This window comes from Oncorhynchus masou, unplaced genomic scaffold (assembly GCF_036934945.1).
Source record: "Oncorhynchus masou masou isolate Uvic2021 unplaced genomic scaffold, UVic_Omas_1.1 unplaced_scaffold_1040, whole genome shotgun sequence".
NCBI classification, from domain to species: domain Eukaryota; kingdom Metazoa; phylum Chordata; class Actinopteri; order Salmoniformes; family Salmonidae; genus Oncorhynchus; species Oncorhynchus masou.
Window position 1 is genome coordinate 155,341 of NW_027000101.1, and position 67,784 is coordinate 223,124.

Below are 67,784 nucleotides of genomic sequence, written 5' to 3' on the forward strand. Positions count from 1 at the left end.
AGGAACAATATAACCCGTCCAGATAGGAAGGGTTGGAGCAGGGGTGTCAACATACGACCGCTGGGCTGGATCCGTCCAATCTGGCCCTCGGCGTGGGTTTGAGTACAACACAATAAATACACAAAATGTTGTTTTTGTTGGGGAAACAAACTCAATATACTTTAAAATGACTCAAACCAAATCGAACCTGTACAACTAATAATGGACATAGAGTCATACAGTTTGACTGTGTCCAGCTCTGATAAACACCAGAATGAGACAGTCAAGGAGCATCAAATTCCCCAAAATGATCTTTTTTTTTGTTGCCAATTTTGATGGTAAGGAAATATAACCAATTTTCATTGCGGCCCCACGGACCTTGTTGAAGACCGAATGCAGTCCCCGGGGATTCAACACCAGTAGGGTCCTGTATCTCCCCTGGGTTCAACACTAGATGGGTCCTGTATCTCCCTGGGTTCAACACTAGCAGGGTCCTGTATCTCCCTGGGTTAATCACTAGATGGGTCCTGCATCTCCCCTGGGTTCAACACTAGATGGGTCCTGTATCTCCCCTGGGTTCAACACTAGCAGGGTCCCCATCTCCCCTGGGTTCAACACTAGATGGGTCCTGTATCTCCCCTGGGTTCAACACCAGCAGGGGCATCTCCCCTGGGTTCAACACTAGATCGGTCCTGTATCTCCCTGGGTTCAACACCAGTAGGGTCCTGTATCTCCCCTGGGTTCAACACTAGCAGGGTCTTGCATCTCCCCTGGGTTCAACACTAGCAGGGTCCTGTATCTCCCCTGGGTTCAACACCAGCAGGGTCCTGTATCTCCCTGGGTTCAACACTAGATGAGTCCTGTATCTCCCCTGGGTTAATCACTAGATGGGTCCTGTCTCCCCTGGGTTCAACACCAGTAGGGTCCTGTATCTCCCTGGGTTCAACACCAGTAGGGTCCTGTATCTCCCCTGGGTTCAACACTAGCAGGGTCCTGTATCTCCCCTGGGTTCAACACTAGCAGGGTCCTGTATCTCCCCTGGGTTCAACACTAGCAGGGTCCTGTACCCTCCTGGGTTCAACACTAGATGGGTCCTGTATCTCCCCTGGGTTCAACACTAGATGGGTCCTGTATCTCCTGGGTTCAACACTAGATGGGTCCTCCTCCCCTGGGTTCAACACTAGATGGGTCCTGTATCTCCCCTGGGTTCAACACTAGATGGGTCCTGTATCTCCCCTGGGTTCAACACTAGATGGGTCCTGTACCTCCCTGGGTTCAACACTAGCAGGGTCCTGTATCTCCCCTGGGTTCAACACTAGATGGGTCCTGTATCTCCCCCTGGGTTCAACACTAGATGGGTCCTGAATCCTGGAATCTTTTAAATGGGATTTTGGGAAAGTTACCGGGTTTCGCAACTCTAGACTCTAAAGCAGGGACGGGCAACTGGCAGATCAATCCCCCACCCCTCCCCCCTGTCGGGGTCTCAACTTGCTGTTGACAGTTAGATAAGTAGAATACACAAGTTGCCATTTCTAAATTTTGGTTGTGCATAAGCAGTTTTTCCTGCTTATGTCATTCACTGATAGTCAGTCAATTAGCCCATGTCAGCAAACACACATGTTTAGGCTGCTCAGTTAGTTTTGCGGGCAGCTATCTAAACTTGTTATCATGGTTGACTCCCCGGCCGGAGGACACGCTGTGCCATTTTAGATTTTTGGTAGTTCGTCTCACTCAGATATCATATTAGAGACCACAAACATTGCCCCTTCATCCTATGACTAGATGTGGTGAAAGAATATACACAGACGAAAGATTAAGTAGAAAATAGATCAATTAAACCCTTCTTCAAAACATCGAACTGAATGTAGATTTGAGAATGGGCCATTGGGACCATTTCTTTATACATTGAGTGTTATTATGACATTATTTGTAACAATGCAGAGTTTGTTTCTGGAGCAAAACGGGTCTTGGGGGCTCCCGAGTGGTGTAGTGGTCTAAGGGAATGTTTGAGGTGTCACTACAGATCCGGGTTTGATCCCAGGCTGTGTCACACAACTGACCGTGACCAGGAGTTCCATAGGGCGGCGCACAATTGGCCCAGCGTCGTTAGGGGAGGGTTTAGCCGGGGGGGGCGGCCTTTAGTTTCCTTATCGTGCTCTAGCGACTCCTTATGGCGGGCCGGGCACCTGCAGGCGGACTTCGATTGTCAGTTGAATGGTGTCTCCTCCGACACATTGGTGCGGCTGGGTTAAGCTGACAGGTGTTAGGAAGCTCATTTTGGCAAGTCATGTTTCTGAGGACGCATGAATCAACCTTTGCCTTTCCCGAGCCAGTTGGGAAGTTGCAATGAGACAAGATCGGGAATTGGATATGATGAAATTGGGGTGAGAGAGGGTATTAGAACGAGAGAGAGAGAGAGGAGAAAAAAAAGGGGGGGTGTCTGTACAGCTGAGATCTGTCCGCGGCCCTGGGCAAGAAAATTTGAGGCCCCCATCTTTGCAGGTCAAGAAAACATTTACATTTACATTTAAGTCATTTGGCAGACACTCTTATCCAGAGCGACTTACAAATTGGTGAATTCACCTTATGACATCCAGTTAGTGGTTTTAAAGCTAATTTCCTACAATTCTACGCATTTTGACATGGCTAATGTTGTGTTCTTATGCTCCAAACATATTAACAAATTCAATGACGGTCTGATTGTCTAGCTTTTATTTTGGTAATTGGAAGTCCTCATTATAGGCTATTTAAAATATATATATACATACATACATACATACATACATATTATTTTATATACATACATACATACATACATACATACATACATACATACATATTATTTTATATACATACATACATACATACATACATACATACATACATACATACATACATACATACATACATACATACATACATATATTATTTTATATACATACATACATACATACATACATATGATTTTATATACATACATACATACATATGATTTTATATACATACATACATACATATGATTTTATATACATACATACATACATACATACATACATACATACATACATACATACATACATACATACATACATACATACATACATACATACATACATACATACATATTATTTTATATACATACATACATACATACATACATATGATTTTATATACATACATACATACATATGATTTTATATACATACATACATACATATGATTTTATATATATACATACATACATACATACATACATACATACATACATACATACATACATACATACATACATACATACATATTATTTTATATACATACATACATACATACATACATACATACATACATACATACATACATACATACATACATACATATTATTTTATATACATACATACATATGATTTTATATACATATATATATATACAGGACCCTGCTAGTGTTGAACCCAGGGGAGATACAGGACCCTGCTAGTGTTGAACCCAGGGGAGATACAGGACCCTGCTAGTGTTGAACCCAGGGGAGATACAGGACCCTGCTAGTGTTGAACCCAGGGGAGATACAGGACCCTGCTAGTGTTGAACCCAGGGGAGATACAGGACCCTGCTAGTGTTGAACCCAGGGGAGATACAGGACCCTGCTAGTGTTGAACCCAGGGGAGATACAGGACCCTGCTAGTGTTGAACCCAGGGGAGATACAGGATATATATAAACCATAACCTCAATATCCTGTATCATCCCCTGGGTTCAATATATCTCCATTTTGTATTTGGTTTAGTAGTTTTAGTTTACCCTGAAAGCGTTTTAACATCCCAAGTAGTTTTTGAACCACTGAGGATGGGAGGAGAAAACGATCTCCAAGTTAAAGGGCAACTTGGGGATTTTAACAACGAGGCCCTTTTTTCTACGACCCCAGGGTCCCATTAACTAGCGGATACCATTTTTATGTCTCCGTGTCCAGTATGAAGGAAGTTTGAGCTAACCAGCGGCTGATACCCATAGACTCCCAGTCATTGTGCTAACGCTAGTTAGCACCTTCCTTCAAACTGCACGGCGGAGACATAAAAATGATGTTAGTGAGTTCATCAGACTCCCTTTCAACTCCAGCTACTACTAACTTATTGGTTGTTGTTTCATGTGCAGTATTGACTATATTGATGAGTTTATTAGCAGGGGTGATTGTTTCTCTGTCTCTCTGGATATGAAAAATAAACAGTGGTTCTCTGGCTGACCGCCTTCACTTCTGCAATGCATTGTGGTCCTTCCTGTGTCAGCTGGGGAATGACCTGTACAGAAGAGACCAGAGGGTCAACAGGAAGTTGGATACATCTGCCGAGTCAGGTTCTCACTCTTCTCTCCCTTTCCCTCTCTCCCTTTCCCTCTCTCTCCCTTTTCTCTCCCTTTCCCTCTCTCCCATCTCCTCTCTCTCTCCCTTTCCCTCTCTCCCATCTCCTCTCTCTCTCTCCCTTATCCCTCTCTCCCATCTCCTCTCTCTCTCTCCCTTTCCCTCTCTCTCTCTCTCTCCCTTTCCCTCTCTCCTCTCTCCCTTTCCCTCTCTCTCTCTCGCTTTCCCTCTCTCCCATCTCCTCTCTCTCCCTTTCTCTCTCCATTCCCTCTCTCCCCTCTCTCCCTTTCCCTCTCTCCCATCTCCTCCCCCTTTCCCCCTCTCCCATCTCTCTCCCATATCTTCCCTCTCGCTCTGCCTCTCTCTGTAGGCAAGGCATTTGTTCCCAAGCAGCGGCCCATCGAGTCTCGTCAGGAAGATGTAACGACCCTTGACCCGGAACTAGAAGAGGCCCTGTCCAGTGCTACCGACACTGAACTCTGTGACCTGGCAGGTAAGGGGGAGGGGGCAGGTAGGCTGTCTTCTTAGGGACAGAGACACACACAGCCTCTCTCGCTCTCTCTGCATTCAAAAGATCTGTGTATCTTACTGTCTCCAGTCTCTCCAAGAACAGCTAAATACAGGAGTCTTTCATACACACTGTCAGCCAGGCTTGTCCCATGGTACACACACACTAAGCCTGTTGTGTGTTTGTCCACAGCCATCCTAGGTGTCCATACCCTGGTGACCAGCACCCAGAGCTACGATGGAACCAGCAGTAAAGACGGAGGATACAACAGTGAGTACACAACCACAATGTAACCATTACACAACCACAATGTAACCATTACACAACCACAATGTAACCACAACACAACCACAATGTAACCATAACACAACCGCAATGTAACCATAACACAACCAAGCAATGTAACCATAACTCAACCGCAATGTAACCATAACTCAACCGCAATGTAACCATAACTCAACCGCAATGTAACCATAACTCAACCGCAATGTAACCACAACTCAACCGCAATGTAACCACAATGCAATGTAACCACAACGCAACCGCAATGTAACCACAACGCAACCGCAATGTAACCACAACGCCACACAATGTAACCACAACGCCACCGCAATGTAACCACAACGCCACCGCAATGTAACCACAACGCAACCGCAATGTAACCACAACGCAACCGCAATGTAACCACAACGCAACCGCAATGTAACCACAACGCAACCGCAATGTAACCACAACGCAACCGCAATGTAACCACAACGCAACGCAATGTAACCACAACTCAACCGCAATGTAACCACAACGCAACCGCAATGTAACCACAACGCAACCGCAATGTAACCACAACTCAACCGCAATGTAACCACAACGCAACCGCAATGTAACCACAACGCAACCGCAATGTAACCACAACGCAACCGCAATGTAACCACAACACAACCGCAATGTAACCACAACTCAACCGCAATGTAACCATAAATAACTCAACCGCAATGTAACCATAAATAACTCAACCGCAATGTAACCACAACGCAACCGCAATGTAACCACAACGCAACCGCAATGTAACCACAACGCAACCGCAATGTAACCACAACGCAACCGCAATGTAACCACAACGCAACCGCAATGTAACCACAACGCAACCGCAATGTAACCACAACCTAAACACAGTTACCTCCATGCAACCCCAACCTAAACACAGTTACCTCCATGCAACCCCAACCTAAACACAGTTACCTCCATGCAACCGCTACACTACTAACCCCAACATAACCAGGGTTATATTTGCTCTGGGTTCCACCTGGTTGTTTGGTGACCAGTCCTCCTATATAAATGAGGTGTGATGGATACAGATGGATCTATTTCAGACGTGGTGAAGGGGGAGAAGATGAACCCCGTGTTTGATGAGCCTCCCAACCCCACTAACGTAGACGACACTCTGCAGAGGATAAGAAACAACGACGCTGCGCTGACGGAGGTTAACCTCAACAACATCAAGGTACACACACACACACGCAGACACACACATAAGCAGACATGCACACGCACACACACGCAGACACACACATACGCAGACACGCACACACGCAGACACACACGCACACACGCAGACACACACACACGCAGACACACATACGCAGACACACACACACGCAGACACACACATACGCAGACACGCACACACGCAGACACGCACACACACACGCAGACACACACACACACACGCAGACACACATACGCATACGCAGACACACACACGCAGACACACGCACGCACGCAGACACGCATACGCAGACACGCACACGCATACGCAGACACACACACGCATACGCAGACACACACACACGCACACACATACGCAGACACACACACACACACGCAGACACACACAGACACGCAGACACAGACACACACACGCTTGCAGACACACAGAAACACACACATTGTTTATTTATTTTTATATATATATATATATATATATATATATATATATATATATATATATATATATATATATGAAAACTCACTGACACACACACAATGAGACAAGATGTGATTCTCCTGTATTTTCCTGGTGTTCCAGAACATTCCCATTCCCACGCTGAAGGAGTTTGCCAAGGCCATGGAGAGGAACACACACGTCAAGAAGTTCAGCCTCGCCGCCACACGGAGCAACGACCCCATCGCTGTGGTGGGTGTCTGTCTGTCTGTCTGTCTGTCTGTCTGTCTGCCTGTCTGTAGGTGTCTCTCTGTCTGTCTGTCTGTCTGGGTGTCTGTCTGTCTGTCTGTCTGCCTGGGTGTCTGTCTGGGTGTCTGTCTGTCTGGGTGTCTGTGTCTGTCTGGGTGTCTGTCTGGGTGTCTGTCTGTCTGGGTGTCTGTCTGGGTGTCTGTCTGGGTGTCTGTCTGTCTGGGTGTCTGTCTGTCTGGGTGTCTGTCTGTCTGTCTGTCTGTCTGGGTGTCTGTCTGTCTGTCTGGGTGTCTGTCTGTCTGGGTGTCTGTCTGTCTGCCTGGGTGTCTGTCTGTGTGTCTTTCTGCCTGGGTGTCTGTCTGCCTGGGTGTCTGTCTGCCTGGGTGTCTGTCTGCCTGGGTGTCTGTCTGCCTGGGTGTCTGTCTGTATGTCTGTCTGGGTGTCTGTCTGTATGTCTGTCTGGGTGTCTGTCTGGGTGTCTATGTCTGTCTGTCTGCCTGTCTGCCTGGGTGTCTGTCTGCCTGGGTGTCTGTCTGCCTGGGTGTCTGTCTGTATGTCTGTCTGGGTGTCTGTCTGTATGTCTGTCTGGGTGTCTGTGTCTGTCTGGGTGTCTGTCTGGGTGTCTGTCGATGTCTGTCTGTCTTGGTGTCTGTCTGTCTGTCTGGGTGTCTATGTCTGTCTGTCTGGGTTTCTATGTCTGTCTGTCTGTCTGTCTGGGTGTCTGTCTGGGTGTCTGTCGATGTCTGTCTGTCTTGGTGTCTGTCTGTCTGTCTGGGTGTCTATGTCTGTCTGTCTGGGTTTCTATGTCTGTCTGTCTGTCTGTCTGGGTGTCTGTCTGGGTGTCTGTCGATGTCTGTCTGTCTTGGTGTCTGTCTGTCTTGGTGTCTGTCTGTCTGGGTGTCTGTATGTCTGCCTGGGTGTCTGTCTGGGTGTCTGTCGATGTCTGTCTGTCTTGGTGTCTATGTCTGTCTGGGTGTCTGTCTGGGTGTCTGTCGATGTCTGTCTGTCTTGGTGTCTATGTCTGTCTGTCTGTCTGTCTGGGTGTCTGTCTGGGTGTTTGTCTATGTCTGTCTGTCTGGGTGTCTGTCTGTCTTGGTGTCTGTCTGTCTGCCTGGGTGTCTGTATGTCTGCCTGGGTGTCTGTATGTCTGCCTGGGTGTCTGTATGTCTGGTCTGGGTGTCTGTCTGTGGGTAGGGAAGAAGTGTGTGCAGGTTTATGCTCCAACCCACTCCTAACTACCCCCCTCCCAGGCGATGAGTGAGATGCTGAAGGAGAACAAGTCGTTGCGGAGTCTCAACCTGGAGTCTAACTTCATCACCAGCGCTGGTGCTGCTGCTCTGGTGGACGCTCTCCGAGACAACGACACACTAACTGAGATCAAGATAGACAACCAGGTAACACACACACACACACACACACACACACACACACACACACACACACACTGACTGAGATCAAGATAGACAACCAGGTAACACACACACACACACTGACTGAGATCAAGATAGACAACTAGGTAACACACACACACACACACACACACACACACACACACACACACACACACACACACACACACTGACTGAGATCAAGATAGACAGCCAGGTAACACACACACACTGACTGAGATCAAGATAGACAGCCAGGTAACACACACACACTGACTGAGATCAAGATAGACAGCCAGGTAACACACACACACTGACTGAGATCAAGATAGACAACCAGGTAACACACACACACACACACACACACACACTGACTGAGATCAAGATAGACAACCAGGTAACACACACACTAAATATAAACACACATCACACTAACTATACACACATACATGATCACACTAACTATACACACATACATGATCACACTAACTATACACACATACATGATCACACTAACTATACACACATACATGATCACACTAACTATACACACATACATGATCACACTAACTATACACACATACATGATCACACTAACTATACACACATACATGATCACACTAACTATACACACATACATGATCACACTAACTATACACACATGCATGATCACACTAACTATACACACATGCATGATCACCCTAACTACACACACATGCATGATCACCCTAACTACACACACATGCATGATCACACTAACTACACACACATGCATGATCACACTAACTACACACACATGCATGATCACACTAACTATACACACATGCATGATCACACTAACTATACACACATGCATGATCACACTAACTATACACACATACATGATCACACTAACTATACACACATACATGATCACACTAACTATACACACACTCACTCACCACAGGGGTTTTTGTCCAATTGTTCAGGATGGTAAAAAAGTTTTCAGCTGGAACTTAAAACCAGATCTAAAGTAGAAAATCTAAACAGAGAAAGGTCATCTAACAGTCAGCGAACATTTAGGACGTCAGGGAGAATCTAGAATTCAAAAACATTTATTGTGATGTGGGGCCCCCGGGTTCATTCAGTTACAACGTTTGAGTCACTCAGATTGCTTAAGACATGGCAAAATGGTGTAGGATTGAAATGTTCTCTCAGCCACATGGCAAAATGGTGGAGGATTGAAATGTTCTCTCAGCCACATGGCAAAATGTGTAGGATTCAAATGTTCTCTCAGCCACATGGCAAAATGGTGTAGGATTCAAATGTTCTCTCAGCCACATGGCAAAATGGTGTAGGATTCAAATGTTCTCTCAGCCACATGGCAAAATGGTGTAGGATTCAAATGTTCTCTCAGCCACATGGCAAAATGTGTGGAATACAAATGTTCTCTCAGCCACATGGCAAAATGTGTAGAATTCAAATGTTCTCTCAGCCACATGGCAAAATGTGTGGAATTCAAATGTTCTCTCAGCCACATGGCAAAATGTGTGGAATTCAAATGTTCTGTGTGGTTCTTGATGTGTGTGTGTGTGGTTCTTGATGTGTGTGTGTGTGGTTCTTGATGTGTGTGTGTGTGGTTCTTGATGTGTGTGTGTGTGGTACTTGATGTGTGTGTGTGTCTCTACAGAGGCAGCAGCTGGGGACTTCAGTAGAGATGGAGATGGCTAAGATGCTGGAGGACAACAACAGCATAGTGAAGTTTGGCTACCACTTCTGTCAGCAAGGCCCACGGGCCAGAGCTGCTGCTGCTATCACCAAGAACAATGACCTGAGTAAGAACACACACACACACACACACACACACACACTCAGCTTTTAGGGTTGGCCTCTTTTGGGTTCAGGGTATGATATGTACTCCTTTATGATGTCATATCAGTCAGACTGATAATACAGTAATACAGTATATTATACTACAGTCAGTCTGACAGGGTTACTATAACTCAGTATATTATACTACAGTCAGTCTGACTATAACACAGTATATTATACTACAGTCAGTCTGACTATAACACAGTATATTATACTACAGTCAGACTGACTGTAACACAGTATATTATACTACAGTCAGACTGACTGTAACACAGTATATTATACTACAGTCAGTCTGACTGTAACACAGTATATTATACTACAGTCAGTCTGACTGTAACACAGTATATTATACTACAGTCAGTCTGACTGTAACACAGTATATTATACTACAGTCAGTCTGACTGTAACACAGTATATTATACTACAGTCAGTCTGACTGTAACACAATATGTTATACTACAGTCAGTCTGACTGTAACACAGTATATTATACTACAGTCAGTCTGACTGTAACACAGTATATTATACTACAGTCAGACTGACTGTAACACAGTATATTATACTACAGTCAGACTGACTGTAACACAGTATATTATACTACAGTCAGACTGACTGTAACACAGTATATTATACCACAGTCAGTCTGACTGTAACACAGTATATTATACCACAGTCAGTCTGACTGTAACACAGTATATTATACTACAGTCAGTCTGACTGTAACACAGTATATTATACTACAGTCAGTCTGACTGTAACACAGTATATTATACTACAGTTAGTCTGACTATAACACAGTATATTATACCACAGTCAGACTGACTGTAACACAGTATATTATACCACAGTCAGTCTGACTATAACACAGTATATTATACCACAGTCAGTCTGACTGTAACACAGTATATTATACTACAGTCAGTCTGACTGTAACACAGTATATTATACCACAGTCAGACTGACTGTAACACAGTATATTATACCACAGTCAGTCTGACTATAACACAGTATATTATACCACAGTCAGTCTGACTGTAACACAGTATATTATACTACAGTCAGTCTGACAGGGTTACTATAACACAGTATATTATACCACAGTCAGTCTGACTGTAACACAGTATATTATACTACAGTCAGACTGACTATAACACAGTATATTATACTACAGTCAGTCCGACTGTAACACAGTATATTATACTACAGTCAGACTGACTGTAACACAGTATATTATACTACAGTCAGACTGACTGTAACACAGTATATTATACTACAGTCAGACTGACTATAACACAGTATATTATACTACAGTCAGTCTGACTGTAACACAGTATATTATACTACAGTCAGTCTGACTATAACACAGTATATTATACTACAGTCAGACTGACTGTAACACAGTATATTATACCACAGTCAGTCTGACTGTAACACAGTATATTATACTACAGTCAGTCTGACTGTAACACAGTATATTATACTACAGTCAGTCTGACTGTAACACAGTATATTATACTACAGTCAGTCTGACTGTAACACAGTATATTATACTACAGTCAGTCTGACTGTAACACAGTATATTATACTACAGTCAGTCTGACTGTAACACAGTATATTATACTACAGTCAGTCTGACTGTAACACAGTATATTATACTACAGTCAGTCTGACTGTAACACAGTATATTATACTACAGTCAGTCTGACTGTAACACAGTATATTATACTACAGTCAGTCTGACTGTAACACAGTATATTATACTACAGTCAGACTGACTGTAACACAGTATATTATACTACAGTCAGTCTGACTGTAACACAGTATATTATACTACAGTCAGACTGACTGTAACACAGTATATTATACTACAGTCAGACTGACTGTAACACAGTATATTATACTACAGTCAGTCTGACAGGGTTACTATAACACAGTATATTATACTACAGTCAGACTGACTATAACTCAGTATATTATACTACAGTCAGACTGACTGTAACACAGTATGTTATACTACAATCAGACTGACTGTAACACAGTATATTATACTACAGTCAGTCTGACTGTAACACAGTATATTATACTACAGTCAGTCTGACTGTAACACAGTATGTTATACTACAATCAGACTGACTGTAACACAGTATATTATACTACAGTCAGTCTGACTATAACACAGTATATTATACTACAGTCAGACTGACTGTAACACAGTATATTATACTACAGTCAGTCTGACTGTAACACAGTATATTATACTACAGTCAGTCTGACTGTAACACAGTATATTATACTACAGTCAGTCTGACTGTAACACAGTATATTATACTACAGTCAGTCTGACTGTAACACAGTATATTATACTACAGTCAGTCTGACTGTAACACAGTATATTATACTACAGTCAGTCTGACTGTAACACAGTATGTTATACTACAATCAGACTGACTGTAACACAGTATATTATACTACAGTCAGTCTGACTATAACACAGTATATTATACTACAGTCAGACTGACTGTAACACAGTATATTATACTACAGTCAGTCTGACTGTAACACAGTATATTATACTACAGTCAGTCTGACTGTAACACAGTATATTATACTACAGTCAGTCTGACTGTAACACAGTATATTATACTACAGTCAGTCTGACTGTAACACAGTATATTATACTACAGTCAGTCTGACTGTAACACAGTATATTATACTACAGTCAGACTGACTGTAACACAGTATATTATACTACAGTCAGTCTGACTGTAACACAGTATATTATACTACAGTCAGTCTGACTGTAACACAGTATATTATACTACAGTCAGACTGACTGTAACACAGTATATTATACTACAGTCAGACTGACTGTAACACAGTATATTATACTACAGTCAGTCTGACAGGGTTACTATAACACAGTATATTATACTACAGTCAGACTGACTATAACTCAGTATATTATACTACAGGCAGACTGACTGTAACACAGTATGTTATACTACAATCAGACTGACTGTAACACAGTATATTATACTACAGTCAGTCTGACTGTAACACAGTATATTATACTACAGTCAGTCTGACTGTAACACAGTATATTATACTACAGTCAGTCTGACTGTAACACAGTATATTATACTACAGTCAGTCTGACTGTAACACAGTATGTTATACTACAGTCAGACTGACTATAACACAGTATATTATACTACAGTCAGTCTGACTATAACACAGTATATTATACTACAGTCAGACTGACTATAACACAGTATATTATACTACAATCAGACTGACAGGGTTACTATAACACAGTATATTATACTACAGTCAGTCTGACTGTAACACAGTATATTATACTACAGTCAGTCTGACTGTAACACAGTATATTATACTACAGTCAGACTGACTATAACACAGTATATTATACTACAATCAGACTGACAGGGTTACTATAACACAGTATATTATACTACAGTCAGTCTGACTGTAACACAGTATATTATACTACAGTCAGTCTGACTGTAACACAGTATATTATACTACAGTCAGTCTGACTGTAACACAGTATATTATACTACAGTCAGTCTGACTGTAACACAGTATATTATACCACAGTCAGACTGACTGTAACACAGTATATTATACCACAGTCAGTCTGACTATAACACAGTATATTATACCACAGTCAGTCTGACTGTAACACAGTATATTATACTACAATCAGACTGACAGGGTTACTATAACACAGTATATTATACCACAGTCAGTCTGACTGTAACACAGTATATTATACTACAGTCAGACTGACTATAACACAGTATATTATACTACAGTCAGTCCGACTGTAACACAGTATATTATACTACAGTCAGTCTGACTATAACACAGTATATTATACTACAGTCAGACTGACTATAACACAGTATATTATACCACAGTCAGTCTGACTGTAACACAGTATATTATACTACAGTCAGTCTGACTGTAACACAGTATATTATACTACAGTCAGTCTGACTGTAACACAGTATATTATACTACAGTCAGTCTGACTGTAACACAGTATATTATACTACAGTCAGTCTGACTGTAACACAGTATATTATACTACAGTCAGTCTGACTGTAACACAGTATATTATACTACAGTCAGTCTGACTGTAACACAGTATATTATACTACAGTCAGTCTGACTGTAACACAGTATATTATACTACAGTCAGACTGACTGTAACACAGTATATTATACTACAGTCAGTCTGACTGTAACACAGTATATTATACTACAGTCAGACTGACTGTAACACAGTATATTATACTACAGTCAGTCTGACAGGGTTACTATAACACAGTATATTATACTACAGTCAGACTGACTATAACTCAGTATATTATACTACAGTCAGACTGACTGTAACACAGTATATTATACTACAGTCAGACTGACTGTAACACAGTATATTATACTACAGTCAGTCTGACAGGGTTACTATAACACAGTATATTATACTACAGTCAGACTGACTATAACTCAGTATATTATACTACAGTCAGACTGACTGTAACACAGTATGTTATACTACAATCAGACTGACTGTAACACAGTATATTATACTACAGTCAGACTGACTGTAACACAGTATATTATACTACAGTCAGTCTGACAGGGTTACTATAACACAGTATATTATACTACAGTCAGTCTGACTATAACACAGTATATTATACTACAGTCAGTCTGACTATAACACAGTATATTATACTACAGTCAGTCTGACTGTAACACAGTATATTATACTACAGTCAGTCTGACTGTAACACAGTATATTATACTACAGTCAGTCTGACTGTAACACAGTATATTATACTACAGTCAGTCTGACTGTAACACAGTATATTATACTACAGTCAGTCTGACTGTAACACAGTATATTATACTACAGTCAGTCTGACTATAACACAGTATATTATACTACAGTCAGTCTGACTGTAACACAGTATATTATACTACAGTCAGACTGACTAACACAGTATATTATACTACAGTCAGTCTGACTGTAACACAGTATATTATACTACAGTCAGACTGACAGGGTTACTATAACTCAGTATGTTATACTACAGTCAGTCTGACTGTAACACAGTATATTATACTACAGTCAGACTGACTATAACACAGGATATTATACTACAGTCAGACTGACAGGGTTACTATAACACAGTATATTATACTACAGTCAGTCTGACTGTAACACAGTATATTATACTACAGTCAGTCTGACAGGGTTACTATAACACAGTATATTATACCACAGTCAGACCGACTATAACACAGTATATTATACTACAGTCAGTCTGACTGTAACACAGTATATTATACTACAGTCAGTCTGACTGTAACACAGTATATTATACTACAGTCAGTCTGACTGTAACACAGTATATTATACTACAGTCAGTCTGACTGTAACACAGTATATTATACTACAGTCAGTCTGACTGTAACACAGTATATTATACTACAGTCAGTCTGACTGTAACACAGTATATTATACTACAGTCAGACTGACTATAACACAGTACATTATACTACAGTCAGACTGACTATAACACAGTACGTTATACTACAGTCAGTCTGACTGTAACACAGTATATTATACTACAGTCAGTCTGACTATAACACAGTATATTATACTACAGTCAGACTGACAGGGTTACTATAACACAGTATATTATACTACAGTCAGACTGACAGGGTTACTATAACACAGTATATTATACTACAGTCAGACTGACTATAACACAGTATATTATACTACAGTCAGTCTGACTGTAACACAGTATATTATACTACAGTCAGACTGACTATAACACAGTATATTATACTACAGTCAGACTGACTGTAACACAGTATATTATACTACAGTCAGACTGACAGGGTTACTATAACAGTGTTATATCATAATTCTACCATCTCAAAGACACATTTCCAGTGGTTTCCATGGTGACGCAGAGGGTGGGTGGACTTGGTTCATGTTGTTTTATACCCAGGCCTTTGGTGAGGATGACATTTAGCTTCTCTTCTTGAAGATGGTCTTTTCTTCTAGTCCTGTTGAAAGAGCTCTTTCTCCTTTCTTTCCTGTCATTTGACATTGTTCCCTCTCTCCTCCTGTCCTGTCTGAAGCCCAGGGCCTCTCCCCTCTGTCCTGTCTGAAGCCCAGGGCCTCTCCCCTCTGTCCTGTCTGAAGCCCAGGGCCTCTCCCCTCTGTCCTGTCTGAAGCCCAGGGCCTCTCCCCTCTGTCCTGTCTGACCTAGTGGAGTACAGGTCTCTCCTCCCCTCTGTCCTGTCTGACCTACTGGAGTACAGGTCTCTCCTCCCCTCTGTCCTGTCTGACCTAGTGGAGTACAGGTCTCTCCTCCCCTCTGTCCTGTCTGACCTACTGGTGTACAGGTCTCTCCTCCCCTCTGTCCTGTCTGACCTAGTGGAGTACAGGTCTCTCCTCCCCTCTGTCCTGTCTGACCTAGTGGAGTACAGGTCTCTCCTCCCCTCTGTCCTGTCTGACCTACTGGAGTACAGGTCTCTCCTCTGTCCCCTCTGTCCTGTCTGACCTAGTTGTACAGGTCTCTCCTCCCCTCTGTCCTGTCTGACCTACTGGAGTACAGGTCTCTCCTCCCCTCTGTCCTGTCTGACCTACTGGAGTACAGGTCTCTCCTTCCCTCTGTCCTGTCTGACCTAGTGGAGTACAGGTCTCTCCTCCCCTCTGTCCTGTCTGACCTACTGGAGTACAGGTCTGAGAAGCATTGTTTTGACGTGTCCTCTGTTGATAATCCTGGTCCTATTAGCGACCTGTGGTAGTTGTTGATAATCCTGGTCATATTAGCGACCCATGGTAGTTGTTGATAATCCTGGTCATATTAGCGACCCGTGGTAGTTGTTGATAATCCTGGTCATATTAATGACCCGTGGTAGTTGTTGATAATCCTGGTCATATTAGCGACCCGTGGTAGGTGTTGATAATCCTGGTCATATTAGCGACCCGTGGTAGTTGTTGATAATCCTGGTCATATTAGCGACCCGTGGTAGGTGTTGATAATCCTGGTCATATTAGCGACCCGTGGTAGTTGTAGCATATTAGGTCTTTCCTCTTTCTACATTTCTAACTGATATTTTAATCTCTGTCACGTGAAACCGATGTGCTGTGTGATTTTGACAGGTGTTTTCCCGCTAATTACATTATGGAACAAACTTTTGCACATAGCCTTGTGCGGCCTGCTGCCTTGGCCTGCTGCCTTGTGCGGCCTGCTGCCTTGTGCGGCCTGCTGCCTTGTGCGGCCTGCTGCCTTGTGCGGCCTGCTGCCTTGTGCGGCCTGCTGCCTTGTGCGGCCTGCTGCCTTGTGCGGCCTGCTGCCTTGTGCGGCCTGCGGCCTGCTGCCTTGTGGGGCCTGCTGCCTTGTGCGGCCTGCTGCCTTGTGGGGCCTGCTACCTTGTGGGGCCTGCTGCCTTGTGCGGCCTGCTGCCTTGTGCGGCCTGCTGCCTTGTGCGGCCTGCTGCCTTGTGCGGCCTGCTGCCTTGTGTGGTCTGCTGCCTTGTGCGCATTGCTGCGCTTATAATGTGAAGAAATAATAATTGATCAACATTTTAAGCTGAACGTTCTGATCTGTTGCATCAGACTCATTTGCTCTTTAACATGGTTGTTTTATGTATCCCAGGCCTTACTGGTTGTATGAATCTGGGATCTATCGTCACACAACTGTCCCAGAGTCTGTTTTGTAAATAGGCTATTTATTTCTCAACAACCTGACCAATAGAATAGGTAAACTTTTCTACTATAGTATATTGACATAGGCTAGTGATTTAGCTGTTAGGGCTACTGTTTTGATGACCCGAGGAAAAGTAAATGTGGACAATTATTCTAACATGTTCAAAGTGCACATCAGAATTCAGTACGAAGTACCACACGTCGATGTGTCCTCGACTTGCATGTTCTGTTAATTAACCTCTTGGAACTCCCCATCCCGGATCCGGGATCGTATTACCTATGTATTACCTTAATCTAAATGTGATTTCTATCCTTCATTAGCATAAGGCTGGTTTGACTATCCGTTAGCGTAAGGCTGGTTTGACTATCCGTAGCATAAGCTGGTTTGTAAGGCATAAGGGGTTTGACTATCCGTTAGCGTGCATAGGCTGGTTTGACTATCCGTTAGCGTTAGCATAAGGCTGGTTTGACTATCCGTTAGCGTAAGGCTGGTTTGACTATCCGTTAGCATAAGGCTGGTTTGACTATCCGTTAGCGTAAGGCTGGTTTGACTATCCGTTAGCGTAAGGCTGGTTTGACTATCCGTTAGCGTAAGGCTGGTTTGACTATCCGTTAGCATAAGGCTGGTTTGACTATCCGTTAGCGTAAGGCTGGTTTGATTATCCGTTAGCGTAAGGCTGGTTTGACTATCCGTTAGCGTAAGGCTGGTTTGACTATCCGTTAGCGTAAGGCTGGTTTGACTATCTGACCTTAGCGTAAGGCTGGTTTGACTATGTAAAGTATAGGCTGGTTTGACTATCCTGTTAGCGTAAGGCTGGTTTGACTATCCGTTAGCGTAAAGGCTAGGGTTTTGACTATCCTGTAAAGTCGTAGGGGCGTGGTTTGACTATCATAGGGTGGACTCTGCGTGGGCTGGTTGCACTGTAAAGTCATAGGGTTGGATCCTTAGCGTGGGCTGGTTTGACTATCCTGTAAAGGCTGGTTCTGACGTGGGCTTGTATCCTGTAAAGTCATAGGTAACTGGCTGGTTTCTGACGTGGGCTATCACTGTTAGGGTCGGAGACGTATGCACTGTAAAGTCTGGTTTGACTATCCGTTGCAGCGTAAGGCTGCTTGTTTGACTATCCGTGGGCTTGTATGCGTAAGTCATAGGGTTTTGACGTGGGCTATCCGTTACGTGGGCGTATGCACTGGTCTGGTTTGACTATGGGCTTGTATGCTGTAAAGTCAAGGCTGGTTTGACTCTGACGTGGGCTTGTATGCACTGTAAAGTCATAGGGTTGGACTCTGACGTGGGCTTGTATGCACTGTAAAGCCATAGGGTTGGACTCTGACGTGGGCTTGTATGCACTGTAAAGTCATAGGGTTGGACTCTGGACGTGGGCTTGTATGCACTGTAAAGCCATAGGGTTGGACTCTGACGTGGGCTTGTATGCACTGTAAAGTCATAGGGTTGGACTCTGACGTGGGCTTGTATGCACTGTAAAGTCATAGGGTTGGACTCTGACGTGGGCTTGTATGCACTGTAAAGTCATAGGGTTGGACTCTGACGTGGGCTTGTATGCACTGTAAAGTCATAAGGTTGGACTCTGACGTGGGCTTGTATGCACTGTAAAGCCATAAGGTTGGACTCTTCTGTCTCTTCTGACCGGCACAGGACTGTTTTAGGATTGTTTGATCACCATGTTGTTTGCTGTGTTTTGATCAAGTTTCTATCTCACTGTACAATTCCTCCTTGTCCTCTTCTCCTTGTCCTCTTCCTGTCTTCTCTCCAGTCCGCAAGAGGCGAGTGGAGGGGGACCAGTAAGGGGCGGAGCCTGTCATGTCTCCCAGCCTGTCCCGTCGTCTCATCTCGCCGTATGGAATACATTTTCAGCCAATCCCCTGGTCTCATCTCACCGTGGACGTTAAGTCTTGTGCCAAAACCCGGAGCAAGGCACCCTCAACCAGACAGGGACCGTGAGTCCCAAATGGCACCCTTGTTCCCTACGTAGTGCACTACTTTTGATCAGAGCCCTAGGGGCTGTGATCGTGCCCTATAGAGAATAGGGTTCCATTTGAGACGCAGCTATCATCATCATCTATCTGAGGAGAAGAGAAATAACTGGAATAGCCCTCTCTAGTACCTACATATCTATACACATGTTGTTGTTGTTATTATTGTTTATTATACTATTGTTAGAACTACAGCTGTACATCTTATTGTTTAGTTTTTTCAGTTCATTTCAGGCGCTTTTTTATTTTTCTCTGAATGATTTATGTTCTGTTTTTTACTGTGTTTAGAGCAACATGAACAGTACTGTAATCTAACCAAGTTACCATGGTTTTAAACATTCTATCCTAACCTCTGACCTCTAACCCTACAGTGGTATAGGGCCCTGACCTCCAACCCCTACAGTGGTACGGGACAGGCCTCCCTAGCTAGACTGCTGTATCTCTTGGTTCTGAAAGCTGTGCTTCCTACACAGGGGGAAGAGAGAGGTTGATGTGATGGTAGGGCTGTCTGTTAACCTCCTGGGGTGGGTTGTCCTGGTAGGGCCGTTAACCTCCTGGGGTGGGTTGTCCTGGTAGGGCTGTCTTTAACCTCCTGGGGTGGGTTGTCCTGGTAGGGCTGTCTGTTTAACCTCCTGGGGTGGGTTGTCCTGGTAGGGCCGTCTGTTTAACCTCCTGGGGTGGGTTGTCCTGGTAGGGCCGTCTGTTTAACCTCCTGGGGTGGGTTGTTCTGGTAGGGCTGTCTGTTTAACCTCCTGGGGTGGGTTGTCCTGGTAGGGCTGTCTGTTAACCTCCTGGGGTGGGTTGTCCTGGTAGGGCCGTCTGTTAACCTCCTGGGGTGGGTTGTCCTGGTAGGGCTGTCTGTTTAACCTCCTGGGGTGGGTGTGGTGGGTTGTCCTGGTAGGGCCGTCTGTTAACCTCCTGGGGTGGGTTGTCCTGGTAGGGCTGTCTGTTTAACCTCCTGGGGTGGGTTGTCCTGGTAGGGCTGTCTGTTTAACCTCCTGGGGTGGGTGTGGTGGGTTGTCCTGGTAGGGCTGTCTGTTTAACCTCCTGGGGTGGGTTGTCCTGGTAGGGCTGTCTGTTTAACCTCCTGGGGTGGGTTGTCCTGGTAGGGCTGTCTGTTTAACCTCCTGGGGTGGGTTGTCCTGGTAGGGCCGTCTGTTTAACCTCCTGGGGTGGGTGTGGTGGGTTGTCCTGGTAGGGCTGTCTGTTTAACCTCCTGGGGTGGGTTGTCCTGGTAGGGCCGTCTGTTTAACCTCCTGGGGTGGGTGTGGTGGGTTGTCCTGGTAGGGCTGTCTGTTTAACCTCCTGGGGTGGGTGTGGTGGGTTGTCCTGGTAGGGCCGTCTGTTTAACCTCCTGGGGTGGGTTGTCCTGTCTGTTTAACCTCCTGGGGTGGGGTAGGGCTGTCTGTTAACCTCCTGGGGTGGATTGTCCTGGTAGGGCCGTCTGTTAACCTCCTGGGGTGGGTGTGGTGGGTTGTCCTGGTAGGGCCGTCTGTTAACCTCCTGGGGTGGGTTGTCCTGGTAGGGCTGTCTGTTTAACCTCCTGGGGTGGGTTGTCCTGGTAGGGCCGTCTGTTAACCTCCTGGGGTGGGTTGTCCTGGTAGGGCTGTCTGTTTAACCTCCTGGGGTGGGTTGTCCTGGTAGGGCCGTCTGTTTGACCTCCTGGGGTGGGTTGTCCTGGTAGGGGGCCTGGGGTGGGTGTGGTGGGTTGTCTGTTTGACCTCCTGGGGTGGGTTGTCCTGGTAGGGCCGTCTGTTTAACCTCCTGGGGTGGGTTGTCCTGGTTGGGCTGTCTGTTTAACCTCCTGGGGTGGGTTGTCCTGGTAGGGCCGTCTGTTTGACCTCCTGGGGTGGGTTGTTCTGGTAGGGCTGTCTGTTTAACCTCCTGGGGTGGGTGTGGTAGGGGCTGTCTGTCTGTTTAACCTCCTGGGGGTTGGTGCAGCTGTAGTGGACTCTGGAGGAGTGTATGAGAACAGCTGCTCTCTCTCTGAAAAAGTCTCAAGCCCTGAAGAACGTTTATAGATGTCTTAATACTGTCGTAAAGAATTTAAAGTCTTAAAGAATTAAAGTCTTAACATTTATAATACGGTGGATCTCTTTCAATCTCAACAATCTCTTTTTAAATCGATTCAGACTCCGATTTAATGGGTTTATTTTATTTCCCTCTGTGTCACTGGGAAACGTATGTGGATGTTATTTAACCAAGTAAATACGAGGTTTTTAAATCCACGACGATGAAGCATTGACCTGATCTTCTGCTCTCCTGTTATTGGTCTGACGTGAACGTCAGCTCAACCAATGGGCTTCTCCGATACTGAACCATGCCAAAGACTAATATGCAGCGCTTACATACATACTGGAGGAGATGCAACTCCACGTCACTATATTCTCTTTAGATTACACACATCCTGTCAGAGAGTAGGTAAGATTAGACAGAAAACATCTGGGTTCATTACACTTACTTTTTTTATTTGATGTGCACAGTGTCGTGTACAATGTCGTCATTTTGATGTGCACTGTGTTCCTCCTCTCTGCTGGGCTGTTGTTGCTTATGGCGATGGAACAAGCAAAGATGGCCATCAGTGGAGCAGTGTCTGTGTGAAGGAATGTCATGGTAATGAGAGAGACGCAGGAGAGAGCAACACACCACACACTGAGTGGTCTCCTAGCCCTGGCATGCTACTCACTATGGAGGAAAACAACACGCTGTGTTAAACTCAGCAGGATTCTCCTGAGAACACCAGCCTGCTGTAAAACAGACAACATACAGCCTGATGTTGACACTCACCGTTTATAGAGAATTACAAACTGGGTGGTTCAAGCCCTGAATGCTGATTGGCTGACAGCCGTGGTACATCAGACCGTATACCACGGGTATGACAAAATATAAAAATTTTACTGCTCTAATTACGTTGGTAACCAGTTTCTAATAGAAATAAGGCACCTTGGGGTTTATATGGCAAATGTAAAGGGCTGTGTCCAGGCACTCCACGCTGCGTCGTGCCTAAGAACAACCCTCTAGCTGTGGTATATTGGCACACCATTTACATTACATTTAAGTCATTTGGCAGACGCTCTTATCCAGAGCGACTTCCACCCCCTGTGCCTTATTGCTTAATTACAGGCTGGCCTCCTGGACTCATGAATCCTACTGGACCAAAACTGCTGAATCTGTGTCCCGGAAACTGGTCCTATGTGTTGTTAATGTGGTAATCTGGAGTAGGAAGTCCTCGTGTTGAGATCATGTGGTTTGTCTGGACCAATACGATGCTCATGTTTAGTTTCTTAATCACATCTGGTGAACCAGCCAGTTAGTCAGCCTTGATTCTGTGGGTGGGATAGAGCGATGTGATTGGCTGACTAAGGTTGTTTGGAGTGATGCTGTCTGCTTAACTATAATGTCTGAATCCCAAATGGTTCCCTGTTCCTTATATGGTGTGCTTCCTGTTGACCAGGGCCCATAGGGTGTAACCCAGGCTATAGTAACCTGGCTCTGTGCTCTGCTCTGTCCATAATCTGATCTTAATCATGTATATTGTTATAGTTGACTATCTCATAATGTTTAACCCTCCCACACATTCCACACCGTCACACACCCACCTGTGTCTATCAAGTAAATGTAAAGATTATTTTGAATTTTTTTTTTTTGTTGAATGGTGAAGCTCCATGTCTGGACGAAAGAGTAGCGGAAGTAGGGAGCTGTACTGTTAATATTAACCACCAGGCCTGGTAGAAAGGCCATGTCAACTATAATACGTCCTCAACCAATAAATGTTTTTACATACTTGTCCCCTCTCTGTTGTCTTCACGTTTCATCCATGTGGTTCATGTGCAGTATCTTTATAGTGCTACTGAATTCAATTCAATAACTTTTTTTTTTATTGTTCCCCAAGGTGAACTTTTATATGGTGTTGTAATCAATGTCTTTGTTCCAAGAAGAGCAATCTGTCTCAACATCATGCATTTATCAGAACCCAAAAACAACGCAGGACATCACACTGGCTGTTCAACAAGTACAGAGTTGTAGTGTACTCTGTTCTAGTGGAAGTGAATCCAGATCACAGTTGTGTGATTCCCTTTGGGAATTCACCTTGGGTTCAAAGGGCATTCCCTTAGCGATAGTGATACGGGCAGGTCGTTATATACACTGAACAAAAATATAAACGCAACATGAAGTATTTTCAAAGGTTTTACTGAGTTACATTTCATATAAGGAAAATCTGTCAATTGAAAAATGCATTAGGCTCTAATCTATGGATTTCACATGACTGGGAATACAGATATGCATCTGTTGGTCACAGATACCTTAGATAAAGAAAACCAGTCAGTATCTGGTGTGACCACCATTTGTCTCATGCAGCGTGACACATCTCCTTCACATAGAGTTGATCAGGCTGCTGATTGTGGCCTGTGGAACATTGTCCCACTCCTCTTCAATGGCTGTGTGTTGCTGGATATTGGCTGGGAACTGGAACACGTTGTTCTATACGTTGATCCAGAGCATCCCAAACATGCTCAACGGGTGACATATCTGGTGAGAATGCAGGCCATGGGACATGTTCAGCTTCCAGGAATTGTGTCCAGATCCTTGCGACATGAGGCCGTGCGTTATCATGCTGAAACGTGAGGTGATGGAGGTGAATGAACGGCACAACAACGGACCTCAGATTCTGTTTCAGGTTATTTCTGCGCATTCAAATTGCCACCAATAAAAGGCACATTTATTCGTAGCTTATGCCTGCCCACACCATAACCCGACAGCCGCAAACCATCAGTGGGTAAATACTCACCTTTGATGGCCACTGGCACGCTGGAGAAGTGTGCTCTTCTCTGATAAATCCCGGTTTCAACTCTACCGGGCAGATAGACTTTTAATTTAAAATGTAAAATGTAACCTTTATTTAACTAGGCAAGTCAGTTAAGAACAAATTGTTATTTACAATGACGGCCAACCAAAAGGCCTCCTGTGGGGACGGGGCTGTGATCAAACATAAATAAAATATAAATATAGGACAAAACACACATCACAACAAGACAGACAACACAACACTACATAACGAGGGACTAAAGACAACAACATAGCAAGGCAGCAACACAACACTACATAAAGACCTAAAGACAACAACATAGCAACGCAGCAACACATGACAACACAACATGGTAGCAGAACAAAACATGGTACCAACATTATTGGGCACAGACCACAGCACAAAGGTAGAGACAACAATACATCACACGAAGCAGCCACAACTGTCAGTAAGAGTGTCCATGATTGAGTCTTTGAATGAAGAGATGGAGATAAAACTGTCCAGTTTAAGTGTTTGTTGCAGCTCGTTCCAGTTGCTAGCTGCAGCGAACTGAAAAGAGGAGCGACCCAGGGATGTGATGATCATGCTCTTTAATCAGCATCTTGATATGCCACACGATGCTCACTAACATGGATGGAAACAAATTTGTGCACAACATTTGAGAGAAATAGGGTTTTTGTACGAATGGAAATTTTCTGGGATGATTTATGTTGCATTTATATTTTTGTTCAGTGTAGTTGGAAGGATTCTACAGGTGTGTGTGTGTGTGTGTGTGTGTGTGTGTGTGTGTGTGTGTGTGTGTGTGTGTGTGTGTGTGTGTGTGAGAGAGAGACGTCCTCTAATTAGATCCAGTTTCTGTGATTGTTTGCACATGCTTGCAGGATGATGTCATGAGTGACTACATTCCTCTCTGGGTTAACTGTGGCAGAGTGGAGTGTTGGATCTCACTGCCCTAGTGTGTGAGGGGGGGTTGGATCCCACTTTCATCATGTGTGTGTGTAGCGTTGGATCTGGTTGCCGTAGTGGACCTCTGTGGGACTCTGGCCAGAGGGGAAATGAATGAGTCATGAGTTTCCACTCCCCGAGAAGACAGAGAGAGAAAGAAAGAGAGAGAGAGAAGAATGGAGAACAGATCATGAGAACAGTTTCCATCTCTCTCTCTCTCTCTCCCTCTCTCTCTCTCTCTCTCTCTCTCCCTCTCTCTCTCTCTCTCTCTCTCTCTCTCTCTCTCTCTCTCTCATGTATGGGGTGTTATCACAGCAGAGGTCTGTACTGTAATAGAGAACACTGAAGCAGCAGTTGTGGTGTAACCATGGTTACCAGACAAGCTCTCTCGACGATCCACAGAATATAATAGAAACTGATAATAGAAATGGACAAGTTATTGTCCACCCAGTATCATACCCAACATCATAATCAAACATTAGAATATCACAAAGACAGATGTCAGAGATATATGGGCCTAGAGATATCAGAGATATAGAGATATGGGCCTAGAGATATCAGAGATATAGAGATATGGGCCTAGAGATATCATAGATATAGGCCTAGAGATATCAGAGATATGGGCCTAGAGATGTCAGAGATATAGAGATGTGGGCCAAGAGATATCAGAAATATAGAGATATAGGCCTAGAGATATCAGAAATATAGAGATATGGGCCTAGAGATATAGAGATATGGGCCTAGAGATATCAGAATTATAGAGATATGGGCCTAGAGATATCAGACATATATAGAGATATAGGCCTAGAGATATCAGAGATATAGAGATGTGGGCCAAGAGATATCAGAAATATAGAGATATAGGCCTAGAGATATCAGAAATATAGAGATATGGGCCTAGAGATATCAGAGATATGGGCCTAGAGATATCAGAATTATAGAGATATAGGCCTAGAGATATAGAGATATGGGCCTAGAGATATCAGAGATATAGAGATATGGGCCAAGAGATATCAGAAATATAGAGATATAGGCCTAGAGATATCAGAAATATAGAGATATGGGCCTAGAGATATAGAGATATGGGCCTAGAGATATCAGAATTATAGAGATATGGGCCTAGAGATATCAGAAATATAGAGATATGGGCCTAGAGATATAGAGATATGGGCCTAGAGATATCAGAGATATAGAAATATGGGCCTAGAGATATCAGAGATATAGGCCTAGAGATATAGAGATATGCAGAGAAGCCCTTCTCACAGGCAGTAAGTGAACGCAGCTGAAGCCAGTAAGACTTGGATCAGTTTTTTGCCTGTGAAGTGAGGTCAGGCAAGCTGGAGTTCAGATGAGATTATGAGATTTATAGTTCTGTCGTCTGAAATCAGTTCTAATGAGAAGCTTTGCCAGATCAGGCCTGATAGGGTTTTACTGCAGTGGTAGAAGTCGCCCCTAATCACAGATCTAGGACCAGATGACTTCACTCTCCAGTCCTAACCATTAGGGGGATGGAAAACTGTAGACCTGACCCTAGATCAGTGGCTAGGGACAGCTCTGACCCTAGATCAGTGGTTAGGGACAGCTCTGACCCTGGATCAGTGGCTGGGACAGATCTGACCGAGATCAGTGGTTAGGAACAGACCTGACCCTAGATCAGTGGTTAGAGATCTGACCCTGGATCAGTGGTTAGGGACAGCTCTGACCCTAGATCAGTGGCTAGGGACAGCTCTGACCTAGATCACCCTAGATCAGTGGTTAGGAACAGCTCTGACCCTAGATCAGTGGTTAGGGACAGATCTGACCCTAGATCAGTGGTTAGGAACAGCTCTGGATCAGTGGTTAGGGACAGCTCTGACCCTAGATCAGTGGTTAGGGGGACAGCAGTGGTTAGAACAGCTCTGACCCTAGATCAGTGGTTAGGGACAGCTCTGACCCTAGATCAGTGGTTAAACAGCTCTGATGGATCAGTGGTTAGACAGATCTGACCCTAGATCAGTGGTTAGGGACAGCTCTGACCCTAGACTGGATCAGGAACAGATCTGACCCTAGATCAGTGGTTAGGGACAGATCCGACCCTAGATCAGTGGCTAGGGGACGGCTCTGACCCTAGATCAGTGGTTAGGGACAGATCTGACACTAGATCAGTGGTTAGGAACAGCTCTGACCCTAGATCAGTGGTTAGGGACAGATCTGACCCTAGATCAGTGGTTAGGGACAGATCTGACCCTAGATCAGTGGTTAGGGACAGCTCTGACCCTAGATCAGTGGTTAGGGACAGCTCTGACCCTAGATCAGTGGTTAGGGACAGCTCTGACCCTAGATCAGTGGTTAGGGACAGATCTGACCCTAGATCAGTGGTTAGGGACAGCTCTGACCCTAGATCAGTGGTTAGGGACAGCTCTGACCCTAGATCAGTGGTTAGGGACAGCTCTGACCCTAGATCAGTGGTTAGGGACACTTCCTTGAGGAAATACCTGCTCTGGACTCAGTTCAATGGTCTTCTCAAATACACCAGTCCAGTACATTTCTCACAACGTGACATTCGTTAAGTATTTTTCTATTCATTTAATATTCCTATTGATGCGTTCCTATTCCTTCTTATGATTTCCTTATTCATTAAACACATAGGTGTTTGTGTTATTAAATGTGACCATCATTACTGAGTGTGTGTGGTTTTGTCAGGATCACGGGCTGGGTTAGAGGGTGGGGCATAAGGACTCTGTGTGGGCTGTGATCATGTTGAGAATAAACAAACCAACCAGACTGAATCCAGGGTCAAGGTGAACAGGCATGATGTAACACGCACACGGCGTGGCAGCAGAGTGTTTGGTTCCCGGGTGTGAAGCATGTGTGCATGTGTGTGTGTGTGTGTGTGTGTATTTTAAAGTCACCCTTGGTCGACCTGTAGTTAAGAGCACAATGTGAGTGATAGAGCATGTCCGTACAACTCCCCCCTCTCTCTTCTGGCAGCAGACAGGGAGTTTGTTTTCTCTCTCTCTCTCTCTCTCTCTCTCTCTCTCTCTCTCTCTCTCTCTCTCTCTCTTTCACTCTCCCTCCCACCTGGCAGCACACAGGTAGTTTGTTCTCTTCCCCCTCCCTTTCTCTCTTTCCCTCTCTCTCTCTCTCTCTCTCTCTCTCTCTGTGTCGGGGTGCCCAGAAGCTGGGCACCCCGACACGGATGGCTCCCTCTGCCGGGGAGAGGCTGGGCACCCCGACACAGATGGCTCCAAGTACAGGTAATTAGGGGAAGTACCAACCAGACGTGGAAAAAAAGGAGCACTGTGGCACACCGTGAGAAAGAACAGAGAGACACCAACACAGAGCAGAAGCTGAGCAGAACGGCCGAGCCAAACCTATGTGATGTCGTTGTTATGTTTATTTTATTGCCAAGTAAAGTTGCATTTTCTGACTTTAACCTCCCTGTCTCTGTGTTTAATCTCTGCACGCTCAACCCAACACCCCACGGTTTACCACAATAGTTTATCAAAATTGTATTTATTTTCAAATTCTTTGTGGATCTGTGTAATCGGAGGGAAATATGTGTCTCTAATATGGTCATACATTTGGCAGGAGGTTAGGAAGTGGAGCTCAGTTTCCACCTCATTTTGTGGGCAGGGAGCACATAGCCTGTCTTCTCTTGAGAGCCATGTCTGCCTACAGCGACCTTTATCAGTAGCAAATGCTCACTGAATCTATACATAGTCAAAGCTTGGTCAGGTATTCTGCCACTGTGTACTCTCTGTTTAGGGCCAAATAGCATTCTAGTTTGCTCTGTTTTTTTGTTAATTCTTTCCAATGTGTCAAGTTTTTGTTTTCTCATGATTTAGTTGGGTGTAATTGTGTTGCTGTTCTGGGGTCTGTTTGTGTTAGTGAACAGAGCCCCAGGACCAGCTTGCTTAGGGGACTCTTCTCCAAGCTCATCTCTGTAGGTGATGGCTTTGTTATGGAAGGTTTAGGGAATCACTTCCTTTAGGTGGTTGTAGAATTGAATGGCTCTTTTCTGGATTTTGATCATTAGCAGGTATTGGTCTAATTCTGCTCTGCATGCATTATTTGGTGTTCTACGTTGTACATGGAGGATATTTTTGGAGGTGTTTGTCCCATTTTGTGAATTCTTGGTTGGTGAGCGGACCCCAGACCTCACAACCATAAAAGGGCAATGGGTTCTATAACTCATTCAAGTATTTTTAGCCAGATCCTAATTGGTAAGGCTTTGTGGAAGTTGCCTGTGGTGCTGATGTTTAGGTCGAGGTATGTATAGTTTTTTGTGTGCTCTACGGCAACGGTGTCTAGATGGAATTTGTGGTTCTGGCAACTGGACCTTTTGGGAAACACCCGTATTTTTGTCTTACTGAGATTTACTGTCAGGGTCCAGGTCTGGCAGAATTTGTGCAGAATATCTCGGTGCTGCTGTAGGCCCTCCTTGGTTGGGGACAGAAGCACCAGATCATCAGCAAACAGCAGACATTTAACTTCAGATTCCAGTAGGGTGAGGCCTGGGTGCTGCAGACTGTTCTAGTGCCCTCACCAATTCATTGATATATATGTTGAAGAGGGTGGGGCTTAAGCTGCATCCCTGTCTCACCCCACGGCCCTGTGGAAAGAAGTGTGTTTTTTTGCCAATTTTAACCTCACACTTGCTGTTTGTGTACATGGACTTTATAATGTATGTTTTCCCCCAACACCTCTTTCCATCACTTTGTGTAGCAGACACTCATGTCAAAAGAGTTTTTTGACAGCATGAGAAGACTTTGCCTTTGTTCTGGTTGTTTTGTTTGTCAATTATGGTGTGCAGTGTGAATATGTGGTCTGTCGTATGGTCATTTGGTAAAAAGCCAATTTGCTAAATCTCTCTCTCTCCCCATACCTGCCCTCTAAATACACCTCTGCTGTCTTCAACCAGGATCTTAGCGTTCACTTTCTCATTGCCTGCGTGCGTACTGGGTCCATGGTCAAAATGACCACCCCACATCGCTGTCAAACGCTCCCTAAAACACTTCAGCGAGCAGGCCTTTCTAATCGACCTGGCCCGGGTATCATGGAAGGATATTGACCTCATCCTGTCAGTAGAGGATGCCTGGTTGCTCTTCAAGAGTGCTTTCCTCTCCATCTTCTCAAATGACTGCCTCGCCTGGTTCACCAACTACTTCTCAGATAGAGTTCAGTGTGTCAAATCGGAGGGCCTGCTGTCCGGACCACTGGCAGTCTCTATGGGGGTGCATCTACTTTGTTCATGACACAAGTCATTTTTCCAACAATTGTTTGCAGACAAATTATTTCACTTAGAATTCACTGTATCACAATTCCAGTGGGTCAGAAGTTTACATACATTAAGTTGACTGTGCCTTTTAAACAGATTGGAAAATTCCAGAAAATTATGTCATGGCTTTAGAAGCTTCTGAGTCAATTGGAGGTGGACTTGTGGATGTATTTCAAGGCCTACCTTCAAACTCAGTGCCTCTTTGCTTGACATCATGGGAAACTCAAAAGAAATCAGTTAGGACCTCAGAAAACAAATTGTAGACCTCCATAAGTCTGGTTCATCCTTGGGAGCAATTTCCAAACGCCTGAAGGAACCACATTCATCTGCACAAACAATAGTACGCAAGTATAAACACCATGGGACCACGCAGCCATCATACCACTCAGGAACGAGACGTGTTCTGTCTCCTAGAGATGAATGTACTTTGGTGCGAAAAGTGCAAATCAATTCCAGAACAACAGCAAAGGACCTTGTGAAGATGCTGGAGGAAACAGGTACAAAAGTATCTATATCCACAGTAAAACGAGTACTATATCGGCATAACCTGAAAGGCTGCTCAGCAAGGAAGAAGCCACTGCTCCAAAACCGCCATAAATAAGCCAGACTACGGTTTGCAACTGCACATGGGGACAAAGATCGTACTTTGGAGATATGTCCTCTGGTCTGATGAAACAAAAATAGAACTGTTTGGCCATAGTGACCATCGTTATGTTTGGAGGAAAAAGGGGGACGCTTGCAAGCTGAAGAACACCATCCCAACCGTGAAGCACGGGGTGGCAGCATCATGTTGTGGGGGTGCTTTGCTGCAGGAGGGACTGGTGCACTTCACAAAATGGATGGCATCATGAGGCAGGAAAATTGTGTGTATATATTGAAGCAACATCTCAAGACATCAGTAAAAGTTAAAGCTTGGTCTCAAATGGGTCTTCCAAATGGACAATGACCCAAAGCATACTTCCAAATTTGTGGCAAAATGGCTTAAGGACAACAAAGTCAAGGTATTGGAGTGGCCATCACAAAGCCCTGACCTCAATTCCAATCGAAATTTTTGTGGGCAGAACTGAAAAAGCGTGTGTGAGCAAGGAGGCCTACAAACCTGACTCAGTTACACCAGCTCTGTCAGGAGGAATGGGTCAAAATTCACCCAACTTATTGTGGGTAGCTTGTGGAAGGCTACCAAACGTTTGACCCAAGTTAAACAATTTAAAGGCAAAGCTACCAAATACTAATTGAGTGTATGTGAACTTCTGACCCACTGGGAATGTGATGAAAGAAATAAAATATTAAATAAATCATTCTCTCTACTATTAATCTGACATTTCACATTCTTAAAATCAAGTGGTGATCCTAAGTGACCTAAGACAGGGAATTTCTTAATAGGATTAAATGTCAGTAATTGTGAAAAACTGAGTTAAAATGTATTTGGCTAAGGTGTATGTAAACTTCCGACTTCAACTGCATCACTCCAATATTAATGCTAAATTGTAATTATCTTCGCCTCTAGGGCCTATTTATTGCCTACTCCAGCCACTTTAATAATGGGAATTGTGGGGAAATTTGATGGGAAATTATGTAAAATATATCACTAGCCACTTTAAACAATGCTACCTAATATAATGTTTACATACCCGACATTATTCATCTCATATGTATACGTATATACTGTACTCTATATAATCTACTGCATCCTTATGTAATACATGTATCACTAGCCACTTTAACTATGCCACTTTGTTTACATACCTATGCTGCTCTGTACCATCACTCATTCATATATCCTTATGTACATATTCTTTATCCCCTTACACTGTGTATAAGACAGTAGTTTTGGAATTGTTAGTTAGATTGTTGGTTATTACTGCATTGTCGGAACTAGAAGCACAAGCATTTCGCTACACTCGCATTAACATCTGCTAACCATGTGTATGTGACAAATACAATTTGATTTGATTTGATTTCTCTAATCTTCTACATTTCAAATCAAATCAAATCAAATTTTGTTCTATTTTTCTTTTCTTTTGTGTTATTGACTGTACGTTTGTTGTTGTTTTGTCGCATTGCTTTGCTTTATCTTGGCCAGGTCGCAGTTGTTAAAGAGAACTTGTTCTCAACTGGCCTACCTGGTTAAATAAAGTTGAAATAAAAATGTTTAAAAGAAAATAATTCCAGGATCTTTATTGTTCAACAGGTGAGCCCCTCTCTCTACCAGATGAGAAAGGTCCTGTGCTGTGTGTCATCACCCAGCATTGATGCTCCGCACTGCTCATTCTCAGCATCCTTACAAAAAAAAGACTGCAGTTAGAGTGTAGTACACAGCAGTTATTCTGCAATTACTGCGTCCAAAATACCACAGTCGACTACAGATTCTGCACTTTTATAAACCGCAATCTTTTTTGTCAGGGTTAAATGATAAAATAACACAATGATTTCCATTAACGTATTGATCTGATGCATGTTTACATGCACCTTATTTCACAGCGCTCATCTGCCGCCACCCGGTGGATATTCAATGCAGTTAATCGTGTCGTGCTGAACTGGTAAAACGCTCCTCTGTCACTTCCGGTTCGTCCTCATCGAAAGAAATGGCGGACATGGACGAACTGTTCGGGAGTGATGGGGACAGTGACAACGAACAAAGAGGTGAAGTTAGCCATCAAAATGCTGCTCCGAAACGTTAGCTAAACACGTCTAAAGTCACGCTCGATGAAAAGCTTCATGCAGTTACAGCTAGTAAGTTAGCTAATGTGATCTAGCTAAGGCCGGTTGGCTGATGCTAGCGAAGCTAACGTTAAGTGGCTAACAAGTAGCTAACGTTAGTAAAGAGGACCTTTGAGAATATCCATCAACAACCTAACTAGAACCAAAATAGCCAGTACATACTTGGTCCAGCACATTAACGTTAGCTATCTAACCATCCAAGCTCCCCATAGGGCGTGCGTAGCTAACGTTAGTATTTGTGTTTATTTCACATGCATGTGTATTTCCCCTTAGCTGAAAGCTAACATGACAGTGTGTGTGTGTGTAGTGGTCTCAGCAGTGGCGTCTGGCTCTGGTTCAGGTTCTGAATCTGAGCCGGAGTTGCCCCGGTCCCGTTCCCATAGTAACGCCTCTGGCAGCGACAGCGGGAGAGATGACGATGGACAAGATGGGGGAAAGCCCAACACTAAGGTGAGGTCCAGTTGTTTCAGTACACACACACACAGGAAACACTCTTAACCTCATAATAACATGGTATAACTCTATGAACCAGGAGCTGTTTGGGGATGACAGTGAAGAGGAACGCCAGAGCCGACACAGCGACAACCAATCAAACCTGTCGGAACGCTCAGGAAACCAGTCGGACGCCAGCATGCACTCGGAGCCCGAGGACAATGACCAGTCAGACGCGGAGCAGCACAGTGGGTCGGAGAGAGGGCACCGGGAGGAAGAGGAGGAAGATGGAGATCGAAGGTCAGAGGCAGGCAGTCCAGTATCGGGGGTGGGAAGCCCCAGGTCTGGGAGGGGCAGTGCTCGCTCTGAGAAGAGGTGAGGAGGAATGATTATGGGATGGTTTTATATAGGCTAGTGCTTTTTCATCTGGTATTGAAAGCACTTTGAGTGAAAACAAATGTCATTGGAATGTACATAATGCATAATAACTTGTTTTCCTGCCAGTATCCATAGCGACCCCGGCACCCCCCACTCGGCTCCCGGCACCCCCCACTCGGCTCCCGGCACCCCCACTCGGCGCCCGGCACCCCCATTCGGCTCCCGGCACCCCCACTCGGCTCCCGGCACCCCCACTCGGCTCCCAGCACCCCCACTCCGCACCCGGCACCCCCTGTCAGACCCCGGCACCCCCTGTCAGACCCCGGCACCCCCCTGTCAGACCCCGGCACCCCCCACTCAGGGCCCGGCACCCCCCACTCAGGGCCCGGAACCCCCCACTCAGATGGGGAGGGGTCAGGCAAGGAGAACCAATCAGATGATGAAAAGTGGGGAGGAGGGGCTAAGAGTGACCAATCAGAGGATGAGGAAGAGGAGAAGAAGCGGCACCAATCGGACGATGAGCGAGAGAATTCTGATGAGGACGGGGCGGGGCATAGGAGCATGAAGAAGTCAGGTATTGAAGAGTGTGTGTGTGTGTGTGTGTGTGTAGTGGTGTCTGAAGGACCTTCCTCTAGCCACTCACTAGATCAGCCTTGGGAGTTTGAAAAGAAAACTGAAGCAACCTTCAGCAACATCTGCTTTTCTCTTGTATTAATGTCCTCTATCGAGCTTTACCAATATGATACTGTTGTATCACATCCTATATGCCATTGGTTGCTGCTGTGCCCTTGAGCAAGGCACTTAACCCCCCACAGCAGCAGTTCCCTGTGAACCCAGTCTGGCAGCTCCCCTTACCACTAAAAAACCTCTACACAGCGCATTGTGAAAGTATTCAGACCCCTTGGCTTTTTCCACATTTTGTTACATTACAACCTTATTCTAAAATGGATTAAATCATTTTCTGTCATCAATCGACACACGATAACCCATAATGACAAAAAAAAACGGAAATATTATATTTACATAAGTATTCAGACCCTTTACACAGTACTTTGTGGCAGCACCTTTGGCAGTGATTACAGCCATGAGTCTTCTTGGGTATGACGCTACAAGCTTGTCACACCTGTATTTGAGGAGTTTCTCCCATTATTCTCTGCAGATCCTATCAAGCTCTATCATGTTGGTTGCGGTGCATTGCTGCACAGCTTTTTTCAGGTCTCTCCAGAGATGTTGGATTGGGTTCATGTCCGGGCTTTGGCTGGGCCCCTCAAGGACATTCAGAAACTTGTCCCGAAGTCACTCCTCCGTTGTCTTGGCTGTGTGCTTAGGGTTGTTGTCCTGTTAGAAGATGAACCTTCGCCCCAGGCTGAGGTCCTGAGCACGTTTTCATCAAGGGATTCTCTGAACTTTGCTCCATTAATCTTTTCCTCGATCCTAGTCAGTCTCCCAGTCCCTGCCGCTGAAAAACATCCCCACAGCATGATGCTGCCACCCTAATGCTTCACCGTAGGGATGGTGCCAGGTTTCATCCAGACGTGACACTTGGCATTCAGGCCAAAGAGTTCAATCTTGGTTTCATCATATTTTTTCTCATGGTCTAAAAGTCCTTTAGGTGCCTTTTGGCAAACTCCAAGTGGGCTGTCATGTGCCTTTTACTGAGGAGTGGCTTCTGTCTGGCCATACAGGTCACTGCTGTAGAGTTGGTTGTTTTTCTGGAAGGTTCTCCAATCTCCACAGAGGAACTCTGGAGCTCTGCCAGAGTGACCATTGGGTTCTTGGTCACCTCTCTGACCAACGCCCTTCTCCCCCGACTGCTCAGTTTGTCCGGTCGGCCAGCTCTAGGAAGAGTCTTGGTGGTTCCAAACTTCTTCCATTTAAGAATGATGGAGGCCACTGTGTTCTTGGGGACCTTCAATTCTTCAGACATTTTTTTGGTACCCTTCCCCAGATCTGTACCTCGATACAATCCTGTCAAAATAATTTAATCCATTTTAGAGTAAGACTGTAATGTAACAAAATGTGGAAAAGGTCAAGGGGTCTGAATACATTCAGAATGCCCTGTATGTTGATGGGTCTTTTTTCAGAGGGGTTGGGTTAAAAGGGAAGTAACATTTCGATTGGACCTTGTGTGCAATTGACCAGTAAAATGATCTTTAATCTTTGTTTGAGCAATGACTGGAAGTCTACAGGATAATTATAATAATTAAATGGTGTGTGTGTGTGTGCTTCAGAGTCTGCGAAGGGCAGTGACAGCGAGGATGACTTCGTCGGACGGAAGAACAAGAAGATGGCGTCTGGCTCAGACTCTGACAGCGATGTTGGAGCCAAGAAGAAGATGGCGGCGTCTGGCTCAGACTCTGACAGCGATGTTGGAGCCAAGAAGAAGATGGCGGCGTCTGGCTCAGACTCTGACAGCGATGTTGGAGCCAAGAAGAAGATGGCGGCGTCTGGCTCAGACTCTGACAGCGACGTTGGAGCCAAGAAGAAGATGGCGGCGTCTGGCTCGGACTCTGACAGCGATGTTGGAGCCAAGAAGAAGATGGCGGCATCTGGCTCAGACTCTGACAGCGACGTTGGAGCCAAGAAGAAGGGTAAAGGTAAACCTAGATCTGAAGGCTGGTTGCAAAAATAACTTTCCCAAAAATCCCTGGTTTTCCATAAATCCTGGTTGGAGGATTCCGGATTTCCTGCTTATCCCCGCCCAAATCCGGGAGTCTTCCAACCGGGAATTCTGGAAAACGTGGGCGTTTAGAAAAATGCAACCCTAATCTGAAGAGTCCTTTAGGAGGTCTCCTCAACGCATTCTAGAGGAGAAGATGCCAGGTTCCTCCTGGTGTCGGCTTGGTCAGTATATATCATATATACCAGGGATCATCAACGAGATTCAGCCAAAGGCTGATTAAAAAAATGAAATAAAATCAAAAAATATTATTCTTGAGTGGATGTTCCGACAGGGGTCCGGAACATAATTACAAATCATTTGTAGACTGCAAATTGACCACAAAAAACCCAAACAGAGATAATATTTGACTAAAACATCATAATTTCAAACCTGGCTTACATTTGTATGTATAATGCATGGGAATACTTGGGAACCGATTTTCCAGAATTAAAATCACTTGGAGCTGATTTCCTGGTGTTTTTAGGCTTTTATGTAAAAAAAAACAACATTTTGTCAACTTGGGGGGGGGGGGGGAATAAAAACGGTTTGGCCAGTGGGCCGCCATTTGAGGAACCCTGATATATACAGGATACCGTATCCCGGGGATTTGGAAATAGCCACAGGATGGTTTTGCAATAACGTTGTAACTGTCTCATTTATTTAATAAATTAGAATATTTGTAGCTACTTTTTATGTACTGCAGTCAACTTGCAATGGTGGTCTGCTTTGTCTCCTGTCACATTATTTGACATTCTGGAGCCTTGAGTCACTCATTGTTGTGCAGCATGAGCCAGGAGATGTAGTTACACATATTTGACAGCTAAATATCTTCTCACTATTAAGTTGACTGTCTAAAATGTGCTAAATGCTCTGCAGTTGTGCATTTGGTTTGCTAATTTAGTAGCTAGTTATCTAGCTAAGTGGTTAGTTTCTTCCAAAATCAAGCTTTGCTTGGTAACAAGAGAATCCCCTATTGGATCAGTAGAATCCCCTAGTGGGTCAGTAGAATCCCCTAGTGGATCAGTAGAATCCCCTAGTGGATCAGTAGAATCCCCTAGTGGATCAGTAGAATCCCCTAGTGGATCAGGAGAATCCCCTAGTGGATCAGGAGAATCCCCTAGTGGGTCAGGAGAATCCCCTAGTGGGTCAGGAGAATCCCCTAGTGGGTCAGGAGAATCCCCTAGTGGGTCAGGAGAATCCCCTAGTGGGTCAGGAGAATCCCCTAGTGGATCAGTAGAATCCCCTAGTGGATCAGTAGAATCCCCTAGTGGATCAGGAGAATCCCTAGTGGATCAGGAGAATCCCCTAGTGGATCAGGAGAATCCCTTAGTGGGTCAGGAGAATCCCTAGTGGGTCAGGAGAATCCCCTAGTGGGTCAGGAGAATCCCCTAGTGGATCAGGAGAATCCCCTAGTGGGTCAGGAGAATCCCCTAGTGGATCAGGAGAATCCCCTAGTGGATCAGGAGAATCCCCTAGTGGGTCAGGAGAATCCCTAGTGGGTCAGGAGAATCCCCTATTGGGTCAGGAGAATCCCTAGTGGATCAGGAGAATCCCCTAGTGGGTCAGGAGAATCCCTAGTGGGTCAGGAGAATCCCCTAGTGGATCAGGAGAATCCCCTAGTGGATCAGTAGAATCCCCTAGTGGATCAGGTAGAATCCCCTAGTGGATCAGGAGAATCCCCTAGTGGGTCAGGAGAATCCCCTAGTGGATCAGTAGAATCCCCTAGTGGGTCAGGAGAATCCCCTCGTGGATCAGGAGAATCCCATAGTGGGTCAGGAGAATCCCCTAGTGGGTCAGGAGAATCCCTTAGTGGATCAGGAGAATCCCCTAGTGGATCAGGAGACTCACCTAGTGGGTCAGGAGAATCCCCTAGTGGGTCAGGAGAATCCCCTAGTGGATCAGGAGAATCCCTTAGTGGATCAGGAGAATCCCCTAGTGGGTCAGGAGAATCCCCTAGTGGATCAGGAGAATCCCCTAGTGGGTCAGGAGAATCCCCTAGTGGATCAGGAGAATCCCCTAGTGGGTCAGGAGAATCCCCTAGTGGGTCAGGAGAATCCCCTAGTGGGTCAGGAGAATCCCCTAGTGGATCAGGAGAATCCCCTAGTGGGTCAGGAGAATCCCCTAGTGGGTCAGGAGAATCCCCTAGTGGGTCAGGAGAATCCCTTAGTGGATCAGGAGAATCCCCTAGTGGGTCAGGAGAATCCCTTAGTGGATCAGGAGAATCCCTTAGTGGGTCAGGAGAATCCCTTAGTGGATCAGGAGAATCCCTTAGTGGATCAGGAGAATCCCCTAGTGGGTCAGGAGACTCACCTCGTGGGTCAGGAGAATCCCTTAGTGGATCAGGAGAATCCCTTAGTGGATCAGGAGAATCCCTTAGTGGATCAGGAGAATCCCTTAGTGGGTCAGGAGAATCCCCTAGTGGGTCAGGAGAATCCCCTAGTGGGTCAGGAGAATCCCTTAGTGGGTCAGGAGAATCCCTTAGTGGGTCAGGAGAATCCCTTAGTGGATCAGGAGAATCCCCTAGTGGGTCAGGAGAATCCCCTAGTGGGTCAGGAGAATCCCCTAGTGGGTCAGTAGAATCCCCTAGTGGGTCAGTAGAATCCCCTAGTGGGTCAGGAGAATCCCTTAGTGGATCAGGAGAATCCCTTAGTGGATCAGGAGAATCCCCTAGTGGGTCAGGAGAATCCCCTAGTGGGTCAGGAGAATCCCCTAGTGGGTCAGGAGAATCCCCTAGTGGATCAGGAGAATCCCCTATTGGATCAGGAGAATCCCCTATTGGGTCAGGAGAATCCCTTAGTGGATCAGGAGAATCCCTTAGTGGATCAGGAGAATCCCCTAGTGGATCAGGAGAATCCCTAGTGGATCAGGAGAATCCCCTAGTGGATCAGGAGAATCCCCTAGTGGGTCAGGAGAATCCCTTAGTGGATCAGGAGAATCCCCTAGTGGGTCAGGAGAATCCCCTAGTGGATCAGGAGAATCCCCTAGTGGATCAGGAGAATCCCATAGTGGGTCAGGAGAATCCCTTAGTGGATCAGGAGAATCCCCTAGTGGATCAGGAGAATCCCATAGTGGGTCAGGAGAATCCCATAGTGGGTCAGGAGAATCCCCTCGTGGATCAGGAGAATCCCCTAGTGGATCAGGAGAATCCCTAGTGGATCAGGAGAATCCCTAGTGGATCAGGAGAATCCCCTAGTGGATCAGGAGAATCCCCTAGTGGGTCAGGAGAATCCCTTAGTGGATCAGGAGAATCCCTTAGTGGGTCAGGAGAATCCCATAGTGGATCAGGAGAATCCCTTAGTGGATCAGGAGAATCCCATAGTGGGTCAGGAGAATCCCATAGTGGGTCAGGAGAATCCCCTAGTGGGTCAGGAGAATCCCTTAGTGGATCAGGAGAATCCCTTAGTGGATCAGGAGAATCCCATAGTGGGTCAGGAGAATCCCATAGTGGGTCAGGAGAATCCCATAGTGGGGCAGGAGAATCCCTTAGTGGATCAGGAGAATCCCTTAGTGGATCAGGAGAATCCCCTAGTGGATCAGGAGAATCCCTTAGTGGATCAGGAGAATCCCCTAGTGGATCAGGAGAATCCCCTAGTGGGTCAGGAGAATCCCTTAGTGGATCAGGAGAATCCCCTAGTGGGTCAGGAGAATCCCCTAGTGCAGGGGTGTCAAAGTCAAATGGACGGAGGGCCAAATAAAAAATTTAGCTACAAGCCGAGGGCCGGACTGTTCGAATGTTCATTGAAAATTTTTTAAATGACGCATATAGTCTAGTGAACCTAATTGAACCTACTGAAAACCTAACAAATATATTCCAATATGATCAGATAAATAAAGCAATATTTTCTTATGGCTCTGTCAGTAATCTTTAATTTTCAACAGACACAAAAGACAAATTTCCTTTATATAAAAATCCCCATAACATGAACATTAAATGAAAGAAACCGGTATTCAAGGCACCATCAGTAGCCTATATTTTCTATTTTAGCAAAAGTGGGCTAAATTTACTTCAAAGAAAAAAACAATAATAGCAATTTTCTATCATCCACTCAACTGAAATATTTTTAAAATATAATTGGATTGAAATACCTTGTGATTTGGCTTTTTTGAACAGAGCCTGTCGAGATTTGAGGCCTCGTTTTAATTCCTCTGCCTTTTGTAGCCTTTGTTCCATGTCCATATTCTTGTTTTTGTCCGCGTGTTTCGTTTCATAATGTCGTCTCAGATTATACTCTTTCAGTACCGCCACACTTTCTCCACACAGAAGACACACAGGTTTTCCAGCTACCTCCGTGAACATATACTCCGACTCCCACCTTGTTTGAAACCCCGGTTCTCAGTGTCCACCTTCCGTTTTGCCATTTTTGATGGGTATCTGAAAGTTAATTTTACTGTGATGCTGACGACTGCTGTGCCAATAAATATTGAAATGAAGCAGCCTACTGCTCGGTGCGTCACCGTTGCATTGTGGGAAATGTAGTATTGGTGCGTGTAAAAGATCTGCGGGCTGCCGGCTTGCTGCGGTCTGCGGGCCGGTTCTAATAATAAATCAAGATCATCCCAGGGGCCGTAAAAAACCTTCTCGCGGGCCGGATGTGGCCCGCGGGCCTTGACTCTGACATATGTGCCCTAGTGGATCAGTAGAATCCCTTAGTGGATCAGGAGAATCCCCTAGTGGATCAGGAGAATCCCCTAGTGGATCAGGAGAATCCCCTAGTGGATCAGGAGAATCCCCTAGTGGATCAGGAGAATCCCATAGTGGATCAGGAGAATCACCTAGTGGGTCAGGAGAATCCCCTAGTGGGTCAGGAGAATCCCATAGTGGATCAGGAGAATCCCCTAGTGGATCAGGAGAATCCCTTAGTGGATCAGGAGAATCCCTTAGTGGATCAGGAGAATCCCCTAGTGGATCAGGAGAATCCCCTAGTGGGTCAGGAGAATCCCCTAGTGGGTCAGGAGAATCCCCTAGTGGGTCAGGAGAATCCCCTAGTGGGTCAGGAGAATCCCCTCGTGGGTCAGGAGAATCCCCTAGTGGGTCAGGAGAATCCCCTAGTGGGTCAGGAGAATCCCCTAGTGGGTCAGGAGAATCCCTTAGTGGGTCAGGAGAATCCCCTAGTGGGTCAGGAGAATCCCCTAGTGGGCCAGGAGAATCCCCTAGTGGGTCAGGAGAATCCCTTAGTGGGTCAGGAGAATCCCCTAGTGGGTCAGGAGAATCCCCTAGTGGGTCAGGAGAATCCCTTAGTGGGTCAGGAGAATCCCCTAGTGGGTCAGGAGAATCCCCTAGTGGGTCAGGAGAATCCCCTAGTGGGTCAGGAGAATCCCCTAGTGGGTCAGGAGAATCCCTTAGTGGATCAGGAGAATCCCTAGTGGGTCAGGAGAATCCCCTAGTGGGTCAGGAGAATCCCCTAGTGGGTCAGGAGAATCCCTTAGTGGATCAGGAGAATCCCCTAGTGGGTCAGGAGAATCCCCTAGTGGATCAGGAGAATCCCCTAGTGGGTCAGGAGAATCCCCTAGTGGGTCAGGAGAATCCCCTCGTGGATCAGGAGAATCCCTTAGTGGATCAGGAGAATCCCTTAGTGGATCAGGAGAATCCCTTAGTGGGTCAGGAGAATCCCCTCGTGGATCAGGAGAATCCCTTAGTGGGTCAGGAGAATCCCTTAGTGGATCAGGAGAATCCCCTAGTGGGTCAGGAGAATCCCTTAGTGGATCAGGAGAATCCCTTAGTGGATCAGGAGAATCCCTTAGTGGGTCAGGAGAATCCCTTAGTGGATCAGGAGAATCCCCTAGTGGGTCAGGAGAATCCCCTAGTGGATCAGGAGAATCCCTTAGTGGATCAGGAGAATCCCCTAGTGGATCAGGAGAATCCCCTAGTGGATCAGGAGAATCCCCTAGTGGATCAGGAGAATCCCCTAGTGGATCAGGAGAATCCCTTAGTGGATCAGGAGAATCCCCTAGTGGGTCAGGAGAATCCCCTAGTGGGTCAGGAGAATCCCTTAGTGGATCAGGAGAATCCCCTAGTGGGTCAGGAGAACGCTATTGTCTGTTCTGCAAATAGTTTGTCAGAGACTCTAAAATGTTCGCAATGCGCTCGCTAACATTTAGCTAGCATTCACTATGGGATTTCACATGTACTTATTAGCATTGGTAACCTCCATATTGCAGAGGGGGGGTTAGAAAACAGCACCCCGTGTGTTCAGTGCTGGTATTACTGACTATCCCAGGATGGCACACGGTCGGTATGAAGGTATGACAGTCTGGATACCACCCAAGCCTACTCCGATGCACTTTGAGGAGGCGGGGGGGTCGGGGTATAATCCCTCAATGTTCCACTCCTACCTGTTACGGGTCAAAGGTTAGGGTTCAGGACTCCTCTCTCTCCATCTCTTCCTCAGGTAAGAAGCCAGCAGCAGACGACCTGTTTGGAGAGGCAGACGACATCTCATCAGACAGTGATGCTGAGAAACCTCCCACTCCAGGACAACCCCTGGTGAGACACACTTAACCCCCCCACTCCAGGACAACCCCTGGTGAGACACACTTAACCCCCCCACTCCAGGACAACCCCTGGTGAGACACACTTAACCCCCCACTCCAGGACAACCCCTGGTGAGACACACTTAACCCCCCCACTGCAGGACAACCCCTGGTGAGACACACTTAACCCCCCACTCCAGGACAACCCCTGGTGAGACACACTTAACCCCCCCCACTCCAGGACAACCCCGGTGAGACACACTTAACCCCCCCACTCCAGGACAACCCCTGGTGAGACACACCTTACCCCCCCCCCCACTCCAGGACAACCCCTGGTGAGACACACTTACCCCCCCCCCACTCCAGGACAACCCCTGGTGAGACACACTTAAACCCTGGTGAGACACACCCCCCCACTCCAGGACAACCCCTGGTGAGACACACTTAACCCCCCACTCCAGGACAACCCCTGGTGAGACACACTTAACCCCCCCACTCCAGGACAACCCCTGGTGAGACACACTTAACCCCCCACTCCAGGACAACCCCTGGTGAGACACACTTAACCCCCCACTCCAGGACAACCCCTGGTGAGACACACTTAACCCCCCACTCCAGGACAACCCCTGGTGAGACACACTTAACCCCCCACTCCAGGACAACCCCTGGTGAGACACACTTAACCCCCACTCCAGGACAACCCCTGGTGAGACACATAACCCCCCACTCCAGGACAACCCCTGGTGAGACACACTTAACCCCCCCACTCCAGGACAACCCCTGGTGAGACACACCTTACCCCCCCCCCACTCCAGGACAACCCCTGGTGAGAGACACTTTACCCCCCTACTCCAGGACAACCCCTGGTGAGACACACTTTACCTCTGCATGTTACAAGAACTAATAATGAAGTTTCTGTGTGTGTGTGTCTCTGTGTGTGTCTCTGTGTGTGTCTCTCTGTGTGTCTGTCTCTCTGTGTGTCTGTCTCTCCCCAGGACCAAGAGGATGGTATGGAAGGGGAGCAGGCTGAGGAGGAGCCCACTCCAGAGACAACCGTATCGAGGTGGAGATTCCTAAAGTCAGCACTGATCTAGGATCAGACCTCTACTTACCCAAACTACCCAACTTCCTCTCTGTTGAGCCCAGGTTAGACTCACCCCAGATGGTCCCAGTTCACTTACTGACCCTAGACCCTGACACCCCCGGACCCTAACCCTGACCCCTAACTCTGACCTTCCCCCCTGAGCAGTCCATGTTTTCAGATGTGAAGGTCTGGATAGGTAGAAGCAGTGTCTTCTCTCTGAACTCTGAACTCTGATGTGATGTGTGTGTTCCTCTCTGTTCAGACCCTTTGACTCCCAGTACTATGAAGATGAGTTTGAGGATGAGGAGATGTTGGATGAAGAGGGACGGACCAGGCTCAAACTGAAGGTGTGTGTGTGTGCTCAGTTCTTGCCCTGTGTGTGTGTTGTGATGTGACAGTTTTGTGATGTGACATTGTTGTGTATTGATGTGACAGTGTTGTGTATTGATGTGACAGTGTTGTGTGTGTGTGTGTGTGTGATGTGACAGTGTTGTGTTGTGTGTGATGTGATAGTGTTGTGAGTGATGTGACAGTATTGTGTGTGTGATGTGACAGTGTTATGAGTGATGTGACAGTGTAGTGTGTGTGTGATGTGACAGTGTTGGGAGTGATGTGACAGTGTGTGTGTGTGTGATGTGACCGTGTTGTGAGTGATGTGAGTGGAGTGTTGACCGAGGGAGTGATGAGACAGTGATGTGACAGTGATGTGACAGTGTTGTGTGTGTGATGTGACCGTGTTGTGAGTGAGTGATGTGACAGTGATGTGTGTGTGATGGGACAGTGATGTGTTCTGTGTGATGGGACAGTGATGTGTTCTGTGTGATGGGACAGTGATGTGTTCTGTGTGATGGGACAGTGATGTGTTCTGTGTGATGGGACAGTGATGTGTTCTGTGTGATGGGACAGTGATGTGTTCTGTGTGATGGGACGGTGTTCTTTGTGATGTGGCAGTGTTGCGTGTGATCTGTTGTGTGTGTGTGATGGGACAGTGTTGTGTGTGTGTGATGGGACAGTGTTGTGTGTGTGTGTGATGGGACAGTGTTGTGTGTGTGTGATGGGACAGTGTTGTGTGTGTGTGATGGGACAGTGTTGTGTGTGATGGGACAGTGATGTGTTCTGTGTGACGTGACAGTGTTCTGTGTGATGTGACAGTGTTGTGTGTGATGTAAGTGTTGTGATGTAAGTGTTGTGATGTAAGTGTTGTGATGTAAGTGTTGTGATGTAAGTGTTGTGATGTAAGTGTTGTGATGTAAGTCTGTGATGTAAGTGTGTGATGTAAGTGTTGTGATGTGACAGTGTTCTGTGTGATGGAACAGTGTTCTGTGTGATGGGACAGTGTTCTGTGTGATGGGACAGTGTTCTGTGTGATGTGACCGTGTTCTGTGTGATGGAACAGTGTTCTGTGTGATGGGACCGTGTTCTGTGTGATGGGACAGTGTTCTGTGTGATGGGACAGTGTTCTGTGTGATGGGACAGTGTTCTGTGTGATGGGACAGTGTTCTCTGTGATGTAACAGTGTTCTGTGTGATGTAACAGTGTTGTGATGTAACAGTGTTCTGTGTTCAGGTTGAGAATACTATCCGGTGGAGAGCCAAGAAAGACTTCCTCTCTGAGCAGAGAGAGTAACGCCACCGTCAAGTGGTCTGACGGCAGGTCAGCACACACACACACTAGACACACACACACACACACACACACACACAAGACCCTCAGAGGGCGAGATGAAGAGGAGTAACCTGGGACCCTGATGAAGAGGAGTAATGTTGGACTCTGATGAAGAGGAGTAACGCTGGACTCCTGATGAAGAGGAGTAACGCTGGACTCCTGATGAAGAGGAGTAACGCTGGACTCCTGATGAAGAGGAGTAACGTGTTCCTGATGAAGAGGAGTAACGCTGGACTCCTGATGAAGAGGAGTAACGCTGGACTCCTGATGAAGAGGAGTAACGCTGACTCCTGATGAAGAGGAGTAACGCTGGGACTCCTGATGAAGAGGAGTAACGCTGGACTCCTGATGAAGAGGAGTAACGCTGGGACTCCTGATGAAGAGGAGTAACGCTGGGTGTCCTGATGAAGAGGACACGCTGGACTCCTGATGAAGAGGAGTAACGCTGGGACTCCTGATGAAGAGGAGTAACGCGGGACTCCTGATGAAGAGGAGTAACGCTGGATCTGATGAAGAGGAGTAACGCTGGACTCCTGATGAAGAGGAGTAACGCTGGACTCCTGATGAAGAGGAGTAACGCTGGACTCCTGATGAAGAGGAGTAACGCTGGACTCCTGATGAAGAGGAGTAACGCTGGACAGCTGATGAAGAGGAGTAACGCTGGACTCCTGATGAAGAGGAGTAACGCTGGACTCCTGATGAAGAGGAGTAACGCTGGACAGCTGATGAAGAGGAGTAACGCTGGGACTCCTGATGAAGAGGAGTAACGCTGGGACTCCTGATGAAGAGGAGTAACGCTGGACTCCTGATGAAGAGGAGTAACGCTGGGACTCCTGATGAAGAGGAGTAACGCTGGGACTCCTGATGAAGAGGAGTAACGCTGACTCCTGATGAAGAGGAGTGAACGCTGGACTCCTGATGAAGAGGAGTAACGCTGGACTCCTGATGAAGAGGAGTAACGCTGGACTCCTGATGAAGAGGAGTAACGCTGTACTCCTGATGAAGAGGAGTAACGCTGGACTCCTGATGAAGAGGAGTAACGCTGACTCTGATGAAGAGGAGTAACGCTGGGACTCCTGATGAAGAGGAGTAACGCTGGACTCCTGATGAAGAGGAGTAACGCTGGGACTCCTGATGAAGAGGAGTAACGCTGGACTCCTGATGAAGAGGAGTAACGCTGGACTCCTGATGAAGAGGTGTAACGCTGACTCCTGATGAAGAGGAGTAACGCTGACTCCTGATGAAGAGGAGTAACGCTGGACTCCTGATGAAGAGGAGTAATGTGCTGGACTCCTGATGATTGTGCTTGAATAATTAATACATTGATTTAACAATGGGGAAATGTGTGTTGACATGTGTATGTATCTGTGGATGTGTTCTGTTCACAGCATGTCTCTCCACCTGGGTAACGAGGTGTTTGATGTGTTCTGTCTCCACAGCATGTCTCTCCACCTGGGTAACGAGGTGTTTGATGTGTTCTGTCTCCACAGCATGTCTCTCCACCTGGGTAACGAGGTGTTTGATGTGTTCTGTCTCCGCAGCATGTCTCTCCACCTGGGTAACGAGGTGTTTGATGTGTATAAAGCTCCTCTCCAAGGAGACCACAACCACCTGTTCATCAGACAAGGAACTGGACTACAGGGACAGGCTGTGTTCAAGACCAAACTCACCTTCAGGTAACACTGTCTATACACACACACACACACACACACTGTATGTAGGCATACACACACCTTGCCCTTTGTCTGAACCCCAACCCAAAGCTCTGAAAGACATCATGCACCGAATACAGGAACACGTTCCGTCCAGATGGAATAGTAGACAACAACACATTATCTAAGCTGAGCTCCCTCCAGATGGAATAATGGACAACAACACATTATCTAAGCTGAGCTCCGTCCAGATGGAAGGGTGACAACAACACAGTATCTAAGCTGAGCTCCTCCAGATGGAATAGTGGACAACAACACATTTTCTAAGCTGAGCTCCGTCCAGATGGAAGGGTGACAACAACACAGTATCTAAGCTGAGCTCCCTCCAGATGGAATAGTGGACAACAACACATTATCTAAGCTGAGCTCCGTCCAGATGGAATAGTGAACAACAATACAGTATCTAAGCTGATGCTAATCGTCCATCCAGATGGAATAGTGAACAACAACACAGTATCTAAGCAGATGGAATAGTGAACAACAACACAGTATCTGCTGATCCAGATGGAATAGTGAACAACAACACAGTATCTAAGCTGAGCTCCGTCCAGATGGAATAGTGAACAACAACACAGTATCTAAGCTGAGCTCCGTCCAGATGGAATAGTGAACAACAACACAGTATCTAAGCTGAGCTCCGTCCAGATGGAATGTTTATCTAAGCTGAGCTGATGGAAGTGTTGGAATAGAACAAGGACTTGTTATGGTAAGTATTACAGATGAACAGGACTTGTTTTGGTACAGTATTAGAATAGAATGGGACTTGTTTTGGTACAGTATACAATAGAACAGGACTTGTTTTGGTACAGTATTAGATAGAACAGGACTTGTTTTGGTACAGTATTACAATAGAACAGGACTTGTTTTGGTACAGTATTACAATAGAACAGGACTTGTTTTGGTACAGTATTACAATAGAACAGGACTTGTTTTGGTACAGTATCACAATAGAACAGGACTTGTTTTGGTACAGTATTACAATGGGACTTGTTTTGGTACAGTATTACAATAGAACAGGACTTGTTTTGGTACAGTATTACAATAGAACAGGACTTGTTTTGGTACAGTATTACAATAGAACAGGACTTGTTTTGGTACAGTATTACAATAGAACAGGACTTGTTTTGGTACAGTATTACAATAGAACAGGACTTGTTTTGGTACAGTATTACAATGAACAGGACTTGTTTTGGTACAGTATTACAATAGAACAGGACTTGTTTTGGTACAGTATTACAATAGAACAGGACTTGTTTTGGTACAGTATTACAATAGAACAGGACTTGTTTTGGTACAGTATTACAATAGAACAGGACTTGTTTTGGTACAGTATTACAATAGAACAGGACTTGTTTTGGGACAGTGGAATTACAACAGAACAGGACAGTTTTGGTACAGTATAGTACAATAGAACAGGATCTTGTTTTGTAACAGATGGATTACAACAACACAGTATCTTGTTTTGGAATAGTGAACAATAGAACAGTACTTGTTTTGGTACAGTATTACAATAGAACAGGACTTGTTTTGGTCCAGATGGAATAGTGAACAACAAACAGTATCTTGAGTCAGTATTAGAGAATGGGTTTGTTTTGGTACAGTAACAATACAGGAACAGTAACTAGAACAGGAGGACTTGTTTTGGTACAGTATTACAATAGAACAGGACTTGTTTTGGTACAGTATTACAATAGAATGGGACTTGTTTTGGTACAGTACAATAGAACAGGACTTGTTTTGGTACAGTATTACAATAGAACAGGACTTGTTTTGGTACAGTATTACAATAGAACATGGACTTGTTTTGGTACAGTATTACAATAGAACAGGACTTGTTTTGGTACAGTATTAGAACAGGACTTGTTTTGGTACAGTATTACAATAGAACAGGACTTGTTTTGGTACAGTATTACAATAGAACAGGACTTGTTTTGGTACAGTATTACAATAGAACAGGACTTGTTTTGGTACAGTATTACAATAGAACAGGACTTGTTTTGGTACAGTATTACAATAGAACAGGACTTGTTTTGGTACAGTATTACAATAGAACAGGACTTGTTTTGGTACAGTATTAGAACAGAACAGGACTTGTTTTGGTACAGTATTACAATAGAACAGGACTTGTTTTGGTACAGTATTACAATAGAACAGGACTTGTTTTGGTACAGTATTACAATAGAACAGGACTTGTTTTGGTACAGTATTACAATAGAACAGGACTTGTTTTGGTACAGTATTACAATAGAACAGATGGAATAGGACTTGTTTTGGTACAGTATTACAATAGAACAGGACTTGTTTTGGTACAGTATTACAATAGAACAGGACTTGTTTTGGTACAGTATTACAATAGAACAGGACTTGTTTTGGTACAGTATTACAATAGAACAGGACTTGTTTTGGTACAGTATTACAATAGAACAGGACTTGTTTTGGTACAGTATTACAATAGAACAGGACTTGTTTTGGTACAGTATTACAATAGAACAGGACTTGTTTTGGTACAGTATTACAATAGAACAGGACTTGTTTTGGTACAGTATTACAATAGAACAGGACTTGTTTTGGTACAGTATTACAATAGAACAGGACTTGTTTTGGTACAGTATTACAATAGAACAGGACTTGTTTTGGTACAGTATTACAATAGAACAGGACTTGTTTTGGTACAGTATTACAATAGAACAGTTTTGACTTGTTAGAATTGGTACAGTATTACAATAGAACAGGACTTGTTTTGGTACAGTATTACAATAGAACAGGACTTGTTTTGGTACAGTATTACAATAGAACAGGACTTGTTTTGGTACAGTATTACAATAGAACGGGACTTGTTTTGGTACAGTATTACAATAGAACAGGACTTGTTTTGGTACAGTATTACAATAGAACAGGACTTGTTTTGGTACAGTATTACAATAGAACAGGACTTGTTTTGGTACAGTATTACAATAGAACAGGACTTGTTTTGGTACAGTATTACAATAGAACAGGACTTGTTTTGGTACAGTATTACAATAGAACAGGACTTGTTTTGGTACAGTATTACAATAGAACAGGACTTGTTTTGGTACAGTATTACAATAGAACAGGACTTGTTTTGGTACAGTATTACAATAGAACAGGACTTGTTTTGGTACAGTATTACAATAGAACAGGACTTGTTTTGGTACAGTATTACAATAGAACAGGACTTGTTTTGGTACAGTATTACAATAGAACAGGACTTGTTTTGGTACAGTATTACAATAGAACAGGACTTGTTTTGGTACAGTATTACAATAGAACAGGACTTGTTTTGGTACAGTATTACAATAGAACAGGACTTGTTTTGGTACAGTATTACAATAGAACAGGACTTGTTTTGGTACAGTATTACAATAGAACGGGACTTGTTTTGGTACAGTATTACAATAGAACAGGACTTGTTTTGGTACAGTATTACAATAGTGGACTTGTTTTGGTACAGTATTACAATAGAACAGGACTTGTTTTGGTACAGTATTACAATAGAACAGGACTTGTTTTGGTACAGTATTACAATAGAACAGGACTTGTTTTGGTACAGTATTACAATAGAACAGGACTTGTTTTGTACAGTATTACAATAGAACGGGACTTGTTTTGGTACAGTATTACAATAGAACAGGACTTGTTTTGGTACAGTATTACAATAGAACAGGACTTGTTTTGGTACAGTATTACAATAGAACAGGACTTGTTTTGGTACAGTATTACAATAGAACGGGACTTGTTTTGGTACAGTATTACAATAGAACAGGACTTGTTTTGGTACAGTATTACAATAGAACAGGACTTGTTTTGGTACAGTATTACAATAGAACGGGACTTGTTTTGGTACAGTATTACAATAGAACAGGACTTGTTTTGGTACAGTATTACAATAGAACAGGACTTGTTTTGGTACAGTATTACAATAGAACGGGACTTGTTTTGGTACAGTATTACAATAGAACAGGACTTGTTTTGGTACAGTATTACAATAGAACAGGACTTGTTTTGGTACAGTATTACAATAGAACAGGACTTGTTTTGGTACAGTATTACAATAGAAGGGGACTTGTTTTGGTACAGTATTACAATAGAACAGGACTTGTTTTGGTACAGTATTACAATAGAACAGGACTTGTTTTGGTACAGTATTACAATAGAACAGGACTTGTTTTGGTACAGTATTACAATAGAACAGGACTTGTTTTGGTACAGTATTACAATAGAACAGGACTTGTTTTGGTACAGTATTACAGTATTACAATAGAACAGGACTTGTTTTGGTACAGTATTACAATAGAACAGGACTTGTTTTGGTACAGTATTACAATAGAACAGGACTTGTTTTGGTACAGTATTACAATAGAACAGGACTTGTTTTGGTACAGTATTACAATAGAACAGGACTTGTTTTGGTACAGTATTACAATAGAACAGGACTTGTTTTGGTACAGTATTACAATAGAACAGGACTTGTTTTGGTACAGTATTACAATAGAACGGGACTTGTTTTTGGTACAGTATTACAATAGAACGGGACTTGTTTTTACAATAGAACAGGACTTGTTTTGGTACAGTATTACAATAGAACAGGACTTGTTTTGGTACAGTATTACAATAGAACAGGACTTGTTTTACAGTACAATAGAACAGGACTTGTTTTGGTACAGTATTACAATAGAACAGGACTTGTTTTGGTACAGTATTACAATAGAACGGGACTTGTTTTGTTTCAATAGAACAGGACTTGTTTTGGTACAGTATTACAATAGAACAGGACTTGTTTTGGTACAGTATTACAATAGAACGGGACTTGTTTTGGTACAGTATTACAATAGAACGGGACTTGTTTTGTACAATAGAACAGGACTTGTTTTGGTACAGTATTACAATAGACACGGGACTTGTTTTGGTACAGTATTACAATAGAACAGGACTTGTTTTGGTACAGTATCACAATAGAACAGGACTTGTTTTGGTACAATAGAACAGGACTTGTTTTGGTACAGTATTACAATAGAACAGGACTTGTTTTGGTACAGTATTACAATAGAACAGGACTTGTTTTGGTACTGTATTACAATAGAACGGGACTTGTTTTGGTACAGTATTACAATAGAACGGGACTTGTTTTGGTACAGTATTACAATAGAACGGACTTGTTTTGGTACAGTATTACAATAGAACGGGACTTGTTTTTGGTACAGTATTACAATAGAACAGGACTTGTTTTGGTACAGTATTACAATAGAACGGGACTTGTTTTGGTACAGTATTACAATAGAACGGGACTTGTTTTGGTACAGTATCACAATAGAACAGGACTTGTTTTGGTACAGTATCACAATAGAACAGGACTTGTTTTGGTACAGTATTACAATAGAACAGGACTTGTTTTGGTACAGTATTACAATAGAAGGGGACTTGTTTTGGTACAGTATTACAATAGAACAGGACTTGTTTTGGTACAGTATTACAATAGAACAGGACTTGTTTTGGTACAGTATTACAATAGAACAGGACTTGTTTTGGTACAGTATTACAATAGAACAGGACTTGTTTGGTACAGTATTACAATAGAACAGGACTTGTTTTGGTACAGTATTACCTCCAGAACAGGACTTGTTTTGGTACAGTATTACAATAGAACAGGCTGTTTTGGTACAGTATTACAATAGAACAGGACTTGTTTTGGTACAGTATTACAATAGGCAGGACTTGTTTTTGGTACAGTATTACAATAGAAGACGTGACCAGAACAGTTACTGTTTTGGTACAATAGAACAGGACTTGTTTTGGTACAGTATTAGAATAGAACAGGACTTGTTTTGGTACAGTATTACAATAGAACAGGACTTGTTTTCCACAGTTTACAGTACAATAGAAGGCAGGCTGTTACTGTGGTTGATTTTACAATAGAACAGGACTTGTTTTGGTACAGTATTATAATAGAACAGGGCTTGTTTTACTGTGTACAGTATTACAAGAACAGGACTTGTTTTGGTACAGTATTATAATAGAACGGGACTTGTTTTGGTACAGTATTATAATAGAACAGGACTTGTTTCCACAGTATTATAATAGAACAGGACTTGCTGGTACAGTATTATAATAGACCCCACTTGTTTTGGTACAGTATTACAATAGAACAGGACTTGTTTTGGTGTATTACAATCCAGACGGGACCCACTCCAGTATTACAATAGCCACCCACAGGCTTGTTTTGGTACAGTATTACAATAGAACGGGACTTGTTTTGGTACAGTATTACAATAGAACAGGACTTGTTTTGGTACAGTATTACAATAGAACAGGACTTGTTTTGGTACAGTATTATAATAGAACAGGACTTGTTTTGGTACAGACATTACAATAGAACAGGCTGTTACTGTGTACAGTATTATAATAGAACAGGGCTTGTTTTGGTACAGTATTACAATGAACAGGACTTGTTTTGTACAGTTTATAATAGAACGGGACTTGTTTTGGTACAGTATTATAATAGAACTGGACTTGTTTTCCCTCAGTATTACAATAGAACAGACTTGTTTTGCCACAGTATTAGAATAGAATGGGACTTGTTTTGGTACAGTACCCCAATAGAACAGGACTTGTTTTGGTACAGTATTAGAATAGAATGGGACTTGTTTTGGTACAGTATCACAATAGAACGGGACTTGTTTTGCCAGTATCACAATAGAACAGGACTTGTTTTGGTACAGTATTACAATCCAGAACGGGACTTGTTTTGGTACAGTATCACAATAGAACAGGACTTGTTACAGTATTAGAATGGGACTTGTTTTGGTACAGTATTACAATAGAACGGGACTTGTTTTGGTACAGTATTACAATAGAACAGGACTTGTTTTGGTACAGTATTACAATAGAACGGGACTTGTTTTGATACAATAGAACAGGACTTGTTTTGGTACAGTATTACAATAGAACGGGACTTGTTTTGGTACAGTATTACAATAGAACAGGACTTGTTTTGGTACAGTATTACAATAGAACGGGACTTGTTTTGGTACAGTGTTATGAGACTGAAAGTTCCTCTTTCAGTTTAAAGGAACAAACATGAATGTCTGATTGGAGAGATAAAGCTGTTACTGCGTGTTTTCTCTCCAGACCCCACTCCACAGACAGTGCCACCCACAGGCTGTTACTGTGTGTTTTCCCTCCAGACCCCACTCCACAGACAGTGCCACCCACAGGCTGTTACTGTGTGTTTTCCCTCCAGACCCCACTCCACAGACAGTGCCACCCACAGGCTGTTACTGTGTGTTTTCCTCCAGACCCCACTCCACAGACAGTGCCACCCACAGGCTGTTACTGTGTGTTTTCCCTCCAGACCCCACTCCACAGACAGTGCCACCCACAGGCTGTTACTGTGTGTTTTCCCTCCAGACCCCACTCCACAGACAGTGCCACCCACAGGCTGTTACTGTGTGTTTTCCTCCAGACCCCACTCCACAGACAGTGCCACCCACAGGCTGTTACTGTGTGTTTTCCCTCCAGACCCCACTCCACAGACAGTGCCACCCACAGGCTGTTACTGTGTGTTTTCCCTCCAGACCCCACTCCACAGACAGTGCCACCCACAGGCTGTTACTGTGTGTTTTCCCTCCAGACCCCACTCCACAGACAGTGCCACCCACAGGCTGTTACTGTGTGTTTTCCTCCAGACCCCACTCCACAGACAGTGCCACCCACAGGCTGTTACTGTGTGTTTTCCCTCCAGACCCCACTCCACAGACAGTGCCACCCACAGGCTGTTACTGTGTGTTTTCCCTCCAGACCCCACTCCACAGACAGTGCCACCCACAGGCTGTTACTGTGTGTTTTCCTCCAGACCCACTCCACAGACAGTGCCACCCACAGGCTGTTACTGTGTGTTTTCCCTCCAGACCCCACTCCACAGACAGTGCCACCCACAGGCTGTTACTGTGTGTTTTCCCTCCAGACCCCACTCCACAGACAGTGCCACCCACAGGCTGTTACTGTGTGTCTTCCCTCCAGACCCCACTCCACAGACAGTGCCACCCACAGGCTGTTACTGTGTGTTTTCCCTCCAGACCCCACTCCACAGACAGTGCCACCCACAGGCTGTTACTGTGTGTTTTCCCTCCAGACCCCACTCCACAGACAGTGCCACCCACAGGCTGTTACTGTGTGTTTTCCCTCCAGACCCCACTCCACAGACAGTGCCACCCACAGGCTGTTACTGTGTGTTTTCCCTCCAGACCCCACTCCACAGACAGTGCCACCCACAGGCTGTTACTGTGTGTTTTCCCTCCAGACCCCACTCCACAGACAGTGCCACCCACAGGAAGATGACCCTCTCTCTGGCTGACCGCTGCTCGAAGACCCAGAAGATCAGAATACTGCCCATGGCTGGACGAGACCCTGAGTCTCAACGCAACGAGATGATCAAGGTAACGCACGTTGGACTCTGTCATTTCATATAGGATGTCGTGTAATAAGGTTATGAGATGTGCGGTGTAATGTTAGCAGAACTACACCTGACAAAAATATTAACGCAAAAAAATGCAACGGTTTTAAAAGATTTTTACTGAGTTACAGTTCATATAAGTAAATCAGTTAATTGAAATAAATTCATTAGGTAGGCCCTGATCTATGGATTTGACATGACTGGGAATACAGATATGCATCTGTTGGGCACAGATACCTTAGATAAAGAAAACCAGTCAGTATCTGGTGTGACCACCATTTGCCTCATGCAGCGTGACACATCTCCTTCACATAGAGTTGATCAGGCTGCTGATTGTGGCCTGTGGAACGTTGTCCCACTCCTCTTCAATGGCTGTGTGGAGTTGCTGGAAATGTGCTGGGAACTGGAACACGTTGTTCTATACGTTGATCCAGAGCATCCCAAACATGCTCAATGGGTGACATGTCTGGTGAGAATGCAGGCCATGGAAGAACTGGGAAATGTTCAGCTTCCAGGAATTGTGTCCAGATCCTTGCGACATGGGGTCGTGCGTTATCATTCTGAATTATGAGGTGATGGCGGCGGATGAACGGCATGACCATGAACCTCAAGATCTCGTTGTTCATAGTTTATGCCTGCCCCATACCATCATGGTGTGTGTCCTCTGTTCACAACGTTGACATCAGCAAATTGCTCGCCCACACAACACCACACACGCTGTCTGCCATCTGCCTGGTACAGCTGAAACTCCTGTGTGCCATCTGCCCGGTACAGCTGAAACTCCTGTGTGCCATCTGCCTGGTACAGCTGAAACTCCTGTGTGCCATCTGCCTGGTACAGCTGAAACTCCTGTGTGCCATCTGCCCTGCCTGGTACAGCTGAAACACCTGTGTGCCATCTGCCTGGTACTGAAACTCCTGTGTGCCATCTGCCTGGTACAGCTGAAACTCCTGTGTGCCATCTGCCCGGTACAGCTGAAACTCCTGTGTGCCATCTGCCCGGTACAGCTGAAACTCCTGTGTGCCATCTGCCCGGTACAGCTGAAACTCCTGTGTGCCATCTGCCCGGTACAGCTGAAACTCCTGTGTGCCAGTGGCCGTCTCGGGGAGCATTCGTCCACTGAAGTCGGTTACAACTGAACTGCAGTCAGGTCAAGACCCCAGTGAGGAACGACGAACACTCAGATGAGCTTCCCCGAGACGTTTTCTGACCGTTTGTACAGAACTGTTGTACAAACCCACAGTTTCGACAGTTTGTCCGGGTGGCCGGTTTCAGGCGATCCCGCAGGTGAAGAAGTCGGGCTGGTGTGTGAAGGTTCTGGGCTGGTGCGGTTGTAAGGCCGGTTGGACGTACTGCCAAATTCTCTGAGACGATGTTACGGAGGTGCTTTATGGTAGAGAAATTAACATCACATTCTCTGGACATTCCTGCAGCTAGCATGCCAATTTCACGATCCCTCAAAACTTGAGACATCTGTGTCGTTGTATTATGTGACAAAACTGCACATTTTAGAGAGGCCTTTTATTGTCCCCCAGCAGAAGGTGCACCTGTGTAACGATCATGCTGTTGAATCAGCTTCTTGATATTCCACACCTGTCAGGTGGATGGATTATCTTGGCAAAAGAGAAATTCTCACTAACAGGGATGGAAATACATTTGTGGACAACATTTGAGAGAAATAAACTTTTTGTGAATATGTGAACATTTCTTGAATCATTTATATCATCAGCTCATTAAAAACATGGGACCAACACTTTACATGTTGAGGTTTATATTTTTGTTCAGTTTAATTAACTACAGTCTGGAGACGAGACAGACTTTCTGTTGTTTCTAGAAGCACTGACTGGGCTTCTGTTGCTGATTACAGTCTCCTATATTTACTCAGAACATTTCAAATAGACAGGACGACACCTTATCTCTATTGAGGGGTTAAATGTTGCCCCCCCCCCTACAGAAAGAGGAGGAGCGTCTGCGTGCGTCTATCCGTCGTGAGGGCCAACAGCGACGGATGAGAGAGAAGCAGCACCAACGAGGGCTGAGCGCCGGTTACCTGGAGCCCGATCGCTATGACGACGATGAGGAGGGCGACATATTCTAAACAGTCGGTCAGCCTGGCCGCCATCAAGAGCAAATACAAGGGAGGAGGAGGAGGGCTGAGGGGTGAGGACACACACAACATATCTAAACAGAGACGTGAGGACACACACAACATATCCAGATCTAATACAAGGGAGGAGGAGGAGGGCTGAGGGGTGAGGACACACACAACATATCTAAACAGAGACACATCCAGATCAAATACAAGGGAGGAGGAGGAGGGCTGAGGGGTGAGGACACACACAACATATCTAAACAGAGACACGTCCAGATCAAATACAAGGGAGGAGGAGGAGGGCTGAGGGGTGAGGACACACACAACATATCTAAACAGAGACACAGGGGTGAGGACACACACACCATATCCAGATCAAATACAAGGGAGGAGGAGGAGGGCTGAGGGGTGAGGACACACACAACATTTCTAAACAGAGACAAGTCCAGATCAAATACAAGGGAGGAGGAGGAGGGCTGAGGACACACACACCATATCTAAACAGAGACACGTCCAGATCAAATACTAGGGAGGAGGAGACAGCGAAAGTGTTTGTATTTGCTCATTTTAATGCGTTCTCTCCCCTCCTCTCCTCCGTCCCCCTCCACTCTTTCTCTTCCGTCTCTCCTCTCCTCCGTCCCTCTCCTCTCTTCCATCTCTCCTCTCCTCCGTCCCCCTCCTCTCCTCCGTCTCTCCTCCACTCTTTCTCTTCCCTCCCTCTCCTCTCTCCATATAGAGGAACGTGCTCGGATCTACTCGTCTGACAGTGATGAGGGTTCTGATGATGATAAAGCCCAGAGACTGCTCAAGGCCAAGAAACTAGACTCTGACGAGGTGAGACACACACACACAGGTGTTAGTACAGGGAGAGAATGGAGAGATGACAGAGGGTGCAGTCCTATGATCTACCAGCAGGAGACATTGTGAATCACTACATATCGGAATCTAGTTCAGCTAACAAAGCACTTTGAGGCAGATCTGAAGTGAGTCAAATCACATTTTGCCTCTTTCTCTCTCCCCCCTCTTTGTATCTCCCCCCTCTTTGTGTCTCCCCCTCTTTTGTGTCTCCCCCTCTTGTTTCACCCCCTCTTTCTCTCTCCCCCTCTTTTTCTCTCCCCCTCTTTCTCTCCCCCTCTTCTCTCTCTCCCCCTCTTGTCTCTCTCCCCTCTCTTTCTCTCTCCCTTCTTCTTCTCCCCCTCTTTCTCTCTCCCCCTCTTTCTCTCTCCCCCTCTCTCTCTCTCTCCCCTCTTTCCCTCTCCCCCTCTTTCCCTCTTTCTCTCTCCCCCTCTTTCTTCCTCCTCCTTTTCTTCTCCCCTCTTCTCTCTCTCCCCCTCTTTGTTTTCTCCCTCCCTCTTTGTTTTCTCCCCCTCTTTCTCTCTCCCCTCTTTCTCTCTCCCTCTTTCTCCCTCCCCTCTTGTTTTCTACCCTCTTTCTCTCTCCCCCTCTTTCTCTCCCCCTCTTTCTCTCTCCCTCTTTCTCTCTCTCCCCCTCTTTCTCCCTCCCCTCTTTGTTTTCTACCCCCTCTTTCTCTCTCCCCCGCTATTTCCTCTCTCCCCCTCTTTTACTCCCCCTCTTTCTCTCTCCCCTTCTTTTTACCCTCTTTTCTCTCTCCCCCCTCTCTCTCTCCCCTCTTTTCTTTTCTCCCCTCTCTAGGAAGGGGAGAGTTCAGGGAAGAGGAAGGCTGAGGAGGATGAGGAGGAGGAGGTGGAACCCAAGAAGGCAAAGAAATACGTCATCAGTGACGAAGAGGAGGAGGAAGATGATGAATGATGTCATTTTTTTTTATCATACCACTGTATCATCAGTGTTTTGTTATATCCAGTGCGTTGCGATGTAGACCTAAACGTTTCATTTGTAGTTTGTATATTTTCTAATGATGACTGTGTGTGAGTGAGAGAGAGCGAGCTCTGTACAGCTGTAGGAATAAAGACAAGATGAACTAAGTGTTTATCTCAATGACCAAACCTCAGTGTCTTTGTTATGATTATTTTTAGAGTTCAGTTTTTGTTTTGAGATGTTCATTTTCTAATGGAGGTTAAAGATGAAGAGTTGAGGGGGGGGGGACTGTCTGGGGGATGATGGACTGTCTGACCTCTTCACTAACAGTAGATACTGTTCATTCCATCTGGCACAGCAGAGAGAGAAGGAATGGAGGATGAGGATGGGTAAGAGGAGAGAGGAGGATGGGTGAGAGGAGGATGGGTAAGAGGGGAGGGGAGGATTGGTAAGAGGGGAGGGGAGGATTGGTAAGAGGGGAGGGGAGGATGGGTGAGAGGAGGATGAGGATGGGTGAGAGGAGGATGAGGATGGGTAAGAGGAGAGAGGAGGATGGGTAAGAGGTGGAGAGGAGGATGGGTAAGAGGAGAGAGGGAGGATGGGTAAGAGGGGAGGGGAGGATGGGTAAGAGGAGAGAGGAGGATGGGTAAGAGGGGAGGGGAGGATGGGTCAGAGGGAGAGGAGGATGGGTAAGAGGGGGAGCGGAGTGGTGGAGGATGAAGATGGGTCAGAGGAGAGAGGAGGATGAGGATGGGTAAGAGAGGAGAGAGGGGGTTAGTGACCAGTCTTTGTGAACATCTCAGACTCCTCACGTCCTTCTCCCTCCTCAAAACCAATTGGGACAGGAGTGGGTTTTAAGAAGGTGACGAGGAATATAGTGGGAGTAGAATTAAGAGAGAGAGGGGTGAGTAGAGTGAGGGGGGAGGACAATGTGAGGCTGGTTATTGATTGTTGCACCATACACTGAGGGCCTCATATACACAGGGCCCATTCAACCCTACACTCTGACACACAGCCTCATATACACAGGCCCATTCAACCCTACACTCTGACACACAGGGTCATATACACAGGGCCCATTCAACCCTACACTCTGACACACAGCCTCATATACACAGGGCCACATTCAACCCTACACTCTGACACACAGCCTCATATACACAGGGCCCATTCAACCCTACACTCTGACACACAGCGTCATATACACAGGGCCACATTCAACCCTACACTCTGACACACAGCGTCATATACACAGGGCCCATTCAACCATACACTCTGACACACAGCCTCATATACACAGGGCCACATTCAACCATACACTCTGACACACAGCGTCCTATACACAGGGCCCATTCAACCCTACACTCTGACACACAGCCTCATATACACAGGGCCACATTCAACCCTACACTCTGACACACAGCCTCATATACACAGGGCCCATTCAACCCTACACTCTGACACACAGCCTCATATACACAGGGCCCATTCAACCCTACACTCTGACACACAGTGTCATATACACAGGGCCCATTCAACCCTACACTCTGACACACAGCCTCATATACACAGGGTCCATTCAACCCTACACTCTGACACACAGCCTCATATACACAGGGTCATATACACAGGGCCCATTCAACCCTACACTCTGACACACAGCCTCATATACACAGGGCCCATTCAACCCTACACTCTGACACACAGCCTCCTATACACATGGCCCATTCAACCCTACACTCTGACACACAGCCTCATATACACAGGGCCCATTCAACCCTACACTCTGACACACAGCATTCATATACACAGGGCCCATTCAACCCTACACTCTGACACACAGCTCATATACACATGGCCCATTCAACCCTACACTCTGACACACAGCCTCATATACACAGGGCCCATTCCCATTCAACCCTACACTCTGACACACAGCGTCATATACACAGGGCCCATTCAACCCTACACTCTGACACAGCCTCATATACACAGGGTCCATTCAACCCTACACTCTGACACACAGCGTCATATACACAGGGTCCATTCAACCCTACACTCTGACACACAGCCTCATATACACAGGGCCCATTCAACCCTACACTCTGACACACAGCGTCATATACACAGGGTCCATTCAACCCTACACTCTGACACACAGCCTCATATACACAGGGCCCATTCAACCCTACACTCTGACACACAGCCTCATATACACAGGGCCACATTCAACCCTACACTCTGACACACAGCCTCATATACACAGGGCCCATTCAACCCTACACTCTGACACACAGCGTCCTATACACAGGGTCCATTCAACCCTACTCTGACACACATTTTCATATACACAGGGCCCATTCAACCCTACACTCTGACACACGGCCTCATATACACAGGGCCCATTCAACCCTACACTCTGACACACAGCCTCATATACACAGGGCCCATTCAACCCTACACTCTGACACAGCGTCATATACACAGGGCCCATTCAACCCTACACTCTGACACAGCCTCATATACACAGGGCCCATTCAACCCTACACTCTGACACAGCGTCATATACACAGGGCCCATTCAACCCTACACTCTGACACAGCCTCATATACACAGGGCCCATTCAACCCTACACTCTGACACAGCGTCATATACACAGGGTCCATTCAACCCTACACTCTGACACACAGCCTCCTATACACAGGGCCACATTCAACCCAACACTCTGACACACAGCCTCATATACACAGGGTCCATTCAACCCTACACTCTGACACACAGTGTCATATACACAGGGCCCATTCAACCCTACACTCTGACACACAGCCTCATATACACAGGGCCCATTCAACCCTACACTCTGACACACAGCGTCATATACACAGGGTCCATTCAACCCTACACTCTGACACACAGGGCCCATTCAACCCTACACTCTGACACACAGTGTCATATACACAGGGCCCATTCAACCCTACACTCTGACACACAGCCTCATATACACAGGGCCCATTCAACCCTACACTCTGACACACAGCGTCATATACACAGGGCCCATTCAACCCTACACTCTGACACACAGGGCCCATTCAACCCTACACTCTGACACACAGCCTCATATACACAGGGCCCATTCAACCATACACTCTGACACACAGCGTCCTATACACAGGGCCCATTCAACCCTACACTCTGACACACAGCCTCATATACACAGGGTCCATTCAACCCTACACTCTGACACACAGTGTCATATACACAGGGCCCATTCAACCCTACACTCTGACACACAGCCTCATATACACAGGGCCCATTCAACCCTACACTCTGACACACAGTGTCATATACACAGGGCCCATTCAACCCTACACTCTGACACACAGCCTCATATACACAGGGTCCATTCAACCCTACACTCTGACACACAGTGTCATATACACAGGGCCCATTCAACCCTACACTCTGACACACAGCCTCATATACACAGGGCCCATTCAACCCTACACTCTGACACAGCAATTCAGCCTCATATACACAGGGTCCATTCAACCCTACACTCTGACACACAGCCTCATATACACAGGGTCCATTCAACCCTACACTCTGACACACAGCGTCATATACACAGGGCCCATTCAACCCTACACTCTGACACAGAGCGTCATATACACAGGGCCCATTCAACCCTACACTCTGACACACGGCCTCATATACACAGGGCCCATTCAACCCTACACTCTGACACACAGCGTCATATACACAGGGCCCATTCAACCCTACACTCTGACACACAGCCTCATATACACAGGGCCCATTCAACCCTACACTCTGACACACAGCGTCATATACACAGGGTCCATTCAACCCTACACTCTGACACACAGGGCCCATTCAACCCTACACTCTGACACACAGCCTCATATACACAGGGCCCATTCAACCCTACACTCTGACACACAGCCTCATATACACAGGGCCCATTCAACCCTACACTCTGACACACAGCCTCATATACACAGGGTCCATTCAACCCTACACTCTGACACACAGGGCCCATTCAACACTCTACACTCTGACACACAGCCTCATATACACAGGGCCCATTCAACCCTACACTCTGACACACAGCCTCATATACACAGGGCCCATTCAACCCTACACTCTGACACACAGCGTCATATACACAGGGTCCATTCAACCCTACACTCTGACACACAGGGCCCATTCAACCCTACACTCTGACACACAGCGTCATATACACAGGGCCCATTCAACCCTACACTGACACACAGCGTCATATACACAGGGTCCATTCAACCCTACACTCTGACACACAGGGCCCATTCAACCCTACACTCTGACACACAGCCTCATATACACAGGGCCCATTCAACCCTACACTCTGACACACAGCGTCATATACACAGGGCCCATTCAACCCTACACTCTGACACACAGCGTCATATACACAGGGCCCATTCAACCCTACACTCTGACACACAGCGTCATATACACAGGGTCCATTCAACCCTACACTCTGACACACAGGGCCCATTCAACCCTACACTCTGACACACAGCGTCATATACACAGGGCCCATTCAACCCTACACTCTGACACACAGCGTCATATACACAGGGTCCATTCAACCCTACACTCTGACACACAGGGCCCATTCAACCCTACACTCTGACACACAGCCTCATATACACAGGGCCCATTCAACCCTACACTCTGACACACAGCGTCATATACACAGGGCCCATTCAACCCTACACTCTGACACACAGCGTCATATACACAGGGTCCATTCAACCCTACACTCTGACACACAGGGCCCATTCAACCCTACACTCTGACACACAGCCTCATATACACAGGGCCCATTCAACCCTACACTCTGACACACAGCAGGGTCATATACACAGGGTCCATTCAACCCTACACTCTGACACACAGGGCCCATTCAACCCTACACTCTGACACACAGCCTCATATACACAGGGCCCATTCAACCCTACACTCTGACACACAGCGTCATATACACAGGGCCCATTCAACCCTACACTCTGACACACAGCGTCATATACACAGGGTCCATTCAACCCTACACTCTGACACACAGGGCCCATTCAACCCTACACTCTGACACACAGCCTCATATACACAGGGCCCATTCAACCCTACACTCTGACACACAGCCTCATATACACAGGGCCCATTCAACCCTACACTCTGACACACAGCCACATATACACAGGGCCCATTCAACCCTACACTCTGACACACAGCCTCATATACACAGGGTCCATTCAACCCTACACTCTGACACACAGCCTCATATACACAGGGCCCATTCAACCCTACACTCTGACACACAGGGCCACATTCAACCCTACACTCTGACACACAGCCTCATATACACAGGGCCCATTCAACCCTACACTCTGACACACAGCCTCATATACACAGGGCCATTCAACCCTACACTCTGACACAACGTCATATACACAGGGCCCATTCAACCCTACACTCTGACACACAGCGTCATATACACAGGGCCCATTCAACCCTACACTCTGACACACAGCGTCATATACACAGGGCCCATTCAACCCTACACTCTGACACACAGCGTCATATACACAGGGCCCATTCAACCCTACACTCTGACACAGCGTCATATACACAGGGCCACATTCAACCATACAAGTTGAAGTTTTAACGTCACCTGCACAAGTACAGTGAAATGCCTTTTTCTAACCAACTCAGACACCAACAATGTAGTACTGAAAATAGCAAGGTAGAAAGAAAAACATCAGAAAACAAGACCAGGAGAAAGTAAAGAAGCTTTATACAGGGACAGTTCCAATACCATATTTACAATGTGCAGGGATACTGGAGTGATATTGGTTGACACACTACATGGCCAAAGGTATGTGGACACCCCTTCAAATGAGTGGATTAGACTATTTCAGACACACCTGTTTGCTGTCAGGTGTATAAGATTGAGCACAAAGCCATGCAATCTCCTTAGACAAACGTTGTCAGTTCAATGGCCTGTACTGAAAAGATCAGTGACTTTCAACGTGGCACCGTCATAGGATGCCACCTTTCTATCAAGTCAGTTCGTCAAATGTCTGCCCAGCTAGAGCTGCTCCGATAAACTATAAGTGCTGTTATTGTGAAGTGGAAACGCCTAGGAGCAACAACGGCTCAGCCGCGAAGTGGTAGGCCACACAAGCTCACAGAACAGGACAGCCGAGTGCTGAAGCGCATAAAAATCGTCTGTCCTCGTTTGCAACACTCACTACCACGTTCCAAACATCACATCCAAAATGTGAGTGTGTAGAGTCCTGTCGGTGTGTAGAGTCCTGTCAGTGTGTAGAGTCCTGTCAGTGTGTAGAGTCCTGTCAGTGTGTAGAGTCCTGCCAGTGTGTAGAGTCCTGTCAGTGTGTAGAGTCCTGTCAGTGTGTAGAGTCCTGTCAGTGTGTAGAGTCCTGTCAGTGTGTAGAGTCCTGTCAGTGTGTAGAGTCCTGTCAGTGTGTAGAGTCCTGTCAGTGTGTAGAGTCCTGTCAGTGTGTAGAGTCCTGTCAGTGTGTAGAGTCCTGTCAGAGTGTAGGGTCCTGTCAGTGTGTAGAGTCCTGTCAGTGTGTAGAGTCGTGTCAGTGTGTAGAGTCCTGTCAGTGTGTAGAGTCCTGTCAGTGTGTAGAGTCCTGTCAGTGTGTAGAGTCCTGCCAGTGTGTAGAGTCCTGTCAGTGTGTAGAGTCCTGTCAGTGTGTAGAGTCCTGCCAGTGTGTAGAGTCATGTCAGTGTGTAGAGTCCTGTCAGTGTGTAGAGTCCTGTCAGTGTGTAGAGTCCTGTCAGTGTGTTGGGTCCTGTCAGTTTGTAGAGTCCCGTCAGTGTGTTGGGTGTGTAGAGTCCTGTCAGTGTGTAGAGTCCTGTCAGTGTGTAGAGTCCTGTCAGTGTGTAGAGTCCTGTCAGTGTGTAGAGTCCTGCCAGTGTGTAGAGTCATGTCAGTGTGTAGAGTCCTGTCAGTGTGTAGAGTCCTGTCAGTGTGTAGAGTCCTGTCGGTGTGTAGGGTCCTGTCGGGTGTGTAGAGTCCTGTCGGTGTGTAGAGTCCTGTCGGTGTGTAGAGTCCTGTCGGTGTGTAGAGTCCTGTCGGTGTGTAGAGTCCTGTCAGTGTGTTGGGTCCTGTCAGTTTGTAGAGTCCCGTCAGTGTGTTGGGTGTGTAGAGTCCTGTCAGTGTGTAGAGTCCTGTCAGTGTGTAGAGTCCTGTCAGTGTGTAGA

General features: G+C 45.5%; 1 protein-coding gene and 1 pseudogene across 1 annotated transcript; both read left to right on the plus strand.

Moving 5' to 3' along the window:
• Positions 1-4,655: 4,655 nt before the first annotated feature.
• Positions 4,656-20,590, plus strand: LOC135528811 (tropomodulin-3-like; the record flags this gene model as incomplete). The annotated part of the gene is made up of 7 exons (XM_064957866.1): positions 4,656-4,818; positions 5,026-5,103; positions 6,201-6,331; positions 6,917-7,024; positions 8,272-8,415; positions 10,079-10,223; positions 19,800-20,590. Coding segments are annotated over 7 exons (801 nt in total), but the record flags the coding sequence as incomplete, so codon positions are not given.
• A 13,011-nt stretch (positions 20,591-33,601) lies between these two features.
• Positions 33,602-60,682, plus strand: LOC135528815 (RNA polymerase-associated protein LEO1-like; annotated as a pseudogene).
• Positions 60,683-67,784: the final 7,102 nt, after the last annotated feature.